The following is a 72,089-nucleotide window of genomic DNA, read 5'->3' on the forward strand; positions in this document are numbered from 1 at the left end:
GAATTGAGAAGGAAATAGCAGCCTGAGTTTTAGGGTTTGGAGTTTCTTAGGTAGTTTGTGTTTTGCTTTGTTTTTGTTTTTGTTTTGTTTGTTGTTTTTTTTTTTTTTTTTACTTCAAGCCTTTTTAATTACAGTGTCAATTGCAAATTCCAAAACAATATTTAATCTTTTGGAATTTGTGGCAGAATATCTACAATCTCAGTTTTCTTGTAAGCAAACTTGCAATTCATCTCATAACACAGGGATGGAGGGGTAGAAATCTTACACCTTTTTAATCAGATTGCTGCTGCTGTTGAAGAATATAATTTTGTATGATGCTGGGATAACATGAGAAGATTCAGAGTTCGTGACAATTTTGATACAAATCCAAAGGTTTGTTTATTTTTCTTGTAAGATGAAGGTTAGTTTCTAAAAAGATAATCTGAACTCTAAAAAGAATAATGCCTACTGCATACGAGAATAGACAAGACTTGGACATGTCTGCATTCTTCACTTGGTCCAAGACTCTAGGAAGTCATTGAAGAAGCAACCTAACTTTTGTACTGCCTTGTAAAATTCTATCTGCTTATTATTCCTCATATCTAGAGAAGAATAAGGAGACTTTACAACTTTACTTCAAAAACTTTGTTCATTAACAATTTTTCAGGGATAAAGAAACAGAACAATATTTTTCTCCATTGTCTGATTTATATAGCACATTATCTCTGAGGATGAAAAATTAGCCAAAACTCCAATATATTTTGAAATGTCCTGGTTCACATCCAGCTCTATAATAAATGTGTGTCAAAACTGTCAAAGTCCAAGCTGAGACCAGTATCACCTTTCTTTTTTTTTTTGCCTTTTTTATTTTTTGCTTTTTTTTTCAGACAATATTTTATTCACATTCCACACAGATCAGGAGTTGCTGAAATGATGATTCCAATGTGTGTCATATGGCAGAGGCTACATAATTCTCTTGTGTCAAATTTCAGATTGATATACTTGGTAATGTAATAGGCCAGGGCTCCTAGTCAGTGCAGATACTAGGGCTTCATGTGACATTAGGTGTGAAAAATGGATTTAGGACCAAATGATGGTATGATGTTAACAAATACTTTGCACAGTTTTGGAATCTAAACTATTGTCCTGGATCACCATGAATCCTCACAACAGGGATTTCCTCCATCGTATCAATAAAATTCAGCCAATTTATCTAACTGATCCCTCATGATTTGTGATATGCACTTAAATCATGAGCTTTATATGATATGCACTTAAATCATGAACTTAGAGCAGCTAAAAATAGAGGGAAAAAATCTCTTGGAGTAAGATAGGTACATTAAAAACTAACATTTAATTTTCATCAGGAACATAAAATCCACACCATCTCTTTCAGAACAAGTATGGTTTCACTGTCTGTTCAGTCCTGTTCATGATGTTTCTCATTTACAACAATCTCTGTATTATTTACATCATTTATACAGAAGTATCATTAAACAAGGTTAGAGAAAAGCAATGATGTTTCTTGGCTGTTCTTTGTTTCCCAAAGGTACCAGTATTTTCCCTAAATTAAATAACACTTCTGCACTTCTGCTTCTAATATCAATTTCTTTAAGGGGGCTCCAGAAGTCCTTCAACATCCATTTTGCTGTGCCACAATTTCAGTTGCATTCAATCAGGAAGACATGTTCCCTTTCCATGATTACTATGGGCAGTCTGCCATTTTCCAGCAATATTTTTTCAGGATTTCATGACCTCTCCCAATGAAGTAAAAATAGACCCTCAAATGACTACCTGCAGATCAGATAACCTTGAATATATCTAGGTAACATTTTCTGGTCCCAGCCTCATCTATAGCTATTACAGTGGCAAATCCATTTTTCTTTGTTTCTTTTAAGAAATCAGTGCTGCCAAAAATCTACCCTAAAAATGCATTTATGAGTTCAATTGCTGTACAGAATATCCTTCAGTAATGTAAAGACATTTGCAACATAAGGTCAGTGTTGAAAATCTTCAACTTGCTAGAAGCTCCCCAAAAGTCCAGAAAGTATAATAAGAAACTACAGGGTATCACTATTTTTTCTGCTACAGGTCTCACGGTGTCACTGTCTACTCTGATTTGCCACACTCCTTCAACCAGATGGGTAAGGGCTATTCTTCTGCTCAGAGAAAAATAAATAAATAAATAAATCAGAGAAAAGACCTTCACAGTTAATGCTAGAGTGCAAGTCAACCCATTCTTTATTACAGGTAACATGAGACCACAGTGTCATCTTAGATCTTTCTGAATTCTTTAGTGAAGTTATACATCAGCACTACTTAAATACTATTTTGGGGATTGCTGTTAGTTTCTATGTACATTTAATATCATCATATGATCATTGTCTTTTGACTGAGACAACAATTTCCATTTGTTATACAGTTCTGATAGATTTAACCAGGCTAACTTCCCCGTTATTAAAAAATAAATATATAAATAATCAATTACTTCTGAAAGAAAGAAGAAATCCCCTCCTCACTTACTCTAGAATACTGTTTCCAGTAATGCTATGTATCAAAATATCTTTTTTATTATTCTAACCATTAGTAATGTAACAGTTGCACAATATAATTGCTATATAAGACACAGATTTTTTGCTTATTTAATTATATTAAGTGGATTACTGTCATGGCAGAAACTAGAAATTAATTTAGTACACGTAAAAGCAACTGACCAAGAAGTGAAGGGGTAAGATTTAACTTAGATAATGTACTTCAAAGTGAAAATGTTCAGTGTAGCAAGGTTTGCCTGCAAGAAAGTGAAAATGTCCAGCAAGCAACAAATTAGACATGATCACAAAAATTGTTTTAATTTCCTCTTCAAGGAGGAAAAAGTCTGTGTGAAATTATTCTCTCCTTGCTCAGACCACTAAGGTTGCCTTTTTTTTTCTTTTTTTTTTTTGAATTTATTTTCATAAGCGAAAACTCAGATCTCTGTGAACAATTCAAGATTCTTTGTTATGAAAGAAAGAAAATGACTGAAAAATTTCCATAACAGAAAATCTGAGAAGCTAGCAGACACAATAAAATATAACAAAGATCATTCCAGGAGTACAGAGGGGAACATGTGAGGTCTTTGAATGATGTTCTCTGATTATACCTCTGAGAATGCACTGGAAGAGAAAACACTGCTAGGATATAGGGTTGAAAGTAGGGAAATTTTCCCAGAAGAAAAACAATTTTTCTAATTCAAGTGATATCTCTGGGTTATGGAATCTAAAATTGTCAGAGCAGGAGTCAGGGAAGGACATAACTGTTATTTAAATAAAATTAAGTATATAAATTTATGTATATAGAGACACCTTGGTAGTTATGATTACGAGGTTATATTCTCTACTACAAGACAAATTAATAGAATTACTTTATCTGTGATCACTATGCTATTGATTGTTTAGGTATCATAAACAATCAATATGCTATTGTTTTCTTAGGTATTAGAGCATTTTAAATGAGTTCACCTTAGCTCTTTCTTTGCTTCAAACTGAACTATACTGACAGAGTACACTTCTCTCTCCAGCATATAATGTCATTAATAAATATCTGTCAATTAATTATACACACCACTAGTCAGTAAATGTATCTTTTAAATAGAATAAAACATTCTTCTGCTCCATCTCTCTGAAACGAAGTCCAAAGACTGAAACAAAACTATTGAAAAAGTATAACTGCAGAAATCCAGTCTTTCATTCTAAACAGAATGCTTAAGATAGATGGCTTTTAAATTTCCTTTATATTTTTAGATGTGAACAGAAATGTTTACATCTTATTTGAAATACATTGCCTTAGCCATAGGTCTGTACACATTTACTAGTAATAACTTCTAACCTTAAAACAGGTCATATAAAATGAAATATTAACAGAATAATTTACTTCAAAACTATTACCAAAAAAAAAAAAATCATGGTTATTGTTTGGGCTGTGCAACAGTGTAACATAACAGGAAGTTAAGTTTATTTTGTGAATCACAACAGCATTATCTAAGATTGGATGTGTTTTCCTGGCTACAGTGCAAATTTTGGCCTATACATGGAGATACACTAAGAGTGGTACTACTGCATCCAATACACAGGTGCTACTGCATCGAATATGCTCTGTGTGCCATCCTGCCAGGGGGCTGGAGCAGGCATGGAGGTACAAGTGGCATAATGTGGCATCCAAAGCCTCTGCTGAAGTGCTGCAGTCCACCGTGTCTCATGCAGGACTGAAAGTGTCAATGAGGAATGCTTGTTAACAGGATAACTTGTTAATTGCTGAGAACAATGGGACAAACATTTGTATTATTTCCTTCAGAAACAAAGGAAGAAAATGGGGCTTTATTACTCTGAGTTTCGTTTTTAGCTGTTTTGTGGTGGTTTTTTTTTGTTGTTTTTTCGTTTTTTTTTTTCAGCCACTGATGTTACTTGTGGTAAATATTATCTCAGCTTTTCATAATCTTTCAATTAAGAAAAAGCATTCTGAACAGATTGCACACATATCAAGCTCTAGAACAAAAGTGCATAAGAGTAGGAAGGTAAATTGTATTTAGTTAATAATCTCAATTTGATTGATACATTTAATAGCAAAACACACAAACATCCATGAAGGGTGGTTGTTATTTTTCTTTTAATTAGATGAAGTATCCAGCTAATACATGTGTCATCATTAGCTCTTTCTTTTGCAATTAATGTAGTAGTTGCCCTTTGTGGATAAGACATTTTCCAATATTTTTTCCATAGAAACTGTGTTTAAAAATTCTTATATATATGTGAGAAATAACTAAAAATATCCATTGTCAACTATCCTATTTCAACTGCAGATTACAAGGGAAAAAAGCTTTAATCACAAATGCTCAGAACCAAAAAAGTTTTCCAAAAACTTGCTGTGACTTCTCTCAGTATGAAGCATGAATCCTTGTTTCTGCAGACGTGATATGATCCTTTTGTACTGCCATGTAAAAACACTGAGTGTAACAACTGCTGAAAATATTAATAGTGATAAAAAGAATCAAATACCCATAAAGACGAGAAAATGTTACCAAACTTGCTACCAGTAAATTACCATTGATGTCTGTTTCTAATGAACAGTGATGACATGGTGAATCGCCTGATCAGAGTTAGGTAGTAAAATTACAACACAAAACTTTTCAATTTACTTTACAATATATATGATTTTTTGTACACAATCAGATTTTAAATGTTAAAAAAGCCATGCTATAGATATCTTTAACAATTTAATTTCCAGGTATCTAACAGCATGGTATTTCCAGGTATCTAACAGCATGAACTGAAGAAGGAAATTAGAAAATGCAGAAACTTCTGGCTTTTCAGATATCAAACTTTTGGCAAGCTCTATACTCTTTCTTTCTTTATTTTTTTTTTTTTTAATGGGGGGGGGGGTTAGCTGAATCCTTCAAAGGAACTTTTTAGGCGACAGAAGACTTTAAGGGACAGAAGACTTACAATTTCTGCCTAATAATCTCTACACGAATGTGAGCATTAGCAAAGATTGCTTTTGTCTGGAGATTCAGATTAATTTTTTCTCCCTCACTGCCTCTGAGGGAAGCCAGGATGCTAAAACAGGGATACTAAGTCTGACTCTTCATTCAGAATTGCTGTGATGATTTTCAGCGTTTATGAAATACTTTCAGATCCACAAACAGGAATTCCGTTATCAGTTTGTAATTATTACTGTTATCAATATGAAATTCCATATTGGGAAAAAAAAAAAAGTCATTTTGATAAAACTCTTGAAATTAAATCACACTATGAAATTAAGGGGGGAAAGGGAAAAAAAAATGTTCACCACTCTAGCTATACACTTTCGCTCTGCAGGCATACATTGGATAAAGACAGTTGGTTAGAAGAGGTTAATACCCCCACCAAGGTCAGGATGAGTGGAGGACAAAGCCTGACACCAGTTGTGAATTATACAATCCACCCATAACAGGGTGGAATAAACTATTTCTATTAAACAGGATGAACAAGCCATCTGAGGAAGAGAAGATGAAATGTGTGAATGTGGGATCAAACTGTAAAACTGAGTTATGGTATAGCAAAATATTCTGGACCATAAGTTATAGAACAGCATAGGCAGGTGGTAGGAAAGCTCCAAGATGGGACAATAGGATTTGTGGCTATACTCTGAGGCTATAAATCATATAATAAGTAGCTATACTGAGTTGGCTGAAGGTAAGGGCAAAGTGCAGTGTGACATATTTGACATTATTGAACACAAGATGCTCTGTAAGATGCACAAGCTGCAATAGGAAAGAGTTATTACCATCATAGACCAGATAAAGGAGTGGAGAATAAATACAGAAAAATATTATAGGGTTTTTCAAACCATATTGCTCACAAAGTATGTGTTGGAAGACCAGTATAGTGGCTATAAAGAGAGGAGAGAATTTTATTGCTAGCTCTTCTTTGACACAGGATGTGAACATTTAGTTGAGAATGTGAGAAAAAAAATGAAAAATTTAGGCTCATTATGTCCCAAACTGGTAAAAGAACATGAGACATGGAAAAAGAAAGCATAACACCAGCTGTCTGGGTATACTGTGTGCATTGCCAGGGGATATTGCAGGAGGACTCTATCAAGTCCTATCAAGGACGCCTGTTGCAAAATTCTGCACAGGTCTCTCAAAACACTAGGGAAGAGAACCATAGCCTAAACCTTCTGACATATTTCTCTTTGTCAATATTCCTGAGATCTTAACAATGTATGGAATAGCAATAATATTCTACTTATGTTTAAAAGTGCAGTTTTATAGTTTGATAGCATACATGGAAATTTTTTCTGTGATTATGATGACAGGCAAAACTTACTGTATACTACCATCAGTCTGCAATGAGAGGCAGCATGATTTTCCTATAATACTAAATGCAATGATTGCAATATCTCAAAGACATGAGTAATGACAATGACTGCTTATTATATTTGTGCTTATATTTAAAAAAAAAAAAAAGTCAAGTTTTTGCTGAGTCTTATAACTGTGCAGACTGAGGTATCGATTTTATGTCCTGTCTGTCTGACTAGACCCCTGAGGCAGTAGAAAGCACGAGTTGCCAGTTCAGCCCTATTGATATGTAAGGTTTAGCATAAATATATCATCCCACAGATCTGGTGGATTTTCTTGAAGTATAACATCTCTCTCCTACTGTGCTATTCCCAGTTGTCTTTGGATGAGGAAAACTAATGCACAAATGAACTTTTGTGGTAAGATGAACTTTTTGTGGTAAAATGAACTTTTAAAGTCCAGTTGTCTTGAAGCTAGAATAAAACAGAGTACTCAGATTTAGATGATGCTTCCTAGATTTGTCATCCTCACTCGTTCATAATTTAACTGAACTGAGATCAGAAGGGAATTTTTTTCGTATCTGACAGTCAAGAGTGTATCCACCAGATTTAATGTGATAAACCAGCAAATTTTAAGTGATAGTTTTATGAAGGCTGACGTTTTAATGATGATTTGATGATTTTTTACTGATCATTATTTGTTTACTTTGAACAGATCGTGATCAATAATAAAAATAACAGCTACAGTCAGCCCTTGAGAGTGATCATAAAATCCTTACTTGTTTTGAGAAATCACATCTGCTTTTTTCCTCCATATCAAAATATAATTCTTTGTCACCTACTAGAGGGCATTGCCTTGAAAAATATTTCTTTTATATATACTTTCAAATTTCAGGTCAGTAAACTATAATAACTTTTCTTGTACTTAATGTCTAATCTTTTATTTATTTATTTTTAAATAAAACTTTGCTTTCAAAAAGATGATCCTTCCTTCAGGGGAAAAATTAGGAGGCCTCAAAAAGAGAAAAATGGCAGGCATTATATGTTGTATTATAGTGTGGATCTTCTTGAGTGGAGAACTTATTGTATTTCATAATTCTTCTAACTCATTCTAAAGCAATTTTTCAAAGTAGAGTTGATAAGCTAGAAGAAGCTTAAGCTGCAAGTTTTTTTACAGCCCTTTCCGTCTAATGCAATTATTTCCTGATTCATCACCCCCAAGCAAATTAATGGAAGAAGGAAGGAAAATAGGATTAAATATAAAGATTTATTTCTAATAATTTCTACTTTTCAAATTATTGTTGGATTACAATGTCTTTTACTATCATCTGTAAATTATTTAAAGTAAGCTAAGCAATCTAAATTCTTCTCCTTCATAAATTATTTAGGGCATAAATGTTCCCTGTTGAATGCTTTTGTGGTCAAATAATGTATCTAAGGCTAAGTGAATAAAATTAAATTTAATGCAATAATAAAAAGGCAATAGCTGGAAAAGGTAACCAAAGTGTCTACCATTACGAATTTTCTCACAAAAACTGTGAAAACCAACTCAGTAAAATTAATTTCTTACTTTAATTAATAAAAATACAAACCTTTCAGGAATTTGTTTATTGCTTTTTCATGTGTCACTGATATCAAAAGTAGAAAGCTTTCTTCAAATACAAGTTTACTTACAGCAGAATTAGTTTCTTGTGTTTCAAGATTGTTGTGGTTTTACCCGGATGGGCAGTTGAACTCCACCACAACCGTTCTCTCACTACCCCTCCTCAGAAGAGGAGGGGAAGAAGAAAAGGAAAAGAACAACTCACAGGTTGAGATAAGGATAATTTAATTAAAGGACAAATAATTATTAAGAGAAATTTATTATTAATTAAATAATTTAACTAAAGGAAAAAGGAAAAGGGTAAAAGGGAAAAAAAATCAAACAAAGGCTGTGTGGAAGTGCAGAGGAAAGGAATTACTCTCTACTTCCCACTGACAAGTGATGCTTGACCATGTCCTTGAAACAGGGCCTCAACGTTGTTCATGAGGACAGACGTTTTCACGCGAGCTCACCCCTCCCCTCTTCTTCCTTTTTCCACCTTTTATGGCTGAGTGTGATACCACATGGTATGGAATATCCCTTTGGTTGGTTTAGGTCAACTGCCCTGGTGGTGTTCCTTCCTCACCTCTTGCTCCCCCCAAGCCTGCTGTCTCTGGGGGCGTTAGAGGGAGTCCTGATGCTGTGCCAGTATTTCTCAGAAACAGACACAACACTGGTGTGATACCAGTGCTGTTTTAGCTACAAGTGCAGAGCACAGCACTGTATGGACTGCTGCAGGGAAAGTTAACTCTATCCCAGCCGGACTCAGTACAAAGACCTAACGGATTCCTTTCATTCATAATTATGAATTCCTGCATGCAGAGATTTAACTCACAGAGTGAACAACTTGGAGGGCTTCCAGATACAGTGCATTATTTTAAGAGATATTTATACTATGTACTGTATGGAGTTAATTTGGTAATTCAATTTTTCACAGTGTTTCACTAGTAAAGGATAAGCTAGACCCAATCAAACAGGTGTTTAAATCACTAGAATAATTTTAATTAATTTGAGAGAATTGTGTTTGGGGTCAGCAAACTTTAGAAACAGGAACATAGGTCAGCTCTGGTTTGTTTCCCACTCTCTTCTAAACACCCCTTTTTATTTCTTTTTAAGTTTCTTTATTTAGGCAGTTAGTTCAAAATTTTTCTTCTTTCAAAAATGTCCTGAAGCCACAAATGTGTGTAATCTGACGGTCAATGTATATGTACTGTATATATGTATGTATACGTACATATGTATATATATATATATACACAGTATATGTATGTATATATGTATGTATACTGCAACATCATATTTGTCAGGCCAGTTACTTAGAATGATATATGCAATCTCCAGAGCAGTAGTGGCAGAGTTTGTTGCTTATACCTGAAACAATACCTTTGACCTTTGTCAGTCAGTAGGAGCCTTTGCCATGGGACAGCCTTAGTTTATCCATGAAGTTTGGGAATGTGAGATCTCAAATGGTTCTAGTGTGGAAGCCATTTCCCTGCAGCATTTCAATTTCTGTTTTTCGTTTCATTTTCATGAAAATAAAGAGTAACCAGAGATCATGGAATAGGGAAATGAGAAATTAATTTTATAGCAAAATTAGACAATGAGTTAGATTATGTTGTGACCTACAGCATGAATCCTGGTAAAGCCAGGCCACCTGATGGCTGTAGCATATCAGTATGAGGGATGCATAGCCACTGGAAAGCATGATGGAGGCCACAGGACTGAGAACTCCAAATCTTTATCTTTCTCAGGATCAAAAAGATTATTTTTGCAATACAGACAGCCTAGGGATTACCTTATTCTGTTACTTGCTCTCATATATGTTAATATGCTGAGCTGTCAGCCAAAGAACATCTACTTGGTTCCTTACCTCAGTGTAGCAGGGGGCCAGAAGCAAGCTTGATGTGCTTTCAAATAGAAAAATTCCTGTGCAAAGATGCAACTGGGCCTTATTTGTTATATCAGAGGAGACTACTGTTAACTCCTTGGAATCAATGATGCTATGCTAATTCTTATCAGAACAGAAATACATTCTTTCTCTGTTCTCATACTGGCTTAAAAGTCATATTACGAGCTGCCCAATACATCTCTTACACCAGAAAGTATCATACCCCTGAAATGATGCTCTTGCTGTTGACTCTTTCTGGCTTCTGGACTTGCCTTGGAAATCTTCCATTTCCAAGGAATTTCCAAATCATTCCATTGACTTCAGTGCTTCTAGGTGAAGCTGAGGAGTGAGCTGAGTAACCAGGCCCAAAGTTCTAGCAAAGACAGCAAACCATGTAGTAAAAGCTTCCTCTTGCAACAAATTATTATCTGTTTTTGGTTTTCATGCAGGCTGTTACAAGGAAAATATAACTGGAGAGAAAAGGCTTGTAATTCATCTGATAACAGAAGAAAAAAACAAGATCTTTTCTAGTACTGGAAATTTTTCACAGGCTTCTTGAAAAACAGATAGTGCCTGAGGATTGCTCTACTTATGATCATTACTTGCCCTGTGGTTTTATAATGTTATCTCCTAGTTTATTAAAAATATTCTAGAAAACATGACATTTTGCTTTCATCATTTCTTCTTCAAAAAACCGTAATAGTTTTACCCCATCTTTGCTTGTAGGAGTGAAATGTCTCTGCTACTTCTAACAGTAGTACGTAAGCTTGGATAGTCTCTCTAGGTTTCTTACATGGCCCCTGGGCCATGGAATGAACTGGATTTAATTTACTCATCTCACTCTTAGGAGAATGATTTTTCTCATTACCTGAGAGGTGAGGAAAACAGCTTCAAACCCTTATTCCAGAGTGATGAAGAATTTAGTTTCAATGAAAATTTTTACCTTACTCTGATCAGTTATAACAATTTAACCATGTAGTACTTCAGTGGAAGAACAGTGACATGATCTATGCCATCAGGTAAATGTCTTTCCAGGATAAAGACTGTGGAATTACAAAATCACAAATTCACTAGCATTTTCTTCAAAAATAATTTCCCTCAAGAACATATTTGTTTATGTCATGTGAAGTCTGGTATTTGCTACCATGAATACTCTCACCCCCTAGAGACACAGTATGTTAACATCTTAAAAAAATAAGTTTTCATGAAACAGTAATGATGGTTCTAAGCATCAGTATTCTGCTTTGTGTTATATTTCATTCCCTATTACACCAGTCTGGACTGCAATATTAGCCAGAAATAAAGGTTACAGGGTGGTATTAAACACAAGAAGAAACAAAAGATTTTCTTTTATTTCTTTTTTTTTTTTTAATTTCTTCCACATTCACTCAGTTAAGCACATCTGCAATTCAGTTTTATAGCTGTGGTGTTGCTAAGTTTTTTGGATGGTCTCTGTAGAAAATATAATCTCTCTCATGTTATGCAGAAGATCCAGATGCTCCCTCTGAGCCTCACTATAGAAGCTAGAAGAGCAGTAGGTTCTTACAACACTTTCAAGCCTGCACATTTAATATCTCTTAGAATACACATAAGTCCTTTATAATCAAAATTCAAAAATATAAGTTAGTCCAACTTCTCCAACTCATCACTAACTACTACCTCTAGATATAGCAAGTGGAATGAAGATGGAGAAAAAGTTCTTTTCTGTTGATTCAGATAAGGGAAATAAGGTATCAAGAAACATAAAGTTTCAGAAGAGACTTTTTTGCAAGCCGCACTTTGTGCAGCTGTAGGTATACTGCTTTATATTACAGCTATGCTTTGCTCAAAATATTATAAAGGCAGATGTGCAGTCAATGTAGGCAGAAGAGTAACTGTCTATTAAACTACCTTGCTAAAAGGTGCTCTCAAGAAGTGCATGAGTGCTCATGAACTTCAAAATTGGAATATACCCAATGTGGAAAACCACCAGTGCATTCAGACTAACCACTGACTAACTTTCTTGTGCTCTTGTTAGGGAAACCCACCAAAAAATGCCAAAGGTATTTACAGAGATGGAGCTGTCTGGGCATAGACCAGCCCTTGAACCGTAAGAGTTACCAGCTTGATCAGAAATTTCCATGAAATTTATAAAGCTATAATGTGTTCTCACTAGATTACTAGATTACTCATTGTTCTGTATAAAAAAAAAGGAAGAATTCACACCCAAGTGGCTGATAATACCGTACGTTCAGTAGACAACAAATCTCTCTATAAAGACTGTAGAAACATACTCTTCAAGATTCATGATATGGTCATGTTTAAATGGCTCCAATGATCAAACCAGCAGAAGTATACTATAAATTGATTTTTATTGACTGAATTAGATAAACAGATTCATTTTTAAAAAATCATATTACAAACTGCTGCAGTACAATAAAATGGGGTTGCACATGTGGAGATGCCATTCTTAGCCTGCACAGCTCCTGCAGCGCTGTAGCCCATTCTCATTGCAAGCAGTACACTTGAGGGCTTTGAATGAGTCCGTAAAGCAGTTCCGAAACACAGACATCTTGCTCCCATGGCACACTGAGCACGGAAGGAATCCAAAGCCCCCGCAAGAGAGGCACTCATGAGGGTGCTGGACTCTCTGCTCAAAGAAGAAAGAAAGATCACAATGTTACCTTCTCAACAGCTGTATCTCTAGGACAAAGAAGATTCCAGGACAGCTTCTCAGAAACACATTTTGGTTTCTGTCATGAGAAACATCCACTTCCCCATCCCAAGGTATACAACCACAGAAGACCCATGTCTGCCTCTGTATGGACCCACGTGCAATGGTTAGAAATGCTCACTGTGGGATCATCAGTCACATTACACCTCAGAATCCTGTGTTGATAGTTGTCAAAAAAGCTGGCTAAGTGATGGCTTGCTCTGATGTAGTCTTAGACCTAGATCAATTCTAATAGGTATTGCAATTGATTGATTCTGAACTCCAGGCAGTTTATGTTGATGTTATATTTTTCTATGTTATATGTTAAGATATGAGGACTTTTATCATTTGCACATGTTCATGCTGAATATGTTGTTCCTATTACAGTTAGAGCTGATCATATATAAAAAAAAAAAAAGCAATTCATAGCTTCTGACAAGGAGTGCTTTAGGAAATAAGTGATGTATTCAAATTTATGGGTGTAGAATGCTGAAGCTTTCAGTAGAAAAGAGAAAGATCATTAACATTCAGCAGTTATACCTGGAGAAAACTGCTGCAGGCAAGACTTGGGCTCCCTCAATTTTCTTATTTCATGAGTAAAACAGTAGTTTTACTATACTTTGTGATGGATTAAAGATGATTGAGAACACAGGAAGAGATTTTGAAGACATTTTTAAGTTACAGTTACTGAAAATACTGCTAATTTATTTAGTGATTGCTTGAAAGTTCTGTACCAGATAAATGAAAAGTAGACCAGTACTTACCACAGCACAGATATTTAGCTTTAATATTGTACTGTTGAGTAAAGACTTTATAGATTTATTTATAAAGGAAGAAGAGTAATGCATAAAATTCCTGTTAGTGTTACTCTGAGGAATCATACACCACTGAAAATATTAGTCAAAAACTGTTACCAAAGTATACTTAAATATGTAGAACTAACATAGCCCTTTTTTTAGCATCATTGAGAAAACTGAAGAGATTGCTGCAAAGCTATTAAAAACAGCATTCATCTATTGACAATTTAGATGAACATACAAAAAAAATGTAGAGCATAAGATGAAAGGAAAGAGTCTTAGCTGACGTAAGTCATTTCAGCTGCCTTGAAGTCCATGTCAGTTTGATGTAGCAGAAAATCTGACTCACAATCTACAAAAACTTATTTTCACATGGGTCTGATTAGGTGAAATGCAGATTTCAAAGTGCACAGTATGCCCCAGCAGGGCTCATGGGTTGTTGTACTGAGTCACTCACTAAGATATGATGCACCAGTCTTGCTGCTGCTGCTATGTTGGTGTATCTTTCTGTTCTGAATCTTTATTGTAATGTAGAAGTAGCTTCCTACTTATTTCACTTGTCAGTACTGTTGATACAACAGCATTTGGGCTGGTGCACAGCAGCTGTAGTGCAAATCTCTCTAAGATGATAGATTTTTTCTTAATAGATTTGCAAAACACTTCCATCAATCTTTCTTGCCATATGCTTGATATATTTGTCCATTAGCTTATCCTTATAGGTAAGCAGAAGACACAGCATGACTAACAGATTATGCGATATATACATCTGTAAAACAAAGATCAAAGTTATATGGGAAATTTTATGAGGGACAAAACAATTAGAAATGCAGTATAATAGTATCAGATTTTTTTATTATTATTATTTGTTTGTTTGCTTTGTATTGTAGCTCATAAATTTGCCATTCTTCTTCACTGGACATACAACTCCTTTTACTATTAACTTCTCCAGGGACAATGTCTAGAAGTATATAATGTAATATTTTTGTTCTCTTTTATCTCAGGAGTGCACATGTCATTAATAATTTAAGATGGAAGTTTACTTCATTGGACATTATTGTAATTAATCTCAACATTTTAAGATAATATTGTAATCATTAAATTCATTATTACTTCTTATGCTTATAAATAGCTACCTTTTCATGTAGAAAGCTAAGATAGCTAAGAAACAATGCACAGTTGTTTTAGCTTAGTTGCTTGAACAGTCCCCATTTGACAGTCACCTGTCAGACAGCAGTAATGCTGAATGTATTCATTCTATGTATACATTTGTTTAATAGTTTCTGGTTAGCTATTTAATGTGGCCAGTAGGTTCTTCTGTATTCTATACAGAAACACATACATTGAGTAATGAGACAAGGAAAGCTTTTCTGAGTTAAAGAACAGGGCAGACAAATGCAGAAGGTGACACCTGCATTGCGAAGGGACATTTATTTCTCCAAAAAGATGAGGCAGTCCTCAATTTACTGGATAATGCCCAATCTACACCTGGAATAAAGCAGAGGTGAACATTCCTTGGTCAACCTGACCGTAACTTTTGAAGGAGTTTAGGAAAGAAACTGGCAATGAGAAATCATCATGCTTCCCCAAAAAGAGGATTCTCTTTTAGTGAAAAGCTCAACATAAGATTCTATACAAAGAGTTACTATGAAGGAATGTTAGGGAAGCATATGCTGTAGTTTGTTTAAATACAGGGAAAAAGAAACCTTTTAGATGTAATCTTGGGGATAAATCAACTAGATACAGCTTTCTTTTACTCTTTCATTAGTGTCTTTAACAAATATCATATCCATGTTATCTATTTTTAATGTGGAAATTACATACTTCTTAAGTCTATGTGTTATCTTAATTTATTTACAAGTGATTTCAAGACAACCAAATAATAACTCTAAATACATTTCTTCCCCACAGCTACCCGTATAACCCAGACGTTATGACTGATATCTCCACCAAAAGGAAGACAGGTAATCCCTTGAGCAGCCAATTTCACAAGATCAGCAGAAAAGTGATAACCAATAGAGATCCTAGCTTAGAGCAAAGCAGATGGAGCAGTCTTACACTGAGACCGAGTGTCCTCAGGGAGAGTATATCAAATGTTCAGAACTAAAGACAAATAAGCCCCAAAGTACTTGAACTAACAAGGCAAACTAAGAGCTGGAGAAAGGCATAATAATCTGTAATGTGAGGTCTGTGTAATTTTGTGTAAATTGGTGTGACTGAAAACTTCCAACTTTTGCCCAGATTTTCTAGATGTCAACTTTAGACTTTCAAGTCTAACCAGAATGCAGGAGATGTGCATGAACATCTCAGCATGTTCAGTGTGGCACACAGAAAGTGGGTCAACATCCACACAAGAGGCTTGACTCCTCTGGGACGTGGTGAAGATTAAATATCAAAGGTGTTGTCAAAAGTTATAGGAAAGTGAAAATTACCTGCCTTTCTTGCTGTGGCAAATCAGAGAAAATATAGATAGGTAGACATTTGGGTTTCATGTTATCACCGAGTTTTCTCAAACTTAATAGGCTGTGATACTGAGATATCATTTATCCAAAGAGCAAAAAACAAACCAGCATTTGGGATCATTATATAACAGAAGAAAGAATAACAGAAGAAGAAAGAATAGAGGAGAAAGAATAAAGAATAGAGAAGAAAGAAGAAAGAAAAGAATAAAGAGAAATAAAAGAAGAATAAAGAGAATAAGGAGAAAGAAGAAAGAAGAAAGAAGAAAGAAGAAAGAAGAAAGAAGAAAGAAGAAAGAAGAAAGAAGAAAGAATAACAGAAGGGAATCCATTCAGGAAAATGTTCTCAATTGCAAGTATTCAATGTATGTTCCCTATGATTATTTGCAGAAATAGTTACCTCAATTTTGGTTAAGAGATCCTGCAGTTCCCCAGATTCATTCATTAGCAAAATTTTCTCAGCACCCTATTAGTAAGAAGAAGAAAAAGGTCAGCCAGTTTAACATGAAAAGCCAAAGATGACTAGAAGATTTGGTCTTGAAAATTTAAACAGGCTGAGGACAAATTTGACTCACATTAAGCATTTTGTAATTAGGTCAACCTTAGGAAAGCTAGAAGGAAAGAAGAATCTAACCGTTGTTGTGGTAGAACTGTCTGAGGTTAGTTACCAAGTGTCATATTGCATTTCCCCTTCGTAAAAGGTGACATGGCTTGGAAATTCTGGTTGTGTTCACTTTATTTTACAGGGTGTGGTTCCTGACAGAATAACAAATATGTCTAGTTACTATGTCAAAAATTGCAATTATATAAATATAAAACACATCAGAGACTGCAACTAAATGAGAGGAGGAAATTTTATTTCAAGTATTATAGCAGTTGAGCATTGAATTAAGATATAATATGCCTAATGTGTAACAGAAGGAGAAAAAGGGTAATGAAAATACCATAACAACATTAAAGTCAGACACAACAATGAATAATAATAATTTCGTCTGAGTATATTAGGCCTCTGAGGGGTTCTGTGATCTGAACCAAGACAGCACTGAAGTAGTTCTTTTTTCCCTCTGAAAGTAAAGGCTGAGAGATTATTGCAGACGAAACAAAAATGTCAAAGATGATGTAAATCTCTTTTTCCCTTTTCTTTAATTAATTTAATTTCTTCTCCCTCTGCAATTAGAGGGACATATTTGAATGCTTACGCTTCAGTTATATAGCCAAATATACTGAGTACTAAATATTACTGAATACTTACAAACACTTTTAATCAGTTTAGAAGAAATTGACAAAAAGTAAGGAAACTGAGGCATAGATAGAGGGAATTGCACAGTCATGAAGCCAGCTCACAGAAGAGCTCAGATAAGACCTACGTTCCCACCTCACCGTCTTGTGCTTACTCACTGCTGTGGGAAATTGGCCACAAGTGGTGGGTTCATGACATCTCATTGTCCCATTTTTCAGGTCTCTGAATGCCCAGACTGCTAAAATTCATCTTTTGTAGACCTCACATGATCTGGGAGGTGTGGTGGGATGCTGGAGGTGGAATGCTGGCAAACAACGAAGATTTGCCATTACTTTGAGCTCACCATGGTCATCTGCAGGGCTCTAAGGCGCTCTCAGCTCTTGTTCCTCACCAGCACCATTCTCCCCATTACATGGAGGTACAGGAAGGGATGCCGGGGAGCATATACATCAGTAACGTATGTGCTAGTGTAGGGCTAGTGCCTTGCTAGAGACTTCCCATGCTGCATCATCTTTCCAGTATCCCTTTTTTGTCTTGGACCCGTCACAGACCAACCCCAGAGGGACCCAGGGACCCAACACACACACACAGCTAGTGTTCAGATGGAGCTTCTATCAAGGTACACAGCAGGGAGAAGGGAAGAAGCCCACAGCTCTACCAATAGCTGAGCACAGGGTACAGAACCACTTCAGTATGTAATACAAAAATCAGCCAAGGGGCACAGAAATATTGCAAGGGACTTTGCATGACACCCTAGTGAGGTTGGTTTCCCTCTGCAAAGTCTTTTAGCTATGGCTCTCTACAAAGAAAAACACTCTTGACTCTGTGTATGATGTTATACTAAATAGGTCCCTTGCTGACTTCTTTACCATGTTCACGTTTCTTATTCAGAGATGCTTGTAATCACAGCATTGCATTCTGTTAAAAAGCAGGGTATTAATATTTTAGTGGATGTGAGTGCAACTTCTGCAGTGAATGCTACTCCTTCAGTGCTCCACTTTCAAAGAGGTTAAAAAAAAAAGTATTTACAAGGTAATTACTTGTGTTTAATTATGTGGAAGATGACAGGAGACTCAGATCTCAGATCAGCTAGCATTGCTTATGCTAAATCTTCCTCTGTTGAAATCTGTTATATATCATGGGCACAGTGTATACCAGCTTCAACATATGCATCACATCCCTCTGTGTCCCCAGCAGAGAAGCTTTTAGCAGTCGACCAGCCTCCTTCACACTTGCCCTCTAATTTTTCTCTATTTTCACATAGAATGGGCAACAGGAGTGACTGGCACAACAAAGAAAGGGTTTGCCAAGAACCGCAGGGTATTAGCTCTGGGCTTGAATGCTCTGCAGTGGCTTAAGTCAGAGCTTGCACTGCCTGTGCTAGGCAAAAAACTTTAAGTATTTGGAGCTTTATTGATGTAATTGTGGCACTGCAAATTCCGTAATCTGGACAAACCCTGATTTGCCCTCATTTAGACAGGGATCTGTTCTCCGTGGCAACAGCTGGCAAAAAGCATGCCTGTGACTTCTGCTCTGTTATACAATGGTACTGTACTGTAATGCTGACTGGCTTTTGCAGCCCTGTAATTAAAAATCTGACAGGTTTCCCATTACAGATTGATATTTCAAAGGATTTATATTTCAGATGACATTCATCAGCTAGCTGTGTTATTTCCAAAGTGGAAAGTCTTATTATTATAGCTTTAAAATTAAAAACCAAAGTTCTAAATGTCTATCAACATTTTTAAGTGTTTCAGTATGTCTTCTGTGATTAATGTCTGCCTCAAGTGAAATTTGAATAAAAGATACTTTGCAGATGTTAATCTACCCTTTGGATCTGTGAATCTTAATTCTCAGTGCCTGCAATTAATAGAGTAATGAAAGCACCTGTTAAATATTTCCAATAGTTGCTTTCTGACCAGAAAGTGACACCTTTCTTTTTATTCTTAGATTGTGCTCAGTCCACAATTACCCACAAAGGGGTGTGAAACAGTTAAGAATCTGTCCCTTCAAACAAACATTTTGTTAACCAGGTAAAGGTTTGAAGCACCAGCCTGTTAATGCTTTATCTGCCAGCTTAAATAGCTTAATAGCTCTTAAATATCTCACAGCCATGGTGCAGGAGAAGATTTCTTTTGAAAATCAAATGCTACAGACTTTGCTAAATAATTCAACAGGTTTTCTAAACTATTTTTTTGCTTCAAAATATTTCCCAATTTTCCCTTGAGATATTTAGTAATTAGCATCATATTTCAGGCACGGTCCCACTATCTGCAGAACTAGGACAAGCCCAGTAAATTTCCTACTGCTCCAGCTCTGTCTTGTTATTGAACCAGCTCGTTGATAATCCATCATAAATGTAACCTGTTACCATTTTTGTGATGTAATTCCTCATCAAGGAATGCACGTAGATGTACGCATTTGTATGCAAATGTTCTGCATTTGGCTGTACTAGACTGCCTGCTGATTTGGGGAAGCAGCCTCTCTTTTGCATCATTCCCTACATTCAGAAAAAAATTAACACAGCACTGAAATGTTAAATGAGAGTGGGCTGGAAAACCAACCTTGAACACCATGTGAGAGAATTGGGTTTGCAGGAAATAGACAAACCCAAGTATCTGTTGTGGACATGTATGGAATTTGATTAAACACCTGGAAATCTGCCAATAAACTGAGAAAAGTGTGACTGTAGCTTAAGAAAAGTTAGATTTGATATGCAAAGAGCTATCAGATTTTGTACTAAGAGGGCATGCAATTAAACCCTGCTGTTCCTGAAATGTTAAACTGCAAAACAGAGGAAGCAGATGAGTGAATGCAATAATTATATCATAGCTTTATTGCCACAGAGCCATTCATATCTACCCCATCAAGTGAAAGTTAGGAAAATGTGTTTACTCTAGCAAAACAATGAGGCAATTGAGAGCTACTAATCATAAATGACCACTGGAAAAAGGCAAAAGGGAAACTGCTAATATTTTCATAAAGAAATATACTTTACACAGGTATTTTCTAAAGTTAATTACAAAAATAGCTTTATCATTCTTAGTAAATGGTCATAACCAACGAGTCAAAATATTTTGACTGTAAAACTCAAGCCATTGTAGATTCATTACAGATGGGAAGACTAAGTAGGAAGTTGTTTCTTCATGAAAAAAATAAATGTACATATTTGAAAACGTTTTGAGTAAGTTTGAAAGGAGGAATGGCTGATACCCCAGAGGGCTGTGCTGCCATTCAGAGGGACCTGGACAGGCTGCAGGGCTGGGCCAAGAGGAACCTCATGAAGTTCAACAAGGGCAAGTATAGGGTCTTGCACCTAGGGAGGAATAACCCCAAGCACCAGTACAGGCTGGGAGCTGGCTTGCTGGAGTGCAGCTCTGCAGAGAGGGACCTGGGATTCCTGGGGGACAGCAGCCTGACCATGAGCCAGCAGTGTGCCCTTGTGGACAAGAAGGACAACAGGATCCTGGGGTGCATTAGGAAAAGTGTTGCCAGCAGGTCAAGGCAGGTGATCCTTCCCCTCTACTCAGCCCTTATGAGGCCACACCTGGAGTATTGTGTCCAGTTCTGGGCTCCTCAGTACCAGAGGGACATGGAACTACTGGAGTGAGTCCAGAGGAGGGCTATGAAGATGATTAGGGGACTGGAGCACCTGTCGTACAAGGACAGGATGAGAGAACTGGGCCTGTTTAGCCTGGAAAAGAGAAGACTGAGGGGAGACCTCATCAATCTGCATAAATATATGAGGGGAGGGTGTCAAGGGGATGGATCCAGTCTCTTCTCAGTTTTGCCCAGTGACAGGGCAAGAGGCAGTGGGCACAGACTGAAGCACAGGAGGTTCCAACTGAATATTTCTTCTTTACTTCTTTACTGTGAGGGTGACAGAGCCCTGGGACAGGTTGCCCAGGGAGGTTGTGGAGGCTGCTTCTCTGGAGATATTCAAAACCCGCCTGGATTCCATCCTGTGCAATGTGCTCTAGGTGATCCTGCTCGGCAGGGGGGTTGGACTAGAGGATCTTCAGAGGTCCCTTCAATCCTCAGCCATTCTGTGATTCTGTGAAAGGCAGCTGAATACTGGCATTTAGTCATATGCTTAAAGTGAAAAATAAACAAATGTATTTTTAAAATATAATGCATTATGTATTAATATCTATAATGAGCTAATATGTATATTAGGGATGGCTCTGTCTTTTTAATGTGCATCCCTTTTCCAGTAAGATGGGCTTTTACATAACATAAAACTCTAGGCATCCTGGATTCTTTGTATGAGTAAGAGAATGCTCCTTTTTTTTTTTTTTTTTCCCTGCATTGCATTCTGCTTTCTGCTTTCTGGAAATTATTTTATATTCTGCTTTGGTGCCCCAGCAGATGGCATAATTCCATTTCAGATGGAGAGATGGAGACAGCCTCAGGTGAAACTGGGGGGGGGGCGGGAATCAGATGGTAAGGAGCATGTTTCAGAAAGAACCTGCAATTTCCTGAAAGACTGATATTTAGACAGCATGTGTCAAAAAATACAATGATTCAATCCTGAAAGAAATGAGAAGATTAAAAAACCTTCTGTACTGCAGCACACAGGACTTTACTTGACAGGGACTAAATATGATTTTTCTATTGCTTCTGCCCAAGTAGCTGATTTGTCTCATTCCCCCTGTGTAGGCAATGATAAATTCCACAGTATTGTGAAGATTTATCCACACAGCTTGCAGTACTCTAGCAACCCTGTCAAGATTTCTGAGCAGCTCAAATACCGTGTACTATGTCACATGCACATATGCTGTGTTCTGGTGCTTTTGTTACATTTATCTCATTAAAAATAATCTTGTCCCTTTTCAAAACTCTTCATATTTTAATTAGGGTGTTTTTTTATCCTATGACTCATTGAAAGGTGCCTGGCTCAATATAGATTCTCTTTTGTATTGCTTCATGCAATCTCCTTTAGGGAGGGATTTGCCAGGAAATAAATATTCAAAATTAAAAAGAGAGAGAGAGCAAGAGAGAGAGAAAATATTGCGTGATTAATTTACTGACACACCAGGCTTCTGGATTTCTGTTTTACATTTGCATATCAGAATATAATTATCATAAAAGCCATTACAGAAATGTCCACTGTTACCAATGAGACCAAATTCCATGTGAGTTCTCGATCACATTTTGCTGAAACACAAGCCCAGTGCAGGAGGCAGCCAACCTGCTGCCCTGTGAGTCCCTGACAAGTTGTCTTCTTAAGGTGTCACATCCACGAGGCATTGAAATAGCTGGGGAGTGATTGCTTCATGGCCAGATCCTGAAAGACTGGTAAAACTTTTGTAACCTTCCTGATAAGCAAACTACCCTCCAACTTATTGCTCTTCCTCAGTGATTTGATTTTGGCCTATTTTGTTTTTTACCAGATCAACAGGTACTTTTTCTTGTCTTAAATAATATGAATGGAGTTTCCATGCTGTAATAAATGTATGTAGACCAGAACACTAAATTCTTACTTCTTTTTACCCACTGGTGTCAGCAGGTAGTTTGACAGTTTGATATCTCTCCCACATTTATCTAGCTTCCTAATTCACTTTCCTTCCTTTCTATATGTCTGTTAAATATCTCATAAAATAATTAAATAGTTTTAATAAAATTGTATTGCTTGTTACACTGTTGCTCATCTGTTAAAGACAAGTTTCCCGTGATCTTCTAAAAAAAAAGCGGCAGTGAATTAATGGGCCATCCATCACACCAAAGTGACTATAATTGGGCATCAGCTAGAGCTTAGCAAATAATTTATTCGATATATTTCAGTATTTTACCTGATTTGTTTTGACAAATTGATCACAGTGAGATTTTCTTGGACTTGGTCATAACTCATTGTGTTGTGTTTTTTTATTATTATTATTTTTAATATGACAGTTAGGTAAGCAAATCTTAGTCTGAATCCTGGTGAATTTTAAGCTTTTCTTCTAAGAAGGACTTCTGTTGCTGGCTGGTTGGAGAGCTCTCTGTCTCAGGGATTTGATAAAAGCAGTCTCTAATGTGAACTAAATTTCTCTGTCTGCTAATACCCTGTGCATGGTCCATTTTGCAAGTACTAGTGTTGTCTGGTGAAGTGGACTGCTCAGAGAAACCAGCCTTAAGCATAGCATTAAGAGTTTGGCAGAGTCCTGCCAGTGCCACGAAAGGAAGGGAAGAATGCGTGCTTGAGCATTTTTGCAGCCCCAGCACCAATTGTATGCTGTTTTTTGATTGCATTTTATTCCATTACTTAAATCTTTTATAAAAATGAAAGCATTAGGCAATACCAACAAAATAACCCTGCTGTGTTTAAATACAGTTTGCCTCCACAAATCATGATCTCGCGGTTAGTGTTAATTGCTAGTTCTTCACCACTTGAGACAAATACCTTTTCTGAGCTCCCAGCCTATTTTGTTGGTTGCTTTCCAGATTTTTTTGCTTTTAAACTCTGATTTTTCAGTTTATGAAAGAAACATTTCTAAAGAACAGGTTATCCCTAATACAAAGGTGCAGTTTTAGACACAGAGTACCAATGTACAAATTTCAGTTATAGTTTTCTACTTGGAGTTATGTCTCACAACAGAGCAGAGTTAGGCTGTTTTTATTGCTAGATTTTAAGTATTAACCATTCTGTACCTAAAACAATGTTCCATTGATTATAGTTGCCTGATACAGACTACGTTATATAAAATTCAGTGCATGTTTAAGCTCTTAAGCCCCAAGCTGTTAGACATTCTCATATTCAACAGAGTTATTACTAAATGACAGGTAAGTTTTCTGTGTTAATTTTCCTGGGTCAATAATATACACAGGTTTTCATGAGGAAAAAAAAAATCTATTTCTCTAGATTTCCGTGGTTTTAACTACAAAGATGAACTCTTTTCTTAGAAACACAGCATCACTTAGATTCACTTAGATTGCATTACTTCATCTTACTCCCCTCCTGAAAGCCTCTCCCCAGCTCTGTTGTGTCTTTACATCAAACCTACCAGTGTGGATGGGTACAACACATCCCACAAAGGGGCCTCTGTCTTTGTTCCCATCACTCCAACATTGCAAACAATTTCATAAAAACATAATAACTTTCTTCTGTTCTTACAGACTTCATAGTCTCATGTTTTACTTACCCCAAGGTAATGGCCATCAATAAACACAACAGGGAGGGAGGGAACTTCACACACCCTCCTGCATCTCTCATCTAGTTCTTTTCCATAGTCACTGTTGAGAGCAATATTTTTTTCTTCAAATTTAACTCTGTGGTTTTGAAAGATCTTTCTAACCAGTTCACATCTTTCAAAGGTGGTTCTCACCACACGAAGACTGGTTGTATAAATTATTATACGGCCAAATTCTGGCACTGATGACACCTGGAAAAGAAAAAAAATAAGTTCCACCTTAAGGCAATTTAAATTGCTTATCAAAGTCAGGTGCAACTTTACTTCTTTTGGAAAGCTTTGGAGATAGTTAATCAAGCACAACATTTTCAAGAAACACATATTTTACAACTGGTGGGCTTCCAAATTTGAATAAGTCATTACTCTTTTGTTGTTGTACTGGACACAGATTCACCAACCTTCCCCAAGCTGTAAGACACAATGCTTTGGGTTAAACCCATTTCATTTGCAAAAGCACAAATTCTTCAAAGAAACAACAGAAACTTGAATGCAGGGCCCCCCACTGTTTTTAAAACTGCCTGATTCTGTTACAACAGTGACTCCTGTTTGTTTATACAAACACAGTCTGGTAGTATCCAGATGAAGTCCAGACTTGATAGCTAGGGTGTTAACAGCCTCCTTTCAGCAAGGACAAGAGCTAAAGCTAAAAGCTCTATCACATCCATGAACCAACACTGACATAGAATATTTTATCTCCATGCTGAGCTAGATCATGATTGGAGAGGGGACAGATTTATCACTAATTTTTTAGTGGGGACCCAAGTTAAATTATTCTAAAATCCAGCCAACATTAAAAAGTACATTTTGTGTGTATTCAGTCTCCAAATCAAAGCCCACTGCAGTTAGGGGGGACAGTTCCATTGGCTGTAATAAGTTACAATGCAGGCCAATTCTTCATAGGTACAAGTTTATACCTCATATTTCATTTCTATGATGAAGAAAAATATGGAGTGTAAATACTACAGGGGTTATTTTGTCCAAGAGAGAATAGTACATTTTAAAAAAGCCTGAGAATCTTTGCTCTAATCAAAGACACTCTGTACCAATAAAGAGCTAAAATCCTTGCTTTTCTAAAAGTTAGTAAGACATTTCCAAGGTTTTTGAGTTATCTATAGTATATTGCAAAGGAAATTTCATTATTTCAGTGCTATTCCAGGAGTAAAACCACAAGTCAGAAAATAATAAGTAAATATACCTATAATGCACTGTACCAATCTATGCAAAGCAAAGCTTGATGGGTGTATGGATACTTTTGAACTATGTCATGTAATAATCATAAAGACAAAACCGGGTAGAAGCCATTGGAGATTTTGTCAAATAATGAGGTCATTATTTATCTTACTATTTAAATTGAAGAAAAATGTCTCTTTAAAAACATATTCTATTTAAAAAGATGTCTACATGGTTCAATGTACAGCAAAGAATTCTCAGAAGAACATGTGAGTTTTACAGATCACTTACAGATTGCGGGAAGTTTAATTGCAGATATATGTAATTTACCTATTTTCCATCTCCCATCCTAGGAAAGAAGCATGTTGTCATACGTCAGTATTTATTTCTCTTTGAATAGAATTCAGAACTTTCATTTTAGGGGAAAAAAAAATATATATATATATAAATAATGTTACAAAAAGAGAGCTACTTTTCTCTGGTCTTTTTTTCTGGGCTGAAAATCTGTTATATCTCTACTGCAAATTGACTCTTCTCCAGAATATTATTCACACATCCCAGGTGAAAGGATTAGCTTGTCCTCTGCTTAAAAGGCAAGTAATCTACATAGACACTGACAAATATTGTAGTAACTGTGCATGGAAGGAAGATGAGTTTATCCTTTGCAGAAGTAACCAAGAGGAGGTCTTAAAATATTCTTTCACAAGAAAATTTCACATACTCATTGTTTTCTCCTCTTTGGAGTAAAAATAAATTTTGAAGTGGAAAACCATTCAACAGGATGGAAATTCGTGTTGCTTCATAGCTCTAATCTTTAATGCTGTTTGTTCCCAGACAGCAGGGGCTGGCAGGAGAGATACAGACAGTCATTATCTAGTGAAGCATCAGGGCTGTGGTGTCCCTGTAGCATACAAATAAGCAGCTGAAGACATGGAAAAATGGAAAGTTGTAAAGTAATCTGGAAAGATATCAAGTGGAAGGTGTGTACACAGAGTCACTTTTACGCTTATTCCTTTATTTTTTCCCTGTTGTGACAGTGAAGAAAACCTCTTGTTTGCTCTGCAAAGAAATATCAAGGGCATTGATTAAATAATTCTTTAGGGAAATTTTATTAAATGCCTTGTTTTCTGTGCTAAAGACGCACATAATTTATCCTTGCCAGGATTTTATCATACCAAAGAAAATCCTTCCTCTCACCTGTCCTGAACCACACCGGTAATTAAAAAAAAAAAAAAAAAAAAAAAAGATAATTAGAGAGATTTACATGTGTTTATTTGTTTTTGTTTTTCCTTAATGAAAATCAATGTTAATTCCTATTTTTCTATCCAATTCACCAACTACAGCCTGTAATGTTTAGTTGCTAGAATATGCTTTTGAAATAAATCAGCAGAATAATGTTTGAACACTCTGCTTTTCCTTCCTAGGCTGGAACTGTTGAAAAAACATAATAAATGGCAAGCAATGTAAGCAAATGAATAGAAAGACATTTTTGAAAATGAATATTTACAATTTAATGTAACAAACTTCAAATTAAAATCGTCTTGTATGACTCATACTTGCATAGAAAATTTTAGCTGAAGATAAAGAGAAGGTAATTCTCGGGTTAATGGGCATGACAAAACTTTGCTTAGGTTGTGGAAGTTCGAAAAATGTACAAACCAAAAGATTTGGAGTGACTTACATTGACCATTTTCTTGTACTTAACTGGGATTCTCACTGAAACCTGAAGTTTAAGAAAATCATTTGGCCAGAGGCAGCAACTTTTTGTGTCAGATTCAGAAAGTCTCTTGCACATGGGCCAAGGTGTGTTTCAAAGAAGTTGTCCATAGTGAAAGACTGTCAAGGAAGAGATTTAAGGCTGCAGAGGGACATAAACTTGCTTTAGCTTCAATGCTCTGCATAATTTACAGCTCACAAGTTAATAGCATCGTGCTACCAACATCCAAAGAAGCATCCAAAGGCACTGGATATTTTATTGCGTCAGTCTGAACAGCTTAAATTTTGCTTGGACCAGCTAGTAGACAGCAACAGCAGCAGCATAACCTACATGACTTCATGACACAGATGCCACTCAGTGATTCAGGAACAGCTGCCTTTTTTTTTTTCCTCTTTTTTATTCTCTCTTTTTTTCTCTTTTTTATTTTTTCTCTTTTCTTCTCTTTTTTTATTTTTTTTTCTCAAAACAAAAGACAGAGCAAAAAGAAGGGATGAAGGAGACTGAAAAAGAGATGAAAAGACAGAAATAACCAAAAAGAGATAATAAAGCAAAAAACAAATTGTGGGGTACCAACAAATTTAGAGCAGTACAAACTAGAGATCATAATGCAAGAAATATGATATAAAAGACAGACAGTGAGACAAAATGTAGTAAACAATAAAACAAAGACCAGGTCACTAATATATGACATTCTGAAGTTTTTTTTAAAAAAGAAATCCTGTTAGCTAATGAAAGTACACAACAGCAAATATATTATGGAATGGACAAATATACAAATCTCCAAGTTGTTTCAACACTTTGTTGTTTTTTCGTTTTGTTTTGTTTTTTGTTTTGTTTTTTGCCTTTTTTTTTAAGCAAGGCATATTGCTGGAGCTGCACAAATATCATGAAAGTGTATTTGAGAATTTACCTTTTCCGTACAACAGCTGCCACAACAATAATAACAGACTTCTCAGTAGCTCTGAAAATATTGTGTAACAGCCAGGCGTTTCCATGGTACTTCTGAAAGCTGTTTAAATTCATACACTGTAAAACTCCCGTAGATGTCTCTGGGCTCAGATCTGCCCCAATGTATCTTAATCCTAGCTTCAAAATCCCATTGCAACTGAAGTAGCAGCAAAAAAGTCCGTGTTCCTCTGCTAATTGCGTATCTATGCTGACCCTAACCAATCCTCCAGTCTGCGTAGATAACACTCACAATCCTATTTGTGAGGGAAATTTATAAAATAATTATGGAATAATAATACTAGATTGTTTCTTCAGCATATTTGTCGTGAATTGCTTTCCCAAGGCTATAGATTTTAATATCTTTTATGACATTTTTATGTCTGCCTTGCTGACTTTGAGAGGTTCTTTGGACCAAAACTCGTATCATGGATATTTTTGCAGCACAGTTGGGATCTGGCCAAATTCAGAGCAGAGGAAGTGGTCCAAGCTGACGTTTTTCTACTTGTGTAAGGACCACTGGTGCACCTTGGGGTTATTCATAAAGCAGTTGTAATTTTTTTTTTTTTTTCTGAAAGCCTTTGTATATGATCATGTCTGCAAGCAAGTAAATAGACAAGCCTAGCAGGGAGAGGAATATCCATGTTGTTAGCTTCATTTTTATTTGCTTGCAAAGGAAAACTGTGACAGCAACACTTTGGAAGTCATCAGATGTTTGGGTTTTTTCCTAATCTTCCCTCTGGACAGAAGTATGAATGCATGTTTTAATCTCATTGGTGTGAAAAGAATATCTATTTATATTCATACTCATATATAATTTATTTCAATGGTGGTGTCACCTGCAAATTTGCACCTTTAAAGTACTTGTTTCCAATAACAAACAAACAAAAAAACAAACAAACAAGCAATGAAAAACCAGCTCTATATTTTACTTTATATAAGCAACTCTATTTTAGTAAAAACAGAAATCTTTTAGTAAAAACAGAATCTTTTTCTGATAAGATTATTGAGCTTGTATAATACTTTGCCAAAAGTAAAAGCCCAAATTTTAATGCCAGCTTTTATCACATAAGAGATTTTAGAAGGTTTTTACTATGTTCAGGTATAACATTCAACTAATCTTATTCATGCAATAGTGAATTGCTTCATTGACCTAAATCAATGGCTGATATGCCCTTCTCTGTCTCAGAATATCATCTTTCAACATCTCAGTGTTCTACTGAAATATGCACCTCTTGGCTTTGCAATTAGATACTATCAGACCAGCAAAGTATCTCCTATCCACTAAGTCGGCTGAAGAAGGAGTCTAAAGTGCATTACAAACCCTGCACCAAGAGATGCTTCAGTGAGTAAATGCAACATTCATGATCTAAAGAAAATGTTGCACAAGAAAAAAGATGTATATATAGATATATGTATGCATGAATGCATGTGCACATATATATATATTCATACATGTTTGCATATCTACAAGTTTTAAATTAAGCCGTTCAATTCAAAACTGGTATTGCATAACTTAGGGCTTGAATCAATATCAATAATTGGCAAGAAGAGTTGAGGTCTAACAGTAGTTTTCTAATTATGATTTGTTTTGAATTTTTATTTTTATTTTACACTCAGAAGGGAAGGCAGCTATGACTGACTGTTGAAGAAATTCTGCAGAAAATAAAAATTAAATAAACATTTAATTTCTGCAAAACTGAAAAGTTTGTACTGTCTTTTGACTTTTAAAAGGCTTCCAAAATCCATACTAAATGTGTACTAAAACAAATGTATTCTTTCTGAAGAGTTAACCTAAAAAACAATCACCAAAATGTTTTTATTTTTTTACATGACATTTCCTCAGAACATACATGTTTTCCAAAATGCATAGTATTTAATGAAAGACACCAAGACACTCTTTAGATGAAAATGTGTAACATTCTTTGAAAGAGATGGCTGGAGACTGAAGGTCTGTGGTCTAGCAAAAACTCTACAGCATTATACAGTGCTAATAGAGTTGTGAACTAGTCCCTTTGGTCTGTCATTATTGGTTGTCTATTTCAAATTAAAGATTTAATGGCATTTTTCAGAAAGCATTGACTCCCAGGCCAGAAGACCTCTTGCAATGAATGGAACTCATGTTCCAAAGTAACATATTTTTCCTTGGCAGGTAAGGTCTGTTTACGCATACCGAAGGAATTGCAAACAGCCACGGTGTGCAGTCTCAGTACAAAATCACATTCTGTTCCATTTCACTGTTTGTAGTTCAAACTCCCCATAGGCTCACGCAGCAAAAGCACAGTGTTCACTTATTTTTTAATTTAAGCACTCTCTAAAGTGCTCTACTACGTTAAGGCTGTTAGTTCTGTTTACATTGTCTTCAAGGACCTGGCACTATGTCAACATTTGGGAAAATTCAGAACTTGAATTTTATTAAATACAAGAACCTGTGCATTTTAGTAGTGCACTGTAAAATAAAGACTAATTTTCTGCAACATAGCAGGTCATATACTCGAGTCAAACCATGTCCTGACCTCCTCTTAAAAGTATCACTTTGATAACACTACACTTTTTCTTATCCAGTTTGGTATTTACAGGGACCATAACTGTAGGACTTGGAGTCTGTGACCCCGTCATTGTGACAGTGAAATTGTATCACCAGTTATCATACTCATAACCATCAGTAAGCTGGTAAGATGTATCGATACCAATTTACAAATGAGAGCATCAAGAGCTGCACCCCTACACTAGGTAGACAGAGAGACTGGAACAGTCTCAAACACAGACAGTAGTTCCGTTGTGTTCAAGAAAGTGGTTCAGCCACTGTTTTTTTCAGATTTCAAAACAGCACAAGTACTTGTGTGCCTCTTATCTGCCTATTTTCTGGCACTCTCTTCCTCCACAAACAGCAGCCCTAGGAATATACCCATTTCCAAAAGCGGTACAGAAGAATCTGTTCTTCTGCTTGATTGAATGTTCCAACACAGGAAGCTTCTAATTTTTTTCTCTTTCAGTTTCATAGGGCTAGTTAATTCTGAGGAGCTTGTCACAGTTACAGAGAAAGGCTGAGATCCAGCAGGAAACTGAATTGTTTGATCTTCTAGCTCCTGGGCAATTCTTGTCTCTCTTACCTGTACATCCACCATATAGTGCAGATTGTAAAACAGCAGATTTTTACTTCCCTAAAGCTGGCATCTTCAAAATTGCTCATCAACAGCAATATAAAATAGATATAGGATTTCATTATGCTTAAGGCATATGTATAGTTTCTTTATATATGTCTATACTTCATTTTTACTTCTCAGATCATATATCAATGTTGGGAATATCAGATGAAAATAACAGAAGTAGTAATAATGTTACATGTGATTTTTATATAGTTCCTTTCTTCCAAAAGAATCCCAAGCCATTTTATGGAATACAAAAATAGCTTATAACATTATTCTCAGCATTCAAGTCAGTTGACTGAGTACTCGGAAAACAAAAGGAGGCCTGTCCAACCTCTCACACCGTGTATATGTGCGTTGTGACCCTTTCTGTTCCTTAAATAACACAACATAACATAGCATTTTTTCTGGCCCTGTAGGATTTCCCACATACCCTCCAGCACAGACTGCTGTGCAGGAGGTGTCAAAGAGTTTTCACTTCAAACCAGAAAAAATAGTTGCGATAACATAGCAATGGAGTACAGGGTGCAACCCTGCTTCTCCCAGCTCTTTGTAATGCTTCAGCTATTCATGAAGTTCATGAAGGGTTCATGAAGGGTTCATGAAGGGTTCATGAAGTACAAAGACTACATTTGAGCTCACCTCCCAATAGTTCCTGTTACCGTTCTTCCTGAATGCACTCATACAGCCTGCTCTCAGGTGACCCCACTCCAACTAAGAGAACAAGTTATCTCCCTCAGGTTTGTGATTTCTGCTAGACCCTGATGCCTCTGCTTGCATGTACTTTCTAAAGCCAAAGCTGCCTGCTACCAGCATTGCACTGACTCTGGGTTAAAAAAATAAAAATAAATACAAATAAAAGTTATTTGATTTACTTAAGGAAGTCAGCCAGTGCAAAATTTAATAGTGTTCAAATTTGTAGGAAATAAAAAAAAAAAAAGAGCAGTATCTGTCCATGCCTAATTGGACGTTATTTAGCATGCTTTGGGATGCCTATCAGTATTTTCTTATTAGTGTATTTATTTCTTTTTGCATATGATAGGAATAAATGAGGCCTTTGAAAATCAGAAGCAAAAATTAATTCCTGTAAGTAATTCTAATCTATCCTGAAATTCTCCCTGGAAGAAACCACACTGCGACATAATGCTTGTTTTCTACTTTTGCTCACTCACTCTTTACTTCTCTCTCTTCATGCTTACCAACTTGACATCTCCAAGAAATCCTTCCAGAGGAAAATGGAGAGAGTTTCTGGGAAGTCTCGCTTGGAAATGTTGAATGGTTTTGCAAGAAGAAAGAAGGATTTCATTGTTGCAGTTTCAATGTCCACAAATATTGAAAGGGAAGAAGCAAAAGAAGCCAAAAATAGTTTTGCCCTCAGTAGTTTACACAAGGCACTAGAAGTTGTTTGAAAAAGGTTCTCCAGTAGCAGTGTCCAACGATAATCTATCATGAAGTGCTTTGAAATGTTCTTGGTTTTGGTGAAAGAGGCCTGAAGACAGACAAATTGTACCTAGATTGTCTTGTAACATCTACTTTTAGGTAGTCTGGGGTATGGGGTGGGTTAGGACAGGTAATAGTTTAGCTGTTTATACTAGATAAGTGTTTCTATCTTCTGTACCTTACAGATCTCATCAGCCTGGTAGATCTCATCTTTCTTTTTCTTTCCAAAGGAAAGACAGTGACTTGAAAGAAATTTTAAGGTACCATTTATCCACAGAGTATCTTATGCTCTATATTCAGCACAGTCATTTATTTAATAGCTGATGACATATAAGGAAATCTAAGCATTTAGAGGATCAAATCACACCTCAAAAAACATCTGTCATATTCTCTTTTTTTTTTTTTTGAGCAGGCAATTTCATTTATTCTTCAAAAATAATAGAAGAAATTATTACTCCAAGTAATAATAATGACCAAAATATAGTCCTAAAAGCTACAGATATTAAGAAATTGCCAAAATGTTGGTCATAAATGAAATATAATTGCTATTGTTAATTTGAAAAATGCTATCATACAGTCCTTAAAACGTAGTTAAAATCATTCTCAGTTAATGTAGTAAACATTGTAAAAAAATAAAAAAATAAAAAAATGGACATTTATTAAATGATTTTACTTCATTCTTTTTCAATAATTAAATATATATGTATATATATAAGCTGTTAAAGAGATGTCTGTGATTCAGTTTGCTAGCATCTTCTTCTCCACTCATCAACACAATAAAGACACCAAAAAAAATAGTGTTAGGATGTACAAGACAAGTAACAATAAAGTATTAGAGCTAGACAAATTGTCCCACAAGTAATCTTGTTACAGTTGGCCTGTACTGATGTTAGACTGCTAATAATTTTGAAACTTCCACTGCTAGTACAAAGGAAGTCCACTGCATCCTCAGTGGAAACATCTGGCACTTAATCCCAGACAATGCAATTCTGTTAAGTTACAACACTATCTGTTAAGATACAGCAGTATCCACAGAACTTAATTTCAGAAAATTGTTATCAACCAATACTATCACCATACAAAAATAATGTTTATTTATAGCCAAGAACTTCTATTGCAATTTTAAGTCAGTAGTCAGGTAATATCCAAACCAAGTTTCAGCAAGGTGTAGAAACTTTCTCTTCATTTACAAAGTGTGCTATGGGCTCTTACACAAAAAAAAGATACCTGAAACCTTTCACTCTTATTATGATCTCACCTACAAAATGAGTCTCTAGTGACAAATGCCTCCAGAATTAAGTAGTACTTAAAATCAGAGTTTAAGTGTTGTTGTCTGATCACTTTAGTTTCTTTGAGTATATCAGTCATTATAAACCACACAAAGCATTATTCTAGGATGATTATTTTATATCAATTTGTTTGACTAATGATGTCAAATGAAAACATTTGGAGTTTTTTAGCCAGTCCAAACTGATAACCAAGATTCATCTCAATATGAGGAGACATGGTGGAGAGAATGCTCTGCACCAAGTGAAAGAAATTCACGTTATAAACTGAATAAAACTGCAATGTATTTTGAATGTGTTATGAAAAGGAGAAATATTTATCACTTGATTGGAAATAAGTCTTATAGAATGATTTTGCCACCCTTGGACCATCATTTTCTTCAGTGCACATCCATGAAGTGACTTCACCTGGGTGAAGCTCCATGACAGTTTCTCAGTGTATTTATTTTACTAAATACAGTGTTTGCTTTTTGGGTGAGCAAAGTGGCCGCAAAGCAAATGGAAGGTACACTTGCTTTTTCTGATGTTGATCTTCATCTGCACTAAGAGCTTGATAGCTTCTCAACTTTCAATAGCTGTGCCAGCGTATAGTACAGTTTTGTTCTTTGATTTGTTAACACAGTAACTGTAATGTTGTCATCTCTGAAATGAACTGCTTGGGAAGGTGAAAGTAAAGAAAGTTTAAAACTGCTCTCAGTTAAATCACCTATTTTAAACTTCCTTTACCTTGCCTTTCCTGATCAATCATTTCAGAGTACCAAGATTTCCTATACAAGAGGAACAGTGGTGGTATAATTTTACTTACAAATATAGTATTTGCAAAGTGGATCTTTTGAGACAATGAGCACTAACTTCTAAGAAATTTTTCTTCCTGCAAAACAAAATTTCAGTGGGGAAATGCTACAATTTCTGAAATATGTTTTTATTCTAATAGATGTTTTAGAGTATGTTTAACAAGAACATGTTTAATATCTGCATTAACCTATACAGAACACATCATGCAGACATCAACACCTGTCCTAACCATAAATTTTCTTTGGCAATGAGATATGGCATGTTCCTTTCTGTGCCTATTTTGTGTTGAAAGATTTATTGTAGTTCACTGTAACCTTACATACAACCAGGGAAACAATTGTTCTCTACAGGTGCAGTGGTAGAAGAGTTATAAGCTAATTTTACTAACATTTGATTATCTGCTATGTTTGATAAATGGCTTTCAGCTGAACAATCTGAGTGGCATTATAAAAAACTTCTCTTTGATGTATTTGCTGGATCAGGAAATTGAAATCTATACTCCTACAAAATTATGTTACAGTCTTACAGGAGATATAAGCTCTGTGATTTGCTTCTTGGCTATACATAACATATATATACATATACATATATATTTTGCATTGTTGTTATTGCATAAAAGAAATAATAATTAAAACTGCTCCTTAAATTTAAATAGCATGTCTTAAGAAGTAGGCTGTGCCAGCGAAATGCAGAGGAGTTAAAATAAATAAATAAATAAATAAATAAATACATATCAGAAAAATTCAGATGTAGTAGCTGCAAAAATTTTCCAAAACCTCAAATCCCCTTGTTGTCAGACTGAAGTCCTAGTTGAAAATTATTCTAGAGTTTTTTCTAGTTACAACAAAGTTAGGAAGAAAATTCACCATAGAGGAGGCTAAAATATACGTATTTTGAAGTTGTAAACCACCTGTTTCTGCAAGAAGAACATTATTCCTGGAAGACATAGCTTGTGTTGTGACATGCCTGTATACAGCTGTAATGCCTACAAAATTGTATAACATTATTTTTCTGCATGAATCGTGTGACCATTTGGAAGTCTTTTAGCATGAACTTTCACTGTATTAAGTTATCTTGGTGATGGTTTATGATTGTATTACTTCAAAGAGAGGCAGAACAACAGCATAAAAGTTTATGCAACATTCGCTTGACATGCAAAAAAATATAAACATTTCTAAATATCTGGAAAATTGGGAAGTCAAAGTATGAAAATAGAAATGGTGATTCGCAACATATCCTACCAATTTTCTGTCACAGACAATGGAGAACAGGCAAATTGGAAGATCATTGCTACCAAAGCACCTTGGAAACAGAAATTAATTAATGTAAGAGAGGGAAAAAAAAAAAGTCTACTGCATGTCACTTAGAGAAATGCTGCCATCCGTAAATTAAAAATGTATGACTGGAGCTGCATAGCATCTGCCTACCTAAAGATACATCTGTAAATTATGTGGAAGACCAGAGAACTGAAACAATGGATCACAGATGGATCGTGAAAAGAATGTTAATATTAATTATGCAATTCTAAACAATTTACAATTCCTGGATATCTAAGAATTAGTCTTTATTCTTAGAAGAAGATTTGACCTAGATTATACCATTTAATTTCCTTTAATTTTCTTAACGTTTATGGGATACTACTTCGTATTAAAAGTTATACCTACAAGTATGGAAAAGAATTATTATTCAACATTTGTTCTCTGTTTATCTCACCATTATCTCCTTATCCCTGGGAACAGGGAGATACAGATTAAAATGAGAATGGAGTTTCAATAAAATTGAACTTTTTCTCAAGTTTAAAAAACACTCTGAATTTACGTGCTTATTTTTTCTGAACCTTTTATTTTCTGGTTCTAGTCAAAACAAGAAGATGGGCTGGAAATAAAAGAGAGCATATAGGTCAACTTGAAAGAGTGGTGACTAGTCTTTAGTGTTTCACCACTTGCCCAAACAGAAATGGTAAACTTATCTAGAGTTGCTTATACTTGGCTGTGTTCATAAAATATTTAAAATTGCTAAATATTTTTCTTGCCTGTTATATTACTCTCAGTTCACATTGTAAGGTTCCTTTGGGCCTTGCTTTCTAATAATATGAGTACGATTTTTCAAATATGATTACCTGTCATGAGTAGAAGCATCTTGTTCTGCTAATTATTCAAATGCTGGTGGTAATTCTAAGGTTTATTTACACTTCCCATGATGTCACCCTGAATTACTAACAAAACAAAACAAAATAATTGTCTTAAACAGCATCTTAGATTTAGGTCCCAAATCCTATCTTCAGTAATAAAACAGCTTTTATCCTTGTTTATGTTTATCACACTGTTCAAGATATTTGAATATTGAGTTGTCTGTCCATGTAGGATCGTTGTACAGCTTGTGTCCTATCTGAGAATATCCTATAAGTAAGGATGGCCTTAGCCAGAAGTGAAGCAGAGCAAGGCTTTCTGAGGGTGGGCAGATACAGATGAAGCTGTTTGAGAGCACAGATCATGTGAAAAAGTCAGCAAACAGCATGGCTCTGAGTGAGTCCTGGTTTGAGCATGCTGGTCCCATCTGTCTGTAATCACTGCTGCTTCCCCCAGTGGAACATTTCATACTTCAGGATTGTGTTGATCAGCAGCAAATTGCTGTCATGAAAATGACTGTGTCTACTCCAGCCCATTTCTTTTTGGCAACAGCTTTGGAAAACCCTGTTTATTGTTCTCTGGTAGTCAGATGAATTTTTTAAAAAAAAAGGTTGCTACCCCTTCCTATTTTGGCAGGTTGATTTCTGTTTGAAGAAATAATCACTCTTTCTGTTTTCTCCTGTCTTTCACCAGTCCCTCACTCATCCTTTCTAAAATATTCCCTTTGTAACCTTACACTGCTGGAGAGATTGATAGATGCTAATAATAGTGTAATAATGCATACATGGATCTCTGACAATCATTTTACATTTAAACACAGCCAGGTGCAGTTTGCTCACATAATGATTCTTCCAGCAGTTCCCAAATGCCAGTTACAGTTTGTTTAATTAAAAGGCATTACTGGTCTATGAAAATGAACTCTAGCCTGTTGAGCTTCTTACAAATGTAATTCATCACACTGCTGACTGCAGAACAAACTGTTTAGCAGGTGGGATCCTGCTCATGATATTACACGCCTCTGTCTTCTTGGCCAAGCTATGCTTTGTGTGGTGAATGGTTCTGTTTTCCTAAGACTTGCCTTGAGTATATCAGAAAAAATCAGGAAACCACAATAGACCATGACTTTTTTATTTGCACAAGTGCTGAAACAGTTAATTTTTCTAGTGTTAAAGATACTGTATAAGTACAAACCAATATCAAGGAAAGCTCTTATCAGTTAGATTTATGTCAGCTGAAAGTTTACCTTTAATTATGATCAATTACACTCTGGGGTCAGTCTGTCTTACACAACAGAACTACTGCTCACTCAGAACGGCTAAAGAATGCAATAGCATAAATGGATTAAGGTGCCACTTTTGAACTGCAAGTAGCAGCAGTAGAGAAAATTCTAAATTGTAATCCATTCTTCACAATTTACCTTCTTATGCAATAACATGGCTGGACTTGGTGATCTTATGGGTCTTTTCCAACCTAAATTATTCTATGAAAATCAGAGGAAAAAATTGAATGAATATTACTTTGATTTGGGATATACCCTGGAGTTTTTATGGTTGGCAGATAACAAGCTTTCTGTCAAAAGTTATTTATTTTTTTACTGTATTCCTGTGAATGGCAACTGGCCATTGCACTGGCATCTTGAAACTCACAAGTGTTGAGCAAAACTGGGAAACCAGCACCCTCCTGGCATGCATAGCTTTCATTTCCAAACTTCTGCCATTTATGTGGAAAATGATTCCCTTTTTCTTTCCCACTGTTCTGTACAATTTAAATACTACCTGAAGATGTTACTCATCTGGGCTGAGATAAAAACAGGCTATTCTGTAATGAGTTGGAGTTGTCATTTGTACTTCACAGTTAAAGAAAATGCAAATAATTCTTCAGGTGCACAGTGAGCATTCCCTCCCCCAGGACCATGAAGCACTTTGCCTCCGCTAATGAATGTTCCACAAGTCTCTGAATGAGACAAAGAGCAAAGCTGAGCAATGCTTAGCTTGACAAAATGCTGATGAAGTGCTGACTCGGTCCTTGCTCCACAACAACAGAGAGCCTTATCACTCAATACACGGAAGTGATGAACAGGAATCTCTTCAAGTTATAGCACTACTTAGTTCTGTATTAGCACTGAGAGATAAAGGATCGTGTTTCCCTGCTAAATTACCTAACATAATTGGAACAATGCTCTCAGCTATATCTTCATTACTTAATAATATCTAGAACTTTGGTACTTTCATCTTCAAACTCTGAGTAGTTAATTACTCATTATACACTCAATCTTTGTTTCTTTAAATTAAAGAGCCATATGCATTGCACACGTAAGGTGCTTCATTCCTTTTCTTATTGAATGGATTCCAAAACCAAAGGCAGAGATGGAGATTTTTATGCAGACAAAAAGGATGCAACTCCTAGACAGCATAAATATACTAGCTCTGCCCTGGAATAACCCTTACTGTTATTCCTAGCTTTGATGTAAAAAGGTACAGATGACTCATCCACCATTTCTGTGTGAGAAAAGTAGATTATATCTCAGTGCAGCACAGTTATAGGTTTCTTGTTGGACAAAAAAAAATAAGTTGTAGGCTTTTTTTGTCTTTTTTTTTTTTTAACTAAATAGATAAAATGTCTGAAAATCAGAATATTACAGGTTGTATGCTTCAAATGAATACCCCAACCTGTTAGGCAAAATAGCTGTCAATGTAGGTGTTCTGTATATATCACATCTGTAGTTGGTGAAATTTTTTTAGCAGGGACAGCTTAAGCAGCTTTATGCTCTAGTCAAAATCAGGATTTGGTCCAGAGATGTATAGTTTTAAAATAAAACATACATTTTTATTCTTACAATTGTATTTTCCTATAATAATGTACTTATAATAGGGATATAATCTATATCATGTCATGTAGTTAAATGTGTTGTGGTCAAAGAATATGAATAGAAATGGAGATGCTGGGGTGATTTAAGTTAGCTATCTGCTTTTCTTTTGGAGCAACATTTCCCTGTCTCCTTTGCATAGATATTATTTAATCCCCTAAAAATAAAATAAAATTTAAAATAAAAAATGGTAAAAACATTTATTCTAATATCGTATCACGTCTTCAAGCAATGTTGAAACTCCGTACTGATTACATTTCTGCTTTTTGCATAATTTTCTACTAATATGATAATTGATACAGGATGAAAGAATGGTCAGAAAGTTCACTTGGCATCTTTTCTTCTTTGTCAATTCTTGCCCTTTTCTGTTGTGACTTTAATAGAGAGCTGCAAGAGAGGCTGAGATAAAACTACCTGTTGGAAGGAACTGCTTCTTTCAAGGCTGCTCCCAGTTAGTGGCAAAAAAAAAATAAAAAAAAAAATAGACTGTCTCTTGTATCCAGATGCAAATCCTGAGCTGTAAAAGTGCCCTTCCACTCTGCAGTCTCTTACATGAAGATCCATGAGAACATCATGCACCAAGTAGATTTTCAAAAGGCCTGACCACCTGGCAGTCGCAAAAATCTTAGCCACCATAGCAAAATTTCACAGACATTTAAATGAATCTATTTTCTGAACAGGTAATTTAGGAGCTGCCATCTCTTTTAAATCTTCATGAGAGCTTAAGCTTGGACTTGGAGGGACTGAGTAGATGGTTATATTGTTGGACAATGGTGGGATTTAGAAGAACAACTGACTTCTCCATTACACATTTGGAAATCTGATTGAAAACATCAGCCAACACCTGGAAAGGGAAGTTCTCAAGATGCAGATTAAGATCTGCAATAGCTGGAACGAAGTCTAGCAATAATGGTTAAATCAGTCATTATTCCCTTCTTTAATCAGGGAAGAATGTTTCCTGTCTCTTGTGGCATTCTGCATTTGAATACCAATGAAATGCTTCACAGATGCCTGTGTGGGAAGGGTGAGTCCTTTGCATTTAGGTGCAGTACACCAAGAGCAGGATGTGAGCAGCTGGGCAGGAAAAGAACACATTTTCTTTTAAAATCTGCAATTGTGCATGCATGTTTAGAAACTGTCCACTTTCTGATGTACATGCACAAGTTGCATGGGGAAATACATTTTTATTAAACAATATTGCACAACTGTTAAAATTCATTAAAATATTAGCAATCAGTGGCATTCCAAAAAGCTTACCAGGGTCAATCCCAAAGAAACATTTTTTTTGCCTTTGCACCAGCATTGTCTGATTTGTCAGTGCAGAAGATAACACTGCATTTTGTTATAAACTTGTGCAGTTATTGGCCAGTAAGCTTTCCCATATTTCTTTCTGACGAGGGGAGGAAGAGTGAGTTTTCATGTGACATTTCTGTGGTATAGAAGACATACTTCTCTGACATTATTGATGGATGGTGTCTCTAGATAGAGTTCCAAAGCAAAATTGTGCTAAGGTTGTTAAAATGTTTTCCACAATTCATACTAGCAATATAGATGGCTTTTCTGTCATCTTTCTTGTCATGTGTGAAATAAGTCTTTACCTCACTGACTCCAGTTGCTCGCCTGTGACCATTTCTGTTGCTTTGTATGATGGAGGTTGTAAAGACTTGTACTGTGGCCAGCTCTCTACAATATGACTAACTGTTCCAAGCAAAAGCACAGGACTGCCTCTTTGGTTGGGAAGCTATATTTTTCCTACTCCTTTTCAAAATCAACAGGCTGGGGATGTTGTCTTAATTACTATTTACCTTATAAGATGTAGAAAATTTTAGCAAGATTTGACTTTCATGCTTTGTAATATCTAGCACTGGATGTTGCAGCAATGAAGAGGGTTTTCATGCATGAAAGTCAAACCTTTTTCTCTCTGGCTGCAAATTACATTCTTAAGCATATTTTATTGCACTTTAGCTACCAACTTATGGCGCTGCTGAACATTACAGTCACGGGCTAAAGCTCCAGCCACAAAAAGAAGTACTTCTTTAACCACTTCTTTCTTTCAAACTGTTAATCACGAACCTTGTGTTGGTGTAGTGTGTAATAAACTGTCAACAGTACTAGACAAATGTCAGAGCAGACCAGAACAGTCTAGCAAGCATTACCTGCAAAAAAAGATGGTTTCACTTCTTCTCTCTTAAGAAAGGAGATGACACGTACATGACAATTAAATTGGCAGCAGGTGACTCCTGAAATGTGTTTTTGGTCAACTACTAAAATACACTTTACTTGGGTCATTGTAACAGAGTACCAATAAAGCATGTGCATATTTAAAGTTGACTAGCTAGTCTTTGCAAATACTAATGTTTCAAAGGGTTTCTGAATCCTAGTTCAGATCTGAAGTAGTTCTGAGATCTGTAAATTACATGGAATCGTAATGTAATTAACTTGTTAATAAGTATTTTTGTTAATGCCTGTTATGGCATGAAATGAAAACCACCAGTACACACCTGCAGAACCATACCACTAAGGTGAAGAAAATTTCTAACTCTTTGAAGCTAACGTTTTTTGAAAGAAATGAGCTCTATCCTCATTATTAGCATATTTTTACAATTGCACAACTGTACTGCTGTGCAAACTAGTGACAAATTGGCCCACTCTAGCAAAATCACAGAATCACAAAATAGAGGTTGGAAGTGACATCTAAAGGTCATCTAGTCCAACCCCCCTACCTAGCAGGATCACCTAGAGCACATTGCGCAGGATGGCATCCAGGCGGGTTTTGAATATCTCCAGAGAAGGAGACTCCACAATCTCTCTGGGCAGCCTGTCTCAGTGCTCTCTCACCCTCACAGTAAAGAAGTGCCCTCTCATATTCAACCGGAACCGCCTGTGCTTCAGTTTGTGCCCATTGCCTCTTGTCCTGTCTCTGGGCACAACTGAAAAAAGACAGGCTTGACACCCTCCCCTCATATATTTATGCAGACTGATGAGGTCTCCCCTCAGTCTTCTCTTTTCCAGGATAAACAGGCCCAGTTCTCTCATCCTGTCCGCATACAACAGGTGCTCCAGCCCTTTAATCATGCTACTAGCCCTAAAATATTTGCTTCCATGTTTGCAAATGTAACTAAAATATACCTCACCTAAGACAACCAGGTGCAATGAGGACCCTTAAATATCTGGTTGCAAGGTGGTTTATTTGCACATAATCATTAGATGTAAATAAACAAGACTGATGCTAGTAACTAAGCATATAGGATGGTTCGTATTTGTAGAAAACTGTATTTCAACTTTCAGCTTTAAGTGTTCCACAGACTTCATTTGTCCTGTGTCAAAGGATGAAGACATTTATGGGCAAGAGGACACAGCAAATGAGCTAGCAGGCAGCGTGTTGTACCATATCAAAGAAGAGGGAATAACCTAAACTCTTCTTGATGGTCCTAGTTTTAAGAATACTTTAAAAGTAATTTTTTCCTAAATGTCCTCCTGAGTTACTGATTTGAGCTTCATAGACAAAAAAAAAAAAAAAAAAGAAAAAAAAGAGTTATTGCTGCTAATTAACATTTAATACTAACCAGTTCATCATTTTATCTCTGTTATAAGAGGCCAACTCTCAGAAAAACAAATTTCATACTGTTAGAATAAGTAGAAAGAACTTCAGCACTAATGTCCTAAGAATTTTTTGGTAAGCAGTTTACTTAATATTACTCTTTTTCAGTCAAAAATAAGGTCAGCTTAAAGGAAGAAGAGGCATTTTCCACATTCATTCAAAGGCTGAGCACCTTCTTGAGCAGCTCTGCAGTGACATTATGTAAGAATACCAGAGCTGCAACTGGGCTCAGCACCAGTGTTCATCTAGTATTCCAGGTCACCTACCAGACAGATAATTAAGAGAGGATGGAAAGCATATATGACATTTCCTCCCAATACTCTCTAAGTTTATGATTCTTTTCAGCTCAGAGAATTTCCTGAGGGCAACATTTTTAGGAATACTGCTTAGTACAACCAGGAGGGACTTTTTTCCATTTGGCATATGTGTTCATTGCCTGAGAACAAGCACATTAGTTCTTTCTTTCAAAACGAAAGCAAATGCTTTTGGTTTTGGTTTGTTTGTTTGTTTGTTTGTTTTTTCATATTTAAAGGGGGGCAGAGAGTGGCAGAACATGGTTACGTGCAGTCTCTCAGGTCTTGTCTACCTGGATTCAGTCTGCTCTCTACCTCCTGTCCCTGACAAGTAAGTCACAGGTTCCAAGCTTTTCCAGGACACTTTCTTGCTGTAGTAATGCCATCACCTTATAATGTGTAAGACTGGAGAGAGAGAGAGACAGAAATGGGAGTCAAGTATAGTATTTGGGATGACAAGTAGAGAGTCAGCAAGCCTGTCCCCCACTCACACTCCAGCAACTTATTCACGCTGTCTTATGACTGCTTAACTCAAAGTACTACTCCCACCACTACCTCCTGCAGACACGTTTTGTAACAAAGCAGCATCTGCTTATGTACATTTCGTGTAGGATCTGATCCACCAGGCATGCTCAGAGGACACCTACTGCATCAAGCCCAGCAGGTGAGACAGGCAAAGGAATGCCTATTTTGTGGTTCCCACAGGACATGAGTAGGAGGTACCTGTCACGTCCTGTCAATACCAAGATAATGAGGCACATGGCCAAGGCAGATCATTAGTCAAAATTTCATTAATAAAAGTTGTTTTTTTTGCCTTTGAGACAAGGTGGCAACAAAAGAGGGGTTTGGGAAATCCATTTAGTTGTAAGACCTTATTCAGAAGCCTATCTTTTTGTGAACCTATACCCAAAGTCTTGGTTCATTCTAATACTGCATATATGTATTCCATATATAAGTATTCACTGCAGTATAAGCATATCTTCTTTGCTCTGCCCTTTGTTATGCAAAGGATAAAGCCTGGGGGTGAAGCTTATTAATAAATCACTCTGCTTGGGAAAGTAGCCACATGGTGTAGACTTCACAGAGCGAAAAATGTAATTGTGTTGTCCCTCATAGCCCAGGGCAACAACTCTGCTTTTTCCTATAGGCTGCTCACTCTGCTTGGACCACAGGCACTTAGACTCCAGCTGAGGTGAGTCTGAGACTCTGTTCAGTAGCAGTTAGTTCTTAGAAGTTGCTTTCTATCAGCAGAAGAGAGAAGGTGCAAAGTGCAAAATGATCTCCCCACTGCTGCCCCCATCCTGCCAGAGTCTAGCTGTACATGAGACTCAAGTGTCAAGGGCGTTCACAGGCCCGTGCTAGGAAGTGCCAATAAAGTCTCTGTTTCAGGGAAGGCTGGAGTGCACGGATAAGCCTGTCGAGGTTCAAAACTGCACCACTCACATCAGTGATGCCTGACTTCTGCTGCAAAATGCACAAAGGCTGGCTCTCAGTTGCCTTGCATTTTGTGATCTTTGTGATCCTGTCTACCTGTGCTAAATGAATAAAAATAGTACAACCAGTGAGGAAATGCCAGTTCAGTTTTATAACATTTTGCACTCATCTGCAAATGTAGGTGTGATTCCAGAAGCAAAGTACATGCTTATCTGAAGCAGAGCCATATATTTACACTGAGCAGAAAGGTTTAATTGTCTGAACTGTCTATGGGGTTTGCCTCTGCTTGAGACACCTGAGTGTCTCAAGAACACAAACTTCTTTTATGGATCCTTTGTTGGGATCAAAACATATCAGAACAAGAGTAATTTTGAGGCCATACAGTGTTCTGGCATGTTGGACAGACATCCAGGGCATGATGATCAGACTGCTAGAACAAAAGCCCAGTGGTTTTTTCTTCAGTTATTGATTCAATCTCGAAGAGGTGATAAATGTAACCATGGTTTTGTTGCTTAGCTTTCCAACGTTGAGTACATTGAAAAATCAAGACATTCTTACCTATAGTCTTTTCAAACTCAAAGTTTGTATATAACTTTAAGAAGTTTAGATAGTTTAGAGTCTGTTTACACATTGTCTAAGTCGAATATGTATTTCAAGTTCAGTAACAGCAAATACTAAAATATCATGAACATACTAATAATAGACTTGCCTGAGTTCAGTGCTTTATAGCTGATTTATAGGAGAATATGAAAGCTGATTTATAGGACAATGTGATAACAATATTAATATCCTAAGTACTGACCAATCCCAGGCTCCTCTTAAAAAATGACAGACCTGAACATCTGTCTTTTTGAATCAGTATGGCTGTTCAGCAACCAGCTCTGGAAATGACCATTTTTAGCCATCACTTAATCAACTGAATTAATTGAATCACTGTCCCAAGTGTTGTGGTTAAAGATAAAAACACTTAGGAAGGTACAAAGGAAGAGGTGAACAGACAGTATGACCATTCCAGCGGTGATCCAGGTGACCTGCTAACACTGAATTTTCTGTAAAAAATACTTTTTTTGTACTCATTTGACTCACTGTAATTATAACTTTTCCTATTCTTAGGTGGATTTCAGTGCTACACTGCTCAATACTTAGTTTTCCAGATTCATGAACACTAAGAACAAACACTGGAACTTTATATCTCAGAGTAGGTACCTACAACTCACTGGGGGGGCAAAAACTGTGGCTTTAATTTATGAGCAGGTTTCCCTGACATTGCTATTGGCAGGTACTGAGAATCCAGCATGTCAATTCCTTCTGCAAACTATGCCTGTTTGGGAGTCACAGGACAGTGTCTATGAACTAAGAATATGAAGGAAAAGTTCAGGAGGCCTCTAACAAACGTAGTCCAGTCCTAGCAGAAGTTTCTGAGTTCAGAGAGTCCAATGATGCTGGAGAGCCAGGAGCACAACCAGCACTGACCATCCACCAAAGAAGCGTGGAGGGGAATGATGTTACATCATGACTTCTCCAGTAAAACCACAGACATCTTGCTCCCTCTTCTGCCCCATACTTTTGGGGATTGCAGTGATACACTTCAGAGGACAGAGCGATATACAGTGTGCCACCCAACCTAAGGCCTTTGCTTTTACTGTTACACCAGAAACATTCTTATCAGTACTTCGCAGCATCTGCCTTCTTTGGAACACTGTTGCTTTTGTGCCTGTTTTTCATTTTATTTTCTCTGTGTCTTGGCATTAGCCATCCCTTCTGGTTTTGTGAGCTTTGCATGTATTGTAGCGTGTTCACTTCTCCAGATCACTAACAAGCAAAGAGAGACGGCAACGAGTTTAACCACTCCAGAAGCTTTCCTTCTCTTAACAAACTCTACCCGATTCTTAACTCTACCTGATTCTTCTTTCCCATCTCTCTCTTTAAATATTAATAAGCTAATCCTTTATCTAGCTGAATATTGACTTGCACTTTGTAACGTTAAATGTTAGCTCTACCTGTGATACTGCACTGGAAAATATCATAAAGACCAAACACATTATGTCTGTCTCTTCATCCATATGCATTCTGATGCAATGTTCAGAAAGGCATTAATCAGGTCTGTTAACCAGGCCTGCCCTTCCATAACAGACGTCAGCAGGCCCTGCCTGGGAATGAGATCTGTAGCTAATTTAGCAGAAAGTGACCTTTCAGAGCATACTGGAAGGCCAGTGGAGTGTGTAAGTGTGGAATTAGAGGAAAGGATCTGTGCTGAAACTAGGAATGAGGGGAGACCTGTGTGAAAGCTCTGGCTGAGCTCCATTGCTGTGCACAGTGCACAACAGTGTCTCGCATGAAATGAACATTGCACTACTTAGCAATATACCGAGCAACCCAAGGATTTTTGCTCTGCATCATCTGGAAGCCATCACAGGGACAGCCTGTTCTGACACACACTCACATATACACACACAAAGTAATTATGAAGAGAATTACATTTATTTCAAGGAAATAAGTATCATTTCTGTTCTGCTTTTTATGGGAAAATATAGGATGCATTCAAACCTATTCACATGTTAACAATGTTCAGGTTTAAGTATTAGAAAACAAACACTTTAGTCATATGCTGAAGAAAATAATTACTTTATATGTGCCGAGAAAGAGCTTATGCCCCTGTTGCAATCAGAAAGTCACTTCCCCAGCTCCGGAGCTGCCAGTGTGGTCAGATTCAGTGTTTCAGTGAAGATAATTTAACTCATGCTGAGAAGGTGGATGAACAGGGAGACCAGGAGCTCCTGGTCTTTTCCTTTAATCAGGGTTTTGAACTGTGATCATTTCTCATGGATAAAATATTTCTGACTATGTGACCACTGTAGCGTCAGCCTGTACGAATGAGCCAAGGCCACCCCTCAGGTCCCAAGTGAGGTGGATTTGCCTGCTGCATGGGCCAGGCTGGACATGGTGGTGGGCCAGGCTGGACATGGTGGTGGGACAGACTGGACACCGGGGAGACCCAGCAGCCTGGCTGCTCCAGGGGATGGTTGCTATGGGAATGTTCTCCTTGTGGCATTGCCCCTAGAAGGAAAAGGCTGGAGGGGTTGTCATGGAAACCCTGTTCCCATAAACTGGGCTGATGTCTTCCTGCATTTTCATCCCTAACATGTCCTACCATGGAGCAGAGATGCTACCTCAGACACATGTTTCTCTGCCCCACACCATCCCCACAGCTGTGCCATCCCCAGCTGCACATGGATGCTCCTGCTGGGCTCCCCAGGCTCCTCCCAGGGGGAAGGGAGACAGACCTCCTACTGTCACCATGCCACAGCAGCTCATGTCCAGGGACAGTCATCAGACAGTCTAATACATGGGACCTAATTCTTCTTAAGAAATGCCTGAAATTGGAATTTGGTGGCTGTGCTGGCAATGGAAGTGTTTGGCATGTGGTTGCAGGAAGATGTTGCTGGGTCTGCACATCTATTTGGTGGTATATATACATTCTCAGGCCAAGATTGTGTCATACAATAAAAATAGCTGCATTTTTTTTTCCTCTACAAATACTGCCTGTATGCCTCACGGTATTCACATTCCCCAAAACTCCAGAAGAAGTGAGGTTTCTGGATGAGACTGTTATGGGAAGGAGCTCTCTAAACCAATTCTGTAGAAAGGCTGTAGTTAGTCAATGTGGAAAAAATATTCAAAAAGACAAGTATTCCACGGAATATTCAAATACATAGAAGTGCTTTTATCACAGGTATACTAGAAGTTTTTCTGAACACCAAACATCAAAGATCTTGACTGTGTGACTTAAGGCCCATTTAATAAATCCCTGTTTATCCCCAGAATATCTGAGTAAATTGACTTATTTTAAGGGACAGTTGGACTTAATCTTTGCAGGTCCCTTCCAACTGAACTATTCTATTCTATTCTATTCTATTCTATTCTATTCTATTCTATTCTATTCTATTCTATTCTATTCTATTCTATTCTATTCTATTCTAGATAATAGGATAATAGAGGTGGGCAGATGTAGTCTGAAGAATCTTAATACTGACATTGCTGAAAAACTCCAACAAGAAACTACTTTCAGAGTCACAGGACACTGACACATACACAGTACGTGGCTTCTTGCATGCACATTTTAGTTAATGAGTGATCTGTTAAAAAATAAATCACAAATGTTTGCATTCAAGAATTTATCAGTACTCAGGATTTAGGACTGCCAGGAGGTCATGAACATACTTTGAGATGACAACCACCTGCTTTGACACTGATTCTGAGAATTTTTTGATGAGGTCACCTACTGCTGAATCAACAAAGGGGCAGAAACAGGCTCTTGTTAAGGATGAGATTCCATATATATCTTTGCTATTGTTATACATCTGCTGTTGCTTACCCAAGGGAAGCAAAACATGTAACTGCAGATGGTCTCACATAATCAAGTGAACTTAGGAAAATGCCCAGGTCAAGGGATTTTGAGTCCTATCTTTTTACAGAGACATATATATATCTTAATATATTTCTGAATGCAGAACTCTTGTTGCTCTCTAAGCGGTATTAATGCACAATTAACTGTATGGAAAATACCTACAGAAAACTAGAAATTACCCTACAATGTTATCCTAACATAGGATTCTCCATTTGTAGCTAGACATAGTATGATCTTATTTCACATCCGGATCAGGCCATTTCCAATCAGCCCCAAAGAAAACTTACATGTTTTGCTCTTCTGTGTGCTCACCATGTAGCACAGAAAATTGTATCATAATATGACAAAAGATATGCAAACAAACACTCATTTTCACTGGACTTCAAACTTTATCTCTAAGGAAACTGGATCTTGTAGAAAAATAACATGGAGCAGTGTCTGGAATCAAGGTGGGAGAAGAACACAGACATGTCCCAGCTAACACTTCTTAACTCATATCTGATTAGAAAATGTCCCCAGTGAGTTTGTTACAAATTTTGTCAGAGTGGGGAACTCGAGGGCAAAGTTTTCAGTGAGTAGCTTGAAAGAAAGCAAGCTCTCTGAGTGCTCTGTGATATAAAGAACAAAACACAGACATTACAGATGATTCATCTTTGAAGAAAGAGCCATCTTGCACAGAAACATCAGTACTGACAAAAAGACTAGGTACAGCATAGGGGGTGAGTTCATATTCAGAAGCAAGAGAATACTAGTCCACAGCCATTCCTAAAGTATTATGAAATGACTTAGCTTCAAAGTAACAAAGAACTTTTAGAATATTTAATTTTAATGCAAAAAGCTATTGTTACTAATATCAAATTCCCCATGATTTAAAGCTGCATAAATTATTTTAAAAGAAGGCACTGAAGCCAACTATAGGCTAATTTAATAGATCATCATAATTCTGGGTTCTAACAAACTTTAGAGAGAGTTTGGTTGCATACCTGTTCTTTTGTTTGAATATTAATGACTGAAAGACCTGAATAGTTATGTAGATAAATTATATATATGAACTAAATTTTTTAGAACTTTATCTTGAATTTTCTGAGACCTGCTTTTCTCCGCCTAAGGGGTCAATGTGGCACATACTGTTTCAAATACAGATATTCTACTCCTTCAATAAAATGAATGGAAACCGACATTAATAAAAGAGACCTGTGACTAAGATTTCATTGCTCTGAAATTTTCATGTGGGAAAACAGTCATTGCTGCCATCCTGCATTTAATTTGATCTACTTTGCAGATTAAACACAATGGAATTTACAAGTATACATATTTACTTGTAGGGGACAGTAGATAGCATTGCAAACTCATTAGAACTAATACAATGGGGGTGGAAACATGACACATCCTTGTACAGATCCCCTGTACAGATCTTTGGTAAAGCCCCAGTTAATTCCTCTGTTTTGTTCCTTTCCTGGTCTTGATGTGAGAAGCACAATATACCCAATGCTGGTAAGCAAATTTTAGGTCAATTTTGAAAGAAAAATATCGCAGTCAGTTTGGAGTGTGGAGTCAGTGTGTACCAGAAAGAGCAATGAGATTGTGCTGAGCACGAGCAGCCAGCAGACAGCAAAGGGGATGAGGCAGAATTGAATCCAGAGCCTAAGAAATTGTCAGAGAGATCTGGACAAAGGAACAGAATAATGTGCAACATTAAAAGGGACAGATACTGGGCCTAGAGCCAGCTGTACTGCATCACTTACCTGAAATACTTTTGACAGATTGTCAAAGAGGGCTTGACCAGCGCTGACTTTGTGCTTGACACCTCTGACAGTGCCATTTTTGCTGAGAATATTGACTCGCTTTGTACCAAAACCCTTCTCTTTAGCAGCTCTGACTAAAATAAGCAAGTCATCCTGCTCGCTTTCATTTTCATCACACTCAGACCCGACGTGCCCATTCTGCTGCCCTTCCACCTCGCTCAGCCGGCTGGTCTGGTCAGTCTCCGAGCTACTGGCATATTCAGAGTCCAGCGAGTCAGTGGCCTCCCCATCAGCATAGACCTCCTTCAGCACCCTCCCGCTGTGAGAGGATGCCACGCGGAACCGAACCTTCCTCGACAGCCTCTCGCCTTCCGCCTTCACCTCGCTCTTAAACATCTTCTCTTCCACCGATATAAGCAGTTTGCATTGTTCCACTGTGGTGCCCATTGGATCTGCCAGTTTGTCACGCTTACCAACAATACCAGCACTGTTTCCTGCTGACAGGGGTTCTCATATTAAGCCAAAGAGGATCCCCAAGAACCTACACTGCTGTTTGGCGGTTAATAATGGATGTGTTTGTGCTATGGTTACCTTTAAACTAAAACCCGTAAAACGATATCTTCAATTAAATATTAAAGAGCCATTGTGTAGTTTTTAGCACTAAAGAAGAAAGGGAGAAATTATATTCATTGAATAAAAATTCAAACCCACCCATGATGAACCCAATAACAGATATTATATGAGTTTATATAAATGTAATTTTTTTTTGCTGAGGAAGGCAAAAAGGAAGAAAGAGCTTTCCACAAGATTTATAGAGTCACAGCTGCTCATGTACATGACACCTGAGGTGAAAATCACGAGTTTCAATACCGAAGAGGAGTCAATGATGGGCACATCTTTCATCATGACATTTCATTCACCTACCAGTCAGACCTCATTCGCCAGTTTCCTTTCTATATAAGCTTACAGAGATTAGGAGGGGAGCTATGACAGCACTTGGAGTTGCTGGCATTTTCACAAACTAACAGAGCAGTGGAGAAGCAATTAGTCTCAATTTGTTGCAGAATAACACAGTGATATTAAACAAAATTGAGCCACCGCTGTCATCAGACAGTAACTATGTTCTCTGTTCTGTTTTGGGTTTTCAGTGGGCTGGGATAAGGGAAAATGAACAGAAGAAGAGGAGAAAACTAATTAATTGGGGCAACATGTGTCAAACAAAAGAAATGTAGGATAAGATGGATTCCACAACAGGAGAAGCAAAACTGTTCCAAACACACTCCTTTCAGCTTCATTTCCCCCCAGACTCATAAATAATACATTGTTTCCTGAAATCTCTACCTTTCAGACAGGTGTAGGCAAGAAATGAGTCCCAAGATGCTCAGCCAACCCAGAATGGTAATGCCCATGATCATGAGCAGATGCAGAGCTTCAAGCATCTGAGGTTTTCTGGCCAAGATTTTAGAAATGCAGACTCGTATCTTTCATCAATTCAGTGGGAATTATTGCAGCTTTCTTTTGAACAAGAGACATGAAAATGCTGCAGTTCAGTCATGTTTCTTGTGAATAAATTATAAAATTACTTTTTTTCCATGTGCAAAATTGGAACACAATCTATTAGTAGCACTTCATAGCATTATTGGTTGCCACATTTCTTTCTGAAAGGGAAGGTCACAATATTATCAACTATATTTAATTCACTGTATTATCAACTATATTATCAACTACGTATAATTCACTATTATTATCAACTATTATTATTCACACACACACAAAAAAAATGTTAAGTAAAAATAATAAATTACAGGAGTTAAAATTAATCTTTCAGAGAAGAAAAACAGCTTGTGTCAAAGTCTGTACTGATATTGAATAAAGCTATAAGATACCTTGTAAAATTCAGTTTGGGGGGATGAGGTGAGTCACATTGATTGTAATATAGCTGCTTGCCTATAGGATATTTGACAAAAAATACTATTCATTATTACTAAAAACTGTCTTAGAATTAAGAGCATTTTGTAGCAGAATGGATGTTTCCAAATGTCTGTTATGAAATTATCTAAATAGGGATAGAAGGTACCTAAAGAAATCACTTACCAAGTTGCCTACTCCAAAGTTAACTATATCATTATATGCTGTGGTGTCTGAGTGATCTCAGAAATCTGCAGTAATTCAATTATTTTTAATATTTTAATTAAAAAAAATTCTAGTGCTTTGCAATGAATTGTCACTGTTTAAGAAAGCTGAGCTCCTATAACAAAAATATTTTTCACACTTTCATAACATTTTTAATCTCCTCCAATTGATGTTATACATTCTTTAACATAAAAACAATTTTATTCTCACTGCAGGCAATGGAAAAAGCTCCTAATGTCTGTATTGCAGAGAACTTAATGATACCTGAGTGATTTCAAAAGTTAATGTGACATCGAAGAAATGCAGAATTAAACTGTACTACATTCTAAAAATATTTCAAATACTGTTAACTACTTGTTCTCTACTAGTAGGAAATAAGCTCACCATTTATTTTCATGGCAATTCCATTACTCACTGGAAAATATTTTTGTTTCTGATTAAAAGAAAGAAACAAACAAAAAAAAACTACATGCACAGTTTTATCTGAAGGAAAACATGCAAGCACATTGGAGAATGCCCTTTGACAGGGGTGTCTACGCACATAAGGTTTCATCTTGACATTCCAGCTGCAGACCTTCTCTGAGCAAACGTGTCTTTTGGGGGCAAGTTCACATAACCAGCAGGAAACAGATTACAGGGACTTAACTGATTATATTCATGACATACGACTTCTGAGAGTTCAAAGAACTGAAATACACAGATTTGTACCATCTGCTGGGTGCATACTCTCAACAAACAGAATGGATAGAATTTGACTAAGCATCTCTGTCCCTCCTGGAGAATTAAATTTGTTAACTCCTGTAATAAATGCTGACACTAATCCCACTTACCCACTTTGCTGCTGCATCCTGCCAGCTGATATATTTCTGTTCCTCATTTCCTATTTCTCTATACAAAGTTATATTCATTCAAAGGATTATTTCTTTTAATGAGTGATATCCATTAAAATTAATCTGACAGTTTTTTTCAGTAATGACATACTTCTTACTTGTAATTATGAATTTTCTTGAAACATTTGGCTATTGTTGTTTTTGTTCCTTCTTCATCAACCTTCGATTAATTTGGGGCAAGGGGATCAGCAAGCATAAAGTCAAAGCACATGGAGAAAAAGTTATCACTACAGAGATTTCTCCTGTATAGAGAAGCATTCTGTAAGTGTAGGTACTACAGTTTTGTTGGTACTACAGCCATTCTTTGAGTCTGAAGAAGGAAGGAGACACAAGGAACTGGACAAGTCCACTAGCTTGATGTTGCTGCTAAATAATGCTTTCCAGTAAAATTCTCACAATTCAACTTTATTGCTAGTTTAAAGGAACAAAGAAAACGATGCTTTTGGTAGTTATTAACTTCCCTTTTTGGCATGAAGTTCAGATAACTGTACTGGAGGAAGCTTATGGGACATGTGCTGTACAGTGCAGCCTAAAAGACCAACATGTGTTCCCAGATAGACATCTGAGAATCTTCCACACTCCATGCAAAAAGGTACATGCAGTATGAAATCCATTGTATTTTCCTTCCATGACAGTAGAAAAAGTCCAACTAACTAGCTTAGCCTAAATACTTACCTTTTAAATTACTGAAATTAGGTCAAGTGAGGCAAATTATTTAGTGTTTTTAAGGAGGAATGATATTATGTCAAAAATTACTATTCTAACTGTATCAGGATGGAAGAAAAGAGAATAGAAAGAAGGTATGGTTTCATTTATAACCCTAACAATTTGTTTAATATGTAGACAACATCCACTTGTCAGTGTTCATCATATACATGCATATATTATATGTTTTTATTTCAGCAGATTATGCAAGCAGAGAATCTGTCCCACATAATTTATTTCTGTAAGTCTGGAGCACTACCAGCTTCATCTCAGAAACGGACCACACAACAACAAGATTTAACTGTAGTAAAATGTTTGAAAGGTAATCTAGGCAAGTGATTAAACAGCAAAGATTTGTTTTGTTTTGTTTTCCTGAAGAAATGTGGATTATACTATCAGAAACTACTATAAAAATAGACCTCATGACATTCCTGTTAGTAGAATAGAAGACCAAGGTAATAAAAAGATGCCAGAGTGAGTAGCATTAAAATACCAATGAAGTGGAAACTAAATCATGAAAATGAGACTTTTGGAAGAAAACAGATGTCCAAAGAAGAAATAAATCAGGTTGAAAACAGCAACTGTCTTCTTCATTTCTGAATATGTGATAATTTTAATAGAGTAGTTTACCCTGTGACAAAGTGTTATATTGTCTGTTTTGATGCACAGTGTAAGTGGGGCCATTTTGCTTTGTGTATTTGCAGGTTATTAAGTATATATAGCAAATCTGTAGGCTGATTTGATAGAATTTACACTGGTGTCATTCATCATTAGACAGATGGCATGAATTCACAGTGACACATCTTGTGATACTAATTTTTTTTTCACTCTACAAAGTCTGTTTGCAACTACCTCTAACTTTATTATACTGGTAGTAATCAGAAGCATATTGCTGAAATCCATAGCTGTTAATGCATAATTAAAACAGTTATCAGCACCCAGATACTCAAAAGACCTAGATTTCCCATCCATTGTTGGGAAGCGGGTAGCTTGGTTTGAAAATCTGAGCTTGTTCATTCCGTTACAAACAACTAATATTTGTGAATAATAACATCAAACGGGAAGCTTTAGAGATTACAGAAGTAGATGATTCGGATAATGAAGGATAAACATGTTGCTATCTGAGACAGATTTAGTGCATTTCCCACTTACTCAGAAAGGAATATTCCCATTTGCTAGCCTTGTAAAACATCTGCCTACTTTTCTGCAGGTCAAGGATAATATTTTAACTTTAGTAAAACTCAGAAGGACACACAGAGTATATATCCAGATACCCATCAGAGAGCTTGCATCTGGTCATTGTTTGTCAGGCATAGCAGCTGCTAAACAAAAATACTACAGATTAGAGCAGGCTGAGCAGACTGTTGCTATTATAATGTCTAATTATTCATATGACAAGTGCTTTACAGTGTCATTTCTTTTTGTTTGTAGGTTTTATTTAACTTCTGTTAAACACTTGATAGACAGAATGACAGGGCTTCTGTGTCTATATTTCTGTTTGCAATAGTGGGTTGGGTATGTTGGTTCAATTTATATAATGAAGGATTTAAATGAATGAGGAAATCAACACATGCTTCTAGGCTGTGCACACAAGTGCACAAGGAAGTAAGAGGATCTTTCTGTTATGGGATCTTTCTGCTACCCTTTTGGCCAGGGTAGCAGAAAGCCTTCATTTCCAAACTCTTTAGGGAGATATGCTTTATGTTATATCTGGAAAGGTATTCAAGAAATATCTGGAATTTGAAATTGACAGGCGTTTCAGCATAGTTCTTTCATTTCTGCTTTTTCCATGGTATATATCTGTAGGAGCCAGGCTGCTGGGTTAAATGCAGAAACAGTGGTTCATGAAAAGTTTCTGTCTTTATGAGGTAGTTCAACCTCTGCCGAAAACATATTTTGTTTATTTATTCTGAACAAAGTAAAAGGTCATTTCTTAAATATGCTAAATATCTGAGTTATACAAGGTACAGACCCGATTTTTTTCTTTAGGAGAGCTTGCAAATACTTCTAGCTAATCAGATGCAGTAGTAAGAACACTGGCTGGAAGCTTTGGCCCATGTCATATGTCTGATAACAGGCAGAATCATTTATTTTCTCTGTTACATAGCCAGTGTCAAAATTCATTGTTTGTAGCTCCATATTTACTTATTTTTTTTGGTCATTTAAGTGGTCATCATTGGATATGGAATGTGCTAGCTGTCTCTCTAGAAGCTTTAGCTTGTACTTAGACACCAAAGTCTTTCATGGTCACAAATTTTAGAGTCAAGAACAGGACTGAATTTATAAGCTGAGCTTCATTAAAATCTTTGGTATATTTTCTCTCTGAGTAGGACATGTCCTACTCAGTGTAGGATTAAGAACAGTGTGCACCCGTCTCCCAAGACACCTCCCAGATGATCATGACAAGCATTTCCCCTGGAAGGAGGTTCCAGTTACACCTACAGTGCTAGGTCTGAATGTCAGAATCTAGCATAGAATAGGTCCAAGAGTCATTGTCTTCAAATTAAAAGGTTGTTATGCTGTGGAGTAACCATAAAACATATGGCAAAAAGTTCAGTTTTCTGTCTGAAAATTCCTTAGTGGCTCTGCTTGAGCCCATCTCAAATTGGCTTTACTGTCATTAATACTGGAAATTACAGGTAAGGTGCAAAAGAAAACATTAGAGATTAGAGGACATTAAAGGTAGAGGGAAATGTTTATAGATTATATTTATTGTAAGTTCTACTTAGACTTTCAAATATGAAAACATTCTTTTTTGGTGTGATTTATAACATCGTTGAAATCTGGACTAAAATCTGATAGTTTCTCATCAAATATTACATTCCAAATTCTAACAAATTCGATATTTGGAAGAAGAACCTTCCACAGGAAGCACTATTTCACTAGAAAGAAGATTCTCTCCTGTATCGATACTAAATTTATAATTTTATCAATGACGTCAAAGTCTAAAACATCCAGGACTGTAAAAGCATGTAATCTTCTTCTCTTGGGAAGAATAACAATGCTCACACTCATACTTTTCCAGGCTAGTTTTCAGGGATTGCAAAGAGTCCTTCTTCACCGAGGAAAAAAAAAAAATCAACATCACAATTTCACAGCGTCATTTCCATTCTCGGAGCTCCACATGAAACAGCAGAAATACCTGAACCCTGTCCTGAGCTGCCTCATACATCTATTTCTCTTAGCTCCTATTGTAAAAATTTAATTTAATTTAATTTAATTAAAAAAAAGGTATGAGAAATAAGAAAATCTGGCATTCAGTTACACCAAAATAAAATGGGAAGAACACTCTGGTGAAATTCAGTGTAGTACTGCTCTTCCTCACATGAGTCATTATCATTTGTTTAGTATCCCAGGTGTGCTTCCAAGGATTTCAGTGCTCACAGACAGCATCTCTGGGTAATACCACCTAAATAAAATATAAAAAATCCTAGCACACTTCTGTCAATCTTCTGACTCCTAAATGCATATATGCATATGTATAACAGATTTGAAGTCCTTAGAGCTTTTTTCATTAAAACAGTTGTGTTATGACTACATATTGCTTTCAATATTTTGGACAAATTCCTGATAGATCATTGCATTCTGCATTGATAAATTTTCCCTGTGCTTCTAATTGGATATGGTGGTCTTCACCCCATGTTGCTATGTTGTTTTAAACAGCTGCTGAGTCCTACTGCTGAGCTGTCGACATTTCCTTACCTTATTTAAACACCTTTCTTAAATGTAGCTTGTAGACAAGAAAGATCTACTTATATAGTTTTACTGGAATTATTCTGAGACACTTCTAAAGAAATTAAAAGGATTTACAAGCACTAAGAGTAGGCTTAATTTTTATTATTATTATTATTTTATTTTATTCTGAGATTATGACATTTTTTTTCAGGCTGGTTTATATCCATTCTGGAGTTTTTGATTAGTAATACTTGGTTTTGGACTTCACCTTTGAGGGAGTCAATGCTAACAATGTGTAAGTGGCCTTTTTTTTGTCCAGATTTATCCTTCTGCAGAAAGATGTACAAGTTACTGTTCACAGACTGTATGGAAATTCTGTTGCTGAGCATATAAATGTCTACCAAAATCCTATATCTGATTTGCAGCACAGATCTTGCAAGCCTCTCTCAGACTTTCCACCATATAAAATTTTTAAGATATATTTTTGAGCCAAAATATGACTAATAGTGATTTAGAATCTTTGTTTGCATCTCTGGCTTTCACAGGAGAAAATCAGATTCAGTGTTTTCCTCCTATCATTTTTTTTCCTTAGAAAACCACATCACTATTGTAATTGTAGATGTTAGATACTCCGGAGACAATAGCATATAATAATGTAGCTTAGCTCTCACTTCACATGTGGGAATAGGAGTGATGAAAATAAGATAAAGGACTTTCATTTGGGTATATTATTACTAGCTAATGTTACCACTAGCATTCTTTCTGTGGATTTCTTTTATTGAAAACTTGATAAATCCTTACATGTTAGTTCTCCATGTCTCCAGACCATTGCTGAGGGGAAAAAAAAAAAAAAAAAAAAAAAAAAAAAAAAACTCCAAAATCTTGTGAAGTTGTTTTGTTAGTTTTTCAACTGTGTACACTGCTGTTCACCTATGTAACAGTAGCCTGACATCTGTACAAGGAAGATGATCTGCATACACTGTGATTTCCCATCTGGCTTCTAGTTGATAAGAAAAGTAGCTCAATGCCTGAATTGTTGTGCTATTTTTAATTTACGATATGGTCCCTATCAGCAGTGATGAAGGAAATATTTATGTATGTACAAATGTATTAAATCCTGGATGGAAAGAAAAGGGTAGCATTTCATATACCCTTCAGTACAACAGGAACACATCAGCTTTGTTTTGTGTGCCCCAGAGGAAATTTTAATAGCTGTGAATACCCAGAGTCAATTCTTTACGACGCCTGGAAGCAGAAGGACCATCCACAGACACAGAAGAGATGAGACTGGTTTGATTTTTCCACCTGGTTAACCGATTAGTAAGTCTAGAGGTGAGCAGAGAAAGGCTGCAGAGGGCAGAGGATTGAGGTATTGGTTTCCTTAGTGGCTGAGCTAATTGCAAGGGGGATGAACCATTAAGTCATTTTGGCTCTGCAGATCTCAGCCACTGAACTGGGAACACCTCACTCAGTTTGATCCAGGCAAAACTCGTTGTATGAGGAGGGAAATAACATCTACAAATATTATCTGGAGTGACTGGTGTTATCATGCTCATGCTGAGTGAAATTCCTGGCCTTATACTGACAAATTCAGAGCTTAGCCTGTGTAAATGAAGGAGAGGTAATGATCTGCACATCAGCATAGGCATGTTAGGGAGCTGTGGGACCCAGTCTCTGTGAAGGGCTGGCACAGGGCACCCTCAGGCAAGTGTAAGAGGGGTAGGGGGCACCACCACCAGAGGAGGGAGGCCTTCCTCTTTTGTTTGCTAGCAGAAAAATGGGTACTTTTTGATGCATAGAGGAAGAAAAAGCTTTGGAGAACAGATGACTTCTTTTAGCACTGATAGCTTCAAAATCCTTTGCTAATAAGTGATTCAGCACATTGCTGTTATCATAAATCCAATTATTCTTGACTCTAATTTTCAGTCTCTTCCTTGGGCCATTCATTTGCTATTTAAAAAATAAAACTAAAAAAATATGTCAAACGTTGTCCAAAGGTATATGCACATAACAGAGTACTAAGGGGAAAAGAGGGGAGGCAGGCCGGCAGGCAGGCAGGCAGGAAGGAAGGAAGGATTCTTTAGTTACCCTGAATCTCTTTAGAACCAGGAAACACTGACTAGCCAGCTGAGCACCCAACACTCGGATATTTGAACACTTTAACATGCTGGTTTGTACATTATAACAAATCACACGTCTTCAGTCACATATTCTTTTGCGTGTTATTATTATTACATTGGTCTTATTGCATTCCCCAGGAAATCAAAGACACCAAAACACAAATAACCTCCATACGCTATTCTAATCTTGCTTTCATTTTAGCTTGGATTTTGAGCACTTAGACTGAGCTAATTCAATTTACAGGCCCATTAACCAGACTGCAAATGAAAGGGGAAGACAGTGTGTCTCCACAGGAATCCTCAATGTCAAAACTGTCTCTGGGTTTTAAAACCTCAGGAGCTCCTGATGCAGCACCAATATGCTTTCTTAAACCTGAAATCCAAAATAGGATCCAACAGGTAGAGAAAGTGGCAAGGAAACCAAAAGAAAATTTGTAATGCTTTTTTCTCCAGTAAATGATAAATTGCATGTGAATTTATCTACAGGTTTCTGAGTGAAATCTCTACAAATAACAACTGACTTGCCAACAGGATTTTATTCTTAATAACTTTTTTTTTTCTGATTTGCCTTAAAGTTGTTTAAAAATAAAAAGAAATATTTGTTTCTGTGTCTCTCTCTATCTCTACCTCTATCTCTGTCAGAAATGAGGGACAGCAACATCATTCAGCACTGCATTTCCAGCAGGCATATATGTCTGTGCTGCAGATGGCTGTGTGCTGAGTCTCCCCATCAGAGTTGTTCCATGCACCCAGCCTCACAACATTATCAGTACCGTGTGGTACTGCCACCTTTTAATTACAATACTCTTCCCATGAATGCAAGATTCCTTAGTTTATAATTTTTTGTTTTTGTATTTGTTTTAATGAGAATATCTTTTGTATTTTGTTTGGTTTGATTAGTTTTACTGTAGCTGTTCATTTACTATTTCTGCTCCCCAGAGGTGAGAAGACTGCTGAATTGCATCTGTTCCCAAAGGACGCATCCTTCAGCATCCTTCAGCTGAACACTCGTACATAAACGACTATTATTTCCTCTGTGATGCGTATTCATCAGAGGCAAATTCAAATGTGTACTCTCGCTTTATTACATTCTTACATTTGAAATACATTTCCACAAATGCAAGATTTCAAATCAAGACTTTGGCAAGGTTCAGTGGCAGTCTAAATAAGTGGCAGTCTAAATAAGCTCAGAGGATTTCAGATCTCCCTATCACCTCTCCATCTCTGATGTCAAGCCCAAGATATTGACTGAACTGTTGAATATTTCATTTAGAAATTTACCTATAGTCTCCTGTTAATAATACACATAGACTCTATCTTTTTTTTAACACAAGTAGTGGCCTTTATGTCAGGCAACTAAATGCCTGCTGACTAAATGTCACCTCTCTGAATGCAAAAGCTATTTCATTGTCCAGAACCGTTCCTGGAACACTGAGCAGCATAACGATCCCTGATAAAATAGGCACCTGGGAGGGCTGATACCACAGTGAATTTTCATAGACATGCACTGTCACTAGACTTCCATTTTATTGTAATCTCCAAAGACTTGCATTTATTGGATTCAAGGTCTCCCTTCTGCCATTCCGCTGTCATTTCTGTTCCAAGGCAGATAATTTGAAGTTTTTCTGAATCTTACATTTTCTGGGGTATATTCTCTTCTTCTCTGCAGCAGGCTCTGTTTATTTTGAGAGAAAAAAAAATGCAGGTGAGAGCCAAATCAGCTGGGCAAGTGTGCATTCCTTTTAAATAAATGAAGCATTTTGGTGGTTTAAACTATAGCACAGATATCAGATTATTTTAACATGTCCCAGAGTCACCTGGATGAAACTTAATTACTGACAATATTCCCTAAACATTTAAAAATCATGAGTCATGTCCCCTAAAATCTTCAGAGTGGGTAACTATTGTACTATCTGAACACATGCATAGTTCTTGTCCTCTCTGATCTTGATCTTGTTATCACACTCCTACTTTCAAACCTTGCCCCACAACAACATGGAGACCAACCTCATTTTTCACAGAAGATGAGACTTTCATGCAATCCTTGTATTTCAAGTGTTGTGCATTTTCCCAGGACCATGTCCAACCATGTTTCAAATATCTCCACATTTTTTGCTTAAGAACACCAGTTATTGTGACGCTTACATAAAAACTGCAAGGAATGCTAAATCTGTCTCAGGGCTTAGTGCTTCAAGGTGCATGCAGCATTTGGCATCCCTCTTGAACATCCTCAGCCACAGTACAGCTAGTTGTGTATGATAATGACTAAATCTTTTACCAGCTTATGCACACATCAAAAGTTCTGCACTAAAGTGAGCAGAGACCCAAAAATCTGGCATCTTCTAATCCATCAGCCCTTTGCTTAGAAGGATTTCTACTGGAAGTACTTACAGGGTCCTTAACAAATAAGCTTCTCACTAATCTTTAGTAGAATAACTTCACAATGTTTCTGAAGTGCAAAAGTGTTTTCCATCAGTCATCCACATTGCTTAACCCTTGTAAAGCTACCAGAGTCTGCTAAGAACCATGTCCTTGCCCCTCGCTGTGGGAGGATTTGGGATTTGGATTGACCTTAGGGGTGAACTTCTTTACAGTTGCTGGTCACAGCAGCATCCATAGTCTGCAGGGCCTTGATTGTCCTACCTAGCATTTTAGTGACAGCAATTTGATATTTCACTATGGACCTTTCTCAGAGGGATTCCCTTGCTGCCTGCTACAACGGTAGCTGGTATTTGTGAAGGTGGATCTAAATACAATATGGATGTCCACAGCCATGGCAGAAACTCTGATCTTCAGCAAAACAACTATATATGTTGTGTCATGCCCCAAACCTTGTACAATATTGAGGTGCCTGACTCCTGCTGACAGAAGTAAGTCTCATTGATGGGTGTTTGAGTACTTCAAAGCCAGCAAGTCCAGGGTCTTGACCTGAAATGGCCCACAGTTAACCCTCAGATCACCTTCCCATCTTTCCCGATGAAAGAAATTGAACGCTAGACCTTCTGTCAAATTTTATTTTTTTTGTTTCAGTCCTACACTCCTTTAAAAATATCAGCAGCCCACAGTAAGCCACCAGGTTAAAACACACAGAGAAAAGAAGTTCAAGTGGTAGAAGGTGTCCTTTTCTTCTCCCTCCCTCAGACACCTTGACACTGAAGGGGAGTACAGGCTGCAGCAGGGAAATGAGTTACCATTCACATGGACATATAGGATGAAGTTCATGTCAGGAATGTTAAGAGGTATTTTTAAAGTATATGTATTAACATGAAAATATTATATTTTTACCAACATTCATCTGTCAAATTTGTAGAAAAAAAAAAGACACTCCAAAACTGCCTTTCCATGTTTTTACTAGCTCTGTATTATTTCATTATTAGAAAGATTATTATTAGATTCATTATTATTATAAGATTCATTATTTTTCTGAGACATAAGAAAGATGTCCGTTTTCATATAAACCAACCCCATAATTATAGAGAATACTTTAGACAAACATAGTTGGAAAAATTAGAAATAGTTATATCTCTGATTCCATGTTTCTTACTTCAGTCATCATGTAATATGGCTCATACCACAATGAACCTTTCCAGACCTATAAAAGGCAGTATATAGGGAGTAAATATAGCTTACAAGAAAGCCATGAATGTACTTATGAACATACATATCTACTGTAAAATTACTGTTTAATACTGATAAATACTAGATTATAATAAACATGAGGTTTAGATCCAAGTTTTCATTGTCCATGACTACAGTTGCAGTACTTGAACACTGGAATGAAGTGCCTGGATGCATCTTATTTTCCTTTTTGGAAGGAAAAGATGATGCTTTCCTCCATGCACAATTGTAACTGCCCCCCCCCCCTTTTTTTTTTCCATACAAGTCCACTAATCAGCATATGAGATTTGAGAGCTGTTAGATTTCCTTGGTGCAGATTAGTTGGATTTGGTATCATCAACCGGGGTCAGAATAGCCTCACCTAATTTTAGAATTATTGAAGCTTTCAGAGACATTTGACAATGTTGGCAAACTTTTTAGAAAATGCAATATACACATAAAACATATTGATATTATAACTTCTTTGGCATTTTATCAAATACATGACAAAATATTTGCATGTATGTTTGTGCTGTTTGCTTAGTACCATATTTGCTGTCCTTGCCCCTCTCCAAAGGAGATAAGTAGTATTTTAAGCTGGGGGAAGTTTGAACACCACTGACTAGAAAATAAAACAGAGAAAATTAACTACATATGAAAGTAAAGAAAATTATTATGTAAATCATTTCATTAGTAGCAAACATTTAGTAATGACTAGTTTTCTAAAAGCCTTTAATGCAATTCAACATTTATGTCAAATCAGTAGTGCGGGCAGAAACAATGGCATACTGAGCGAAGCTTCCATTTTCCCAGTTTTGATTTTTATCAATTGTTCTGAGCGATTGTTCAGTCTGCTTCCCCACATCTCACCCTCCCTACTTTGTTTGCCTCCTTCTCCTTCTCTGCTCCTTGGTGGAGTTTACACTAGAATGTTGTTTTGGTTTTATTTTTGCTTTTGTATTTTGTTTTTTTTTTAAAGAAAGTAAAATAACATTTAAATTTCTAGTTTGTAAACATTCAGTAATAGTTATCTGTGTTCAGTAAAGTCCTGGTTATTAACTATAAAAAAAAAAAAAAAAAAAAAAACTTAATTCCTCTAGATGGGAAAGGTGGATTTCAGCCAAGTCATTTCCTAACATATTTGAAACAGCAGATTGCATAGTATGAGTGATCAATAGATTGTGTAATGCAAATAAGTGATTTCATACCTCTTTGACTCCCATAATGAAATAATTTTATTATACCAGAATTATATCTCTTATTCTCAAACTGTCTGCACTGCTGAATGTGTTATCTTGGTAAGCATACATATTCCTGAAGTGAACTAGCTGATGTTTTAACAGTGTTTTCTTCTGCAATTTGTTGACCAGAGAAAGAAATTTGCCCTCAGTGTTTCCAATAAGCTAGTACTTTCAGGGGAGAAGTATAATATTTCATTGGATCTGGGCTTTTTAGTTATTTCCTTTGCTGTAATCAAGAATTAACCAAAATTTATGCAGGAATAAGAAATTAAAGGATCTTTTCAAATGGAGTTTGTACCGAAGCAATGACTGCAATTCATATTGTTTAAATATTTTAAAAGATAAATTAGTTTAATCAATCTGACAATGCATTTTTCTACCTAGGCCCAACATTGTAAAATAAAAGATGGTGTTTGTCTTTACTGATTTGTTGAACATCATTATTTCATGGTCTAATTCACCCCCTCTAACCTGCAGGCCTGAAACATCATTGCTGTAAAGCAAAAGTGATTAAGCTTTTGCTGATTAAGCAATGCATTTTAAATAAAATAATTACCTAATCAATAATACAAGTAACCTAATAAACATACTGCTACTACTGATTTAGTTATAGCATTTTGCATAATTATTGCATACCATTTTAAAGCTGTTAGTCATCAATCTCTAGCTCTATAGATTTCTATAAATAGCACACACCTACTGTTGAATTGCAGCTTTATCACCTTTTCCTCTCCTGACCACCTAGCACTGGGCTGCAAGTCCATCAGTTGTTACCACACCTTTCGGGCAAAGGCCTGATGGTAAGTTCAGCACATTGTCTAAGAGAGCTTGCTCCAGCATCCCACTGGGTGGATCGGCATCCCAGTTCACCAGTCAATTCCATTAATGTCTCTAGACATCTACACTACTAGTATCAGAAGATTTACTCCCTCTTTTGTTTCTTACCTGGTTTTATACCTTAATTCCAAGTTATTCTATTTCCAGACCCTTCTTTCTGCCATACTTGCACCACCTTTTCTCTGTCCAAACGTGTCCCTCTGGGCCAGAGGTGGACCAGGTCCTTTGCTTGAAGGCACATCTGGCTCCTCATCAGCTTGGAGGAGCAGTGAACCTGTTGTGTAGCTGTAAGCCATTAGGTGGGACAGGAGCCTTCCTCTTGGTGCCTGAAGTCACCAGCTTCCATCCTTCCCTTCTCCAGAGGATGCACTTTCTTAGCACTGGAGGTGGACACTGCCTGCTTCTCTGCTTCCATTGGAGTCACAGGCTCTTCAAGCCACTGAATCAGAGAAGATCTTGTCTATCTCCCTTTAAAGGTTGTACATGGTGCTTAGGAACATGGTTTAGTGGGTGACATTGGTGGTAGGGGATGGTTGGACCAGATGATCTTGGAGGTCTTTTCCAACCTTAATGATTCTATCATTCATCTTGTCTGATACCGTACAGCCTGTTCACTTCTTTCTGTAATTCCTTCATTTAGCAGTTATAGGTCCTCCGAGACTGTGTACCTCCTGCAGGACAGGGAATGATCTCTCCTGACATCAGATAGAGGTCCCAGGCACCCCTTGCATCCTGGGACTTGGATGGCTGCATCTGTCATCTGAAGCTTTATCTGTGTTGAAGCCTCCATCCTAGCAGAGAGAGGTGGTCCAACACCTGCTGGGAAAACTGCTCTGTAGTGCAGCACCACCACCATATCTGAGATTGTTATAGCGGTTTGAAGTCTACCAAGGTTTCCTTCTTCGCACCCTTCTGTGCAAGCTACTGGCTCTGGGAGGCTGTACTCTGGGCATAGCTCTTACGTAGACCTCTCCCAAGCACTGGCTAAAAGGGTGCATGACCCTGCCTAATCAGTAAGCAGCTGTAACAAAGACTTGCAGCACTCTGGGTCAAGAGCAGCTGATCATCACTGTTAGAAGCTACTAAAGCTTCATCATGCCCAAACCCTTGTGGGTCCCTTTACCTTGCTGTTGTCTAGCAGCAGCTGACACCCTCAAGTTTCTTTTCTAGGTATTCCCTGATGACCTCAGACTTAGTCTCTAGAAGGTCTTCAGGCTCCTAAAACAATGTGTAGAGTCTGCTGAGCAAGCTGTTGTATCTATTAGATGTCTCTGCTAGCTATGCTGGTAAAAGTTCCCATAAGAGGAATTTGTGAAACACCACACAGAAGGTAAAAAGCCTAGAGACACACCAATTTGGACCTATGAGAGAAGCAAACCGCATGGAGATGTGCAGAGATGAAATATGGATTAGATAAAACCAAGTATCTAGAAAAGCCTATGCAAGCTGTATATAGACAAGCTCTGAATTTGACAGGAAAATATTTGCTCTTTTGGTTTCCACGGCTGTTTTCCTAGACCTACCATGCTGAAAATCTTAATTTAAACGGTGAACTGGGGCTATACTAAATAAAAAGGCTTTTTCTTAGGGTAGGGTGTTGGCAATCCTATGACGCTGGTAGCAGAAATGGGGCATAAAAGGCTTCGCCCAAAGCCTGATCTACTTGTGTTATTGACCCGATGCTGCAGGTCAACTGGTTGTGGGCTGATATTCAACAGAAACAGAATTTTTGGTCTACAGCATGTGCCTGTGTTATGCTACCCCAAAGATTTTTCTTAGTGGCAAAAACATCTGGCCTTGTATTTTGTTGTTTCCCTTGATGGTAAATTTTTTAGTTTGTTAATATTTACTACAGATACAGACCTGGAGTTTATTTATCTCTCAGGCTGTATAGTAGAAGATTTTGCAGGCACCCAACTAACCTATTGACCTGAAAAAGTAAGACAGAACAGCCACAGATATACAGTAAAGCTTTGTCTCTTGACTAAGTAGCCTCAAACTTCACTGTCTTTAAGCTTTGCAGGTTTTTAAAAGACAAATTATTTTTTGAGCATTCCATAGGTTAAGAGTGTTCATCCATATCACCTTCCTGTAGGATGTCCCTGTGATCCTCAAAGTGGTGACTTTCTAGGCTAAAGAGAAATCTAGAGTGTTGACAGTGCTTAAAAATGTCTGTTATAGCTTACTTGGAGTGTGGATAGACTCAGGCATCTTTCTGCCCACCATATCCTAGGGTTAACCATAACGCACAGCACAAAATTGCTGGCATAGAGCAGATACAACATTTGCAGTCAAAATGTCCAGCAGCAGAGTTTTCTTACATGTTTCTGTTTGCAGTTCATTCATTAGGATCTTTGCACAGATGGGAGAAAATTAAACAATAAAGTCTGAAGAATGTAAATATGCTAAGGGCAAATAGAAATCTGTGGAGACCTATAAAGGGAAATCACTACATCCTCAGTCTCCATTTTATCAATGGTTTGTTTACTATACAAACATAGGAGAGGCAGAGGTGATAGGGCATTTGCTCAGGAATTATTTAGCACCATCTGGCATCTAGAGGTAATTAGTCTGCACTGTACCTCCTTTGGAAACCATAGCAACTCTACAATAACTTAATTATGTTCTCTGATGATAGCATAATAAGTAATAAGTGCCACTGCTGTAATATACTAATTAATGCATTCTTAACTGCCCAACTACTCCATAAAAATTCACTGTTTATTATTGGTTTCTTGGTAAGAGGTGTTTGCAAAACAGAAAAAGATTCAAAAAGAGCATAATTTTGAATGACATCAGCCCTAGACTGATCAGGGAGAAGCTCGTACAAGATTCAATTGATTAAAGACTACAGGAATCTAATGAATGTCAGTCAACATAGTTGTAAGTGAAGCAAATTAGTTTTGTCAAGCAAGTCTAATTGCACCCTTTAAGAGCAGAAGTTTTGTTGATTGAGGTAGCTAAACAGATGTAATCTACACAGCTCTTTAAGGTATTTTACTTCTTGTAATATGACCACAAATCAGTATTACTCAGTATAGATAAAATATATAGTAAAAAGATTTAAAAACAGTTAACAAATCTGATCAAAAAAATACCACCAACACCAGCAAAAAAGCCTTGAAATCACAGCTCAACTCAGTCAAATGTAGTTTTTTACATCTAGAAGAGAAAAAAAATAAAGAATACAAACTGTGCACCCAAAAGAATCAGAAGAGTAAATATATGTATATTTCTGAGCAATACTACATTCAGAAATTCATCTAGATTATTGGATAGTGAGTATGAGCTAGTGGATCTGGTATTGATAAAGCCAGTGTTAAAGTATGGTATTAAAGTTCATGTGCATGTTTGTGTGCAGTGCAGGAAAGAGGGAAAGAACCAATTCAGGACAGGAGGAAATGCTCTAGAGCAGAAGAATGTGGACAAGCTGCAGCACTGGCCAGGATACCAGCCAGTGTTTGACGAGTTAACACTGGGAAGTCATACAACTGCACATTGAAACAAGCCCAGGTGAGAGTCAAGGGTTATTTGCTCCCTGTGTCTTCCTACCCACGTTTTGTGATAGAACCTCAGCAAAAGGTTGCCCTACATCATGAGCACATGCCAGCTTGCTCAAATATAACCCAGGGAGCACTAACCAGGCACAGCACCGCATTATTTCAAAGTGACTATATTCTGCTGAGTTGTTAGAAAGTAAGGTGAAGAGGTAACTTGTTAAAGACACCGTGGGATATGAGAAATTGAAGTCAAATGCAAATTAATGTCCTAAAATCAAGTTGAATACCTTTCAGGATCACCCAAGCGACTGGACTCAGTACAGGTGTAGACAGAAGAAACATAATGGCCTTAATGGCCTCTGATGCATTCAGGATGTCAAAACAAGTGATCATGTGCCCCCTGCATCAGTGAAGATGGATGTGTGATTTCATAAAAACATACAGTCACCCTATTCCCAACCTGTGATGACCACCATTATATTGTCACACTGGAAAAAATGTCAGTGTGATCATTGAGTCCTGGAACAAAAGTTATAATTATTGCTTTTTCATCAAGCCTGAATTTAATATTTTCAGACATATTTTTAAATCATATATTGGTTAGTAAAATAGTCCCAGTAAAATCTGAATTTCTCAGTAATGGCAAAGAGAATTCTGAAATGTACAGAGGAAACAAGTTAAATTTATCCAGCAGAACATTATTTCATGAGAGTTAAATAAGAATTCTCTTGTCATGCATTAAGAATACAAAGACAAATCTCTCCTTACTGTCAACTATATTTTGTAAAACAACAGCACAAATCATCATGTTTATGATGCTTGTCATCTCCCCAGACCTGTTGACCATGCTAGTTTTGACCAACTGTATTTTTCCTAATTCATTTATGACTGCATGGTTTTCCCAACTCCCTCCTAAGGAATGTATGTTATGAAATCCAGTGCATGTAAATACACATATATTCAAAGCAGTGACTGAAATATTTTGCAATGTTGTTATTACAGTACCCAGTCCCATCATTGCTGAGGCCCAGAATGTGCCTCAGTCCCTCAAAATAGTTCTAGGTTGCTTTTAAAGCAATATAGTGAGTTACGAACAGATTTAGAACAAAGATATTAGAAATACTATCATAGTCACTAAAGGAAAAAAAAAAAAAAAAAAGATTGTGGATCAAAATCATAATGACATTAAAATATGTTGACGTACCAAAAAAAAAAAAAAATAGCCAAACATATACATGGGGCTTTCAGAGCAAATAATTATAAGATGATCAGGAATTATGCTTGTATCAATCATGATTCACATTTGACTCATATGGTAAATGAGATTAATTCGAGTCACGTGCATACGTGCAAATACTTTTTTTCCTGTAGGAAGCTAAGACTTGTTTGGACTGATTATTAGCACATGATCATTCCCAAATACCTGGGAAAAAGTAATAACCCAAAAGGCCTAATTCCATGCTGAATTCAACACTATTCAAACTCGTTGAAAGAAGCAGAAAAGTTATTGAGCAGGGTTGTTTTTTTCCATTTCTTCAGTAGCCAGTCTTCTCTGTAGATGTCTGTCAGATCATTTTTGTGTTACTGAATTTTGCCATGGAATTGGCAGAGGTCTCTTAAAGCTTTCCAAGCCTCTACTTTTTGGTAGCGATTGCAATACATGCCTTCTGCCACAGGAGGGCAGGCATCCCAGTAAATAAAGACGTTGAAGTGGTTACTCCACAACCTCTCCTCACCCATTACCCTGGTTAGGATGACCTTGATGGGAGTGGAAGCTTGGAGTATTTTATGAAGTCA

The 72,089-nt window shown here is 36.8% G+C and overlaps 1 protein-coding gene across 1 annotated transcript; it reads right to left on the reverse strand.

Annotated features, from left to right (window-relative positions):
* Positions 1–12,701: 12,701 nt before the first annotated feature.
* Positions 12,702–52,041, reverse strand: GRXCR1 (glutaredoxin and cysteine rich domain containing 1; the record flags this gene model as incomplete). Its single annotated transcript, XM_080588822.1, has 4 exons — positions 12,702–12,891; positions 16,608–16,673; positions 24,569–24,808; positions 51,595–52,041. 4 exons carry the CDS (start codon positions 52,039–52,041, stop codon positions 12,712–12,714), a joined length of 933 nt encoding a protein of 310 aa, XP_080444948.1. The 3' UTR covers positions 12,702–12,711.
* Positions 52,042–72,089: the final 20,048 nt, after the last annotated feature.

The sequence above is a fragment of the Anser brachyrhynchus genome (assembly GCF_964034855.1).
Source record: "Anser brachyrhynchus genome assembly, chromosome: 4".
Lineage (NCBI taxonomy): Eukaryota > Metazoa > Chordata > Aves > Anseriformes > Anatidae > Anser > Anser brachyrhynchus.